Source organism: Pelobates fuscus, chromosome 3 (assembly GCF_036172605.1).
Source record: "Pelobates fuscus isolate aPelFus1 chromosome 3, aPelFus1.pri, whole genome shotgun sequence".
NCBI lineage: Eukaryota > Metazoa > Chordata > Amphibia > Anura > Pelobatidae > Pelobates > Pelobates fuscus.
Window position 1 is genome coordinate 266,495,857 of NC_086319.1, and position 72,089 is coordinate 266,567,945.

The window sequence follows — 72,089 nt, forward strand, 5'->3', positions numbered from 1 at the left end:
GGATTTCAGCGACGCTGGAGGTCCTCACATAGGGTGAGGACGTCCATCGACGTTATAGAACACTTTTCGTGTGCTATTAACACGGAAGTGCCCTCTAGTGGCTGTCTAGTAGTATTTCGCACTGAAGGTAAGTAAGAAGTTATTGCTCAAAGAAACATGTATGAAAAACAATATGTTCCATTTCTAACACCTTGCCAGTTTGCAATATCTCTTAAAGACAAAGTACGCAGTTTGAGGAATACAATATTTAATTCTAAAACTTGTAATATTTGCATTTGCCCATAACAGGCGGAAGCCAGATTGAAGAGAGAGAGTTGGTATTGAGGAAGTGAGAAATACAGGTAAAGACAAGTCTTTCCAGAAGCTTTGAGGAAAAAGGGAGCAGGGATATGGGAAGTTTGTTAGAGGGGGAGGATGGGTCAAGAGATGTTTCTTTCAGGGTAGGTACTACAGTGGCATGTTTAAGGTCAGCAGGGAGAATGCCAGAAGAGAGAGAGCAGTTAAATATGTGTATTAAGGAAGGCACAAGAGATTTGATGAGGTGAGATGGGACAGGATCAAGCGGGCAAGTGATGGGGTGAGAGGAAAGGAGAAGCGCAGCCACCTCTTGTTCAGTAGCCAGGGAGAAAGTCTGAAGGTTAGGAAAGACGTGATCTACGTGTGGTTGAGAAAGAAAACGGCAAGGTGGGGAGAATTCTTTCCTTAGCTGTTCAATCTTGTCGGTAAAGTAGCATGCAAAGCTAACGGCTGTAAGGTTAATTTGGGGGGTGGCCACAGCAGGGCGAAGAAGAGAGTTAAATGTGTCAATGAGATGCCTGGGATTGTGGAAGCATGAACTAATGAGAGAAATTTTTTACCTGGTGTCCAGTGGGGCTGCTGGCTGGGCTGGGCGGGCAGGAAGGCAGGCGGCAGTTAAAGTCCAGGCAGGCAGCGAGGGAGCGTTGATTTGTGAGTTCTCCCTGCTCAGTTCCCTCGCTCGCCGCAGAGTAATGCCGGGAGCCGGAATATGACATCACGTGATCATGTGAATTGAATGAATTTCAAATGATGGGAAAGAGAGGAAAGGGGGCGGGGGTGTGAGTAGAGGTTTGAAGGAGCAGTGAGGTGAGAGGAGAAACCCTACACCACCACCTTTACATTCAGAGGGTCTTGGGTTGTGGGTAACCTAAAGACGACCCAATGATAAAGATGCAGGGGTAGCAGTGTCAAAGGGGAAGAGCCATGTTTCTGTTAAGGCTAGTAAATCTAGGGAATAAGAACTGAAGAGGTTGTGGACATCAGTAGATTTCGTAATATTGCAAACAGTGTGTGCATTCCAGAGGGCAGTATTGAAGGAGGATTTTAACATAAGTAACATAAGATGGGTATGAGATTGGTATGGTTCCTAGAGTTACTACGTGGTGGGTTTGCTGAGATGGGACTGGGGTTTGGAGAGACATCACCAGCTGCTAGGAGCAGAAGGATAGAAAGGAAGTGAAGTTTTGAGTAGGATTTAAAAGTTTTGTAGGAGGGTATGTATATAGAGGATTTGGGAGGAGTTGGAGGAGAAAGGCTGGAAAGGTATATGTAGAGTGTATTGGTTGAATAGAGAGGGGAGGAGAGTAAAGTGGAAGTAATGAAGATGGTGTTGCCAGGGACAGGTAAGAAGAAGAATAGTGATATTTTAGTAATGAGAGAAGTTAGTGTGAAAGTGAAAAATAGAAGGGAGAACATTATTTAGAGAGAATGTGTTAAACTCAATCATATAGTATGTGAGGATATTTAAGGGGTGATAAATATTAAAAATAATATTTCATAAAACTGATCAAAAATTAATTTAAAAATGTTTATTACATCAAAATTTATATATTGGCACTGTTCACCTTTATTAATTAAAAGCTAAGAATTACCCACTATTTTTAACTCTTATAGACCCTGGAGCAGTGGCATACATACCGCGGTCGCCCGACGCCATCTGTTGCAACCCCAGCGTGGTATAATTGCCGTGGCCACACGTAAAGGGGCCCATCAGGTGGTCCAGGCTGTTAGGGCCACCCAATGTAAATGAATTTCATCATCAGAGTGGGCCCGGTAACAGCGTGACCGGGCCCACTCTGATGATGTCAGATGCTGGGAGGAAGTGACTGCCCCGGTCACTCCTCCCAGCAACCACCAGGAGCCGCGTGAATGGAAGGAGAGGGAGTCAGAGTTGGAACTCTGACTCCCATCAACCTGAGCCACTGGACCCCAGGGAAGTCACCCTCCTGCACCTAAAATGTTTGCATATGTGTGTGTATGTGTGTCTGTATGTATGTGTCTGTGTGTGTGTCTGTCTGTCTGTATGCATGTCTGTCTGTGTGTGTGTCTATGTGTTTGTATGTATCTGTGTGTATGTGTGTGTCTGTGTGTGTGTATGTCTATCTGTATGTATGTCTGTCTGTGTGTGTGTGTCTATGTGTTTGTATGTATATGTGTGTATGTATGTATGTATGTATGTGTGTCTGTGTGTGTGTCTATGTGTTTGTTTGTATCTGTGTGTATGTATATGTGTCTGTGTGTGTCTGTGTGTGTGTGTGTGTGTTTGTGTTTATGTGTGTCTGTGTGTCTGTATCTGTCTGTATGTGTGTTTACCTTTATGTTTCTGTATGTATGTGTCTGTGTGTGTGTCTGTGTCTGTGTGTATGTCTGTGTGTGTGTGTGTGTGTCTAAGTGTCTGTATGTATCTGTCTGTGTGTGTGTGTGTGTGTGTGTCTGTGTGTGTATGTGTATGTGTGACTGTATGTGCCTGTATGTATGTGTGTATGTATGTATGTGTCTGTGTGTGTGTTTGTCTGTCTGCCTGTATGTCTGTCTGTCTGCGTGTGTCTATGTTTTTGTATGTACATGTGTGTGTGTTTGTGTGTATGTGTGTGTGTTTATGTGTGTCTGTGTGTGTCTGTATGTATCTGTGTGTGTGCCTGTGTGTGTGTGTGTCTGTATGTATGTGTCTGTGTGTGTCTATCTGTGTGTGTCTATGTATGTGTCTGTATCTGTATCTGTCTGTATGTGTGTTTGCCTGTATGTTTCTGTATGTATGTGTCTGTGTGTGCATGTCTGTGTGTATGTGTGCGTGTGTGTCTATCTATGTGTCTGTATGTATCTGTGTGTGTGTATGTGTATGTGTGACTATATGTGTCTGTATTTATGTGTGTGTGTATGTATGTGTCTGTATCTGTCTGTGTGTGTGTAGGTGTGTGTATGTGTATCTGTATGTGTGACTGTATGTGTCTGTATGTATGTGTGTCTGTATGTATGTGTGCCTGTCTGTGTGTGTATATGTATGTGTCTGTATCTGTGTGTGTGTGTCAGTATGTATGTGTGTCTGTGTGTGTGTGTGTCTGTGTCTATGTATGTGTCTGTATGTAATCTGTCTGTGTGTGTATGTATGTTTCTGTATGTATGTGTCTGTCTGTGTGTGTGTGTGTATGTGTGTGTGTGTGTGTTTATGTGTCTGTATATGTGTGTGTATGTGTGCCTGTATGTATCGGTGTGTCTGTGTGTGTATGTCTGTGTCTGTGTGTATGTGTGTGTCTATGTATGTGTCTGTATCTGTCTGTGTGTGTGTGTCTGTGTGTGTATGTGTGACTGTATGTGTCTCTATGTATGTGTGTCTGTATGTATGTGTGTCTGTCTGTGTGTGTCTATGTATGTGTCTGTATCTGTGTGTGTATGTCAGTATGTATGTGTGCCTGTGTGTGTGTGTGTGTGTCTGTGTCTATGTATGTGTCTGTATGTAATCTGTCTGTGTGTGTGTGTGTGCCTGTATGTTTCTGTATGTATGTGTCTGTGTGTGTGTGTGTGTGTGTGTGTCTGTATCTGTGTGTGTATGTGTGTGTATGTATGTCTGTATGTATCTGTGTGTATCTGTGTGTGTCTGTATGTATGTGCCTGTCTGTATGTATGTATGTATGTGTCAGTCTGTACGTATTTCTCTCTGTATGTATGTGTGTCTGTAAGTATCTATGTGTGTCATTATGGGGTGCCGGTGGTGGTGGTGGCGGTGGGGAGGTGGCAATGGTGGTGGTGGGGGGGTGCATGGATCAGTTCTGCACTGGGGCCCCATGGATTGTGTGTACGCCACTGCCCTGGAGTATGTTTTATTAGAGGATTTGTATTTCACACATTAATCACAAACTAATTATAAAAATATAAATTATTGTGACCATAATAATAATAATAATAATAATATGCAACATGCGTGACAATAATCAGTGAATATTTAGGTATAGCATATGTATACAATAGGGCAGGGGTTTAACACAATTACATATAGCTAAATAGCAACATTATATCCATCTCAATGCAATTTCAACAGATTTATGACAGGACACTTCACTTTGAAATCAGCTTGCTAAACATTCCTTAACACAGGACTCTTCCCATAATCACAGCAGCACAGCAATAAACTTTGATCACATTGAGTTAACTAATTTACTGCTGGCTACAATTCTCACAGGCAAAATACCTTATGTATTGCAATGACAAGATACAATATTTCTCATACCAGATCAGTTAACCATTCCTTCTCATCCAATAACCAAAAAGAATAATTCTAACCAGATTTTACCACTGCAGAATTTAAACTTCCCTAATTAAAGATTATTATCCCTAATTTCAGGTAAGTAATATCTTTGAATAACATTTTTGTAGACTAAACTTGGTAAATTGCCAGTAAATATATTATTCTCATATTTCTTCTGCAGTAAGATATTTGGAATAATATATTTCATTAGCTAATTATGATTTCTAAGTTAGAAATCGGACCAACCTTTATTTAAATATATTTCTGCTTTAAGTAAAATTAGTTGAATTAAATTACCGTATTTATCGGCGTATAACACGCACTTTTTCTCCCTGAAAATAGGGGGCAAATGATGTGTGCGTGTTATACGCCGATATACCGTATTTTTCACTCCATAATACGCACTTTTTTTCCCCTCAAAAGTGAGGGGAAATGTCTGTGCATCTTATGGAGCGAATGTGAAGGTTTACTTACCTGTCTTGAAGCGTGGGCCGGTGTGCACACTTCCTTTCAGTCCCGCCGGAAACCGGAACCTGAAATTGAAGTTCCTGTACCGCGGTGCGTGCTGTGAAGCCGGCCCATGCTTCAAGACAGGTAAGTAATTATGGGACAAGGGGAGGGAAAGTGCACTATGGGACAAGGGGTGAGGGGGACACTATGGGAGGGGGGGAGAACACTATGGGATGAGGGGGGGGAACACTATGGGAGGGGGTGGAGAATACTATGGGAGGGGGGGAGAATACTATAGAAAGGGGGGGAACACTATGGGATGAGGGGGGGGACACTATGGGAGGGGGGGGGGAATACTATAGGAGGGGGGGAAATTTCCTGAAATTTTCTTCTTAAAATGAGGTGCGTGTTATACGCCGGTGCGTGTTATACGCCGATAAATATGGTAAATTAAATAAAACCAGCATATTTACCAGCTCTTGGTAGAATTTCTTTCAGGCTTGGATATGTATTCCATAAATTGTGAATGCAGGTATGAATGAGAATTGTGGGAAATAAGAAAGTTTTCAGTTGGAGAGACAAGTGTTGGGATTTTCAAAGTTTCAGAATTAATTGGAAGAGATAGAGAAAGTTGGGTGTGTCAGCTTTTCTGCTCCAATCTAAGACCCAAGATCCCTATCTCATCGTTGTCCTTAATTTTGTCCTTTACATCATTAGTTTCAGTGACCAATAGAATAAGGCGGACATGACTTTCCTACAGGCTATCATCTAGGTTTTGGTCAGTAGATGGTATAATAACACCACAAAAAATTCTTGTCAGGAATTCCAATTACCCTTTGTGTAAGGGGTTAACTGTATTACGTGATGCATTTGATGTCAATTTTGGTTATCTTTATGGATAACCGTCCATCAAAACCTGTCAGACTGCAAAGGCTTTTTCTCAGTCTGACTGTCTCCTTTCGGGCCATAAAATTAGAATTTTGACAGGTCTTACATTGGTTTCACCCTCTTAATACAATGCAACTTTGTATCAGATCCAAAAAGCCCTTTTTGTGCGGCCTATATATTGCTTACCGCACGGACACTGTAGTAAATATACCACATAGTCCGTGAGGCAGCCAATATTATTTTTTATCGGGAAATTTTCTCCTGTGATATTACTTTTAAAGTGTGTATTGGTTCCCAAATTAGCAGTGGAGCATGCTTTACATTTTTTACATCCTTTAAACCCATTTGTTTCCTTTTTTAAAAGATCTTTTTTTTGTTTTATGGCGTAACTTGGAGCCAAAAGATTTTTCAGATTTTTATTTTTTCTATATATTAATGTTGTTTTTTTCGGCAATATCTCTCCCAAGAGGGGGTCTTCCAGCAGGATTGGCCAAAATTTTTCCAAACTTTTTTTGATTTTAAAATGATCGGTATTGTATTGAGTTATGAAAGCTGTACGGAATTTCTCTCCATCCTGCTTAAATTTTATATTATTTTGTAATAATTCCTCCCTTCCTTTTCCTGACATGATTCTAATTTCCTTGTCTATTGAATTTTTATTATAACCCTTTTTAACCAACTTTTTCTTTATATGATCTGCCTGTTGTATGAAGTCATCAGGATGGGAACAGTTACGTCTCACCCTCGTCAGTTGTCCTTTTGCAATCCCCCTCAACCATGGTTGGTGGTGGCAGCTTTTTTTGTGGACGTAACTGTTCCCATCCGTCGGCTTGAAGTAACATTTGGTTTTTATCTCCCTTCCTTCTCCAAATAAAGTCAAATCCAAAAAGTGTATTTCATTTTTATTCCAAATTGGTGAAAAACGTAAGTTATAGTCGTTATCATTTAGATAACCTACAAAAGATACAAACGACGTGTTTGTGCCCTTCCAAATAATTAGCACATCATCAATAAACCTCCGCCATAGCACCAGATCCGCCACCCAGTCATGCCCTCGCCACACAGAAAGATCCTCCCATCTTCTCATGTATGTGTTGGCATAACTGGGGGCGAACCTGGTGCCCATGGCGTTCCCCGTGGTTTGTAAATAAAAACACCCATCAAAGTAAAAATAATTGTGTTTCAAAATAAATTCTACTGCTTTCCAAATAAATTCTTTTGTATGATTAGACAAATCTTTGTCTTTACTCATAAAGTGGTTGATTGCTTCCAACCCCAAAGTGTGACTTATCACCGTGTAGAGAGATGCCACGTCCAACGTGGCCCAACTGTAGTTATCCTGCCATTCTAAATTTTCTATTTCCTGTAAAAAAGATTTAGTGTCTTTCGTATAAGATAAGGCCTCTTGGGCATATGGTTGAAGGTATGAGTCCACGAAGGCAGATAGATTGGCCGTTATGGAATCTATCCCACTAATAATGGGTCTTCCCGGCGGAGTATGTAGATTTTTGTGAATTTGGGGGATAAAATAAAATATTGGGATGGTGGGATATTTATTAAACAAAAATTCAAAGTTTTTTTGTGAGATGACTCCATCATTTTTACCCATCACCAATAATTCATTTAATTTAGAATTGAATATTGAAGTGGGATCACTGTCCAATTTCCTGTATGTTTTTATATCTTGTAAGATGTTGTTACTTTCCCTCATATAGTATTCTGTGGACATTACCACTATCCCCCCCCCCTTATCCGCTTCCTTGATGATAATATCGTCTCTTTCTTTAAGGGTTTTGAGGCCCTCTCTATCTGCCTTCGTTAGATTATCATTCCTCTGATATTCCGAATTTTTATGTGACTTTGTGGATTTTCGCAATTCCTTTTCCACCATGTGCTCAAAGGTTTCCAGATGTGAACCTTTACTATACACAGGATAGAAATGAGATTTTGGTTTAAAATTCAATCTACTAGAATCCCTAGGTTCCCCCTGTTGGTAATGTATTGGATATTTCAAAAAATGTCTTTTAACTGTTAAATTCCGAACATATTTTTTCAAATCAATATACAAATTGAAATCATTAGCTTTTTGATTTGGGGCAAATTTCATGCCTTTTTCTAACAAATTAATCTCTTGTTTGGATAATGGCTTTCCTGAGATTTTAAAAATACCTTTCTCTATCTCTTGTAAGGGGAGATGTGTTCCCTTCTCGAAGGATTTGTGTACTCCTCCATTCTCTTCCGTTTCGGTGGTGTTTCCACCGAGAGGGGTGCAAACCGATTCGGGTGTGTTATCACCTCCTCCCTTGGTTTGAAGTAGTTGGTGATAGATCTCTCTTTTGGAACTCTTGTTCTCCCCATAAAATTTCTCTCATTTCCCTCATTGGATGAATTCCTCTTACTGTACTCCGCACCTTCACTAGCTACTTGGGCATAAGTTAAACTCCTCCTTCTATCATTTGATGGACTCCCTTCTCTGTGTCTGTATCTAGGGCTCCTAATTGGGGTATAATTAGCGCCCCTTGTTGGTTCTGGTTTCCTATTATCCTTAAATTCTTTTCGATTATCTCCTATTTTATTCCTCGCTCTCTTGTCCGGGGTTCTATAAGGTTTATAGTTATTAAACATATTTTTTGTTGATTTCCTCTTATTTACAATTTTTAACCTAGTCAAAAAGGTATTTCTTATTTTATCATCCCTATCTCTCTTGTATTTTTTGTTTTTAGTGTCTGCAATTTTTTCATCTAAAGTTTTTAACCTTTTTTGCATCGTTTCCTCTTTGATTTTGAAATCCTCGTTATCTATATTCAATGTGTGATTGGTTTCTAGTTCCTCTAATTCTTGTTCTAATCTCTCTTTTGATTCTTTAGAATGTTTAACAATCAACTCCATTAATTGGAAAGAGCATTTATACAAAATATCATCCCATTTATTTAGGAACTCTTCATTGTCTTGACCAAATGCTGGTATTTTATCTATCCTGAGACCTCTAGGGATTAAGCCTTCTTTCAAATAATTATCTAGAAAGGCAATTTCCCACCACTTTTTTGTTTCCAGACTTAAAATCCTCTCTTTTTGTTTAAAGTATTCATCAAACTTTTTAAGTGGTTGTGGTTGTTCCCCTTCTTTAAATAGGGTCTCAAATTTATGTGTTCTTGCTTTTTGAATCCTTTGCAGATAACTCATACTTTCTGCCATATTACTTAAGATACAATATACAACAAAAAGTTGGGATACAATACAAAGTATAGCTTCCACCTATTCACCCGTGGAAAATATCAGTAAAAACTTAGCTTTTTTCGGATACTTGCTTCCCTCTAGTCACCTCCCAACTTGGTGACCATATACAACTATTGCAAACTACAAATCGACCAGGGATTCAGCTTGTATCACTAGAACATAAGCATACAACATAACATAGTGTAATACAGTTAGATTAAAATATTCATTTTATCTTTCAAGGTTGCACTCACAAGTTGATGGATTTTTTCAAGCCCTCAGGTTGCCTCCCCTGTAGTTTGGGGGGTTCCTTCTTTTGTCTGGTTGCCACGCCAACTCCAAATTTAGGAAGTCCACACACTCCCAATGGTTGGTAAAAAAAGGAAATTTATTGGCTTTTAAAAGTATAAAAATCAAATCATAAAATGATACTACTGGTCCTACGCGTTTCGTCTCCCTTGGGAAACTTCCTCAGGGACCAAGTATCAAATTTCAGTTAAAACACACAATTTACATACACTGTCAAAACATCAAGTGTACAAATAAGCCTATTTCCCCCTCCCCTCTCAAACCCTTAAATATGTTCAAGCTGGGAGTTCATTGGTGGTGTGGTGGGCGTTGGTGCAGAATCCTCTTCCTATCACATTATGTCACATTATGCATTCAGATGTCTATATCATTGGCTTTGGTGTCACATATTAAGATATACAGCTTTTACCTATTAGTAGGTTCTTACATTCACATCAGATTTATACCTCCAATACAGCTTAGTTTTTATTTTTACACAATAGGCTGTTTTATTGCACTTCACTGTATCAGAAATGGTGATTGCGTTAACTTTTATAGTATATAAGTGCTCTGTCCTGTTTCTTCCTCTCTTTGCATTCTCTCATAGGTTCCCCCCTCCCCTCCTGACCGGCTGCAGTCTGGTTGCCATGGCATCACATGAATACATTGAAGGGCTTAAGAGGTGTGTCTCATGCCGGCGCCTGTTAGCAAGGGAACAACCAAGGACACGTCGGTGTCTCTGGTTGCCCGGCAACGACGCACGGCGAATCACAATCCTCTAGACCGGTCATGTAGGTCAGGTACCCGGAAGTAAAATTCAGCATTGCGGAAGCAATCGGAGCGCACCTGGCGGCGGGAATGGAGGGGTCACACCTGATTTCGTAAGTACCCTAATCAAGATACTTCCTATATAAGCTTGCTTATTTTATTGTTTATGTTGTCCTGATGAAAGCTCCATGAGGAGCTGAAACGTTGACGTCCTATATCGAATAAAGAAACTTGTGTTATTAGAAAATTCCTGGAGTGCCGGTATTTACTTGGATGTATTATTGTTGCTGCCAGAGCACCAGGTACCAATTTTTCTGTTTGTTGGAGTGCAAGAATTTTTTTCTATATTTTTCAGTTTTCAGTTGGAGAGACAAGTTTTAGAATTTTCAAAGTTTCAGAATTAATTGGAAGAGAGAGAGAAAGTTAGAGAGAGAGAGAGAGAGAGATCTAGATAGATAGATAGATAGATAGATAGTGTCTAATATATATATGTGTGTGTGTGTGTGTGTGTGTGTTTTTCTGTGCTGTTACTTTTTCTTCTAAACCCCCCTTCTTACAGACATAAGGTCTTATCTCAGCAGTGTTTAAGTTAGACACATTCCTTTGCTTGAATAAATAGAGTTACAGAGAAGTTGAAAAAATGTGTGTATTTTTGTATTCTGTTATGGTCACATATACTAACTGGTGACTAACAGTATACATTTTTAATTTCTTAACACAAAAGGTCTGCCAGTGGAAATATACTGACAAGTATAGTATAAATATATATTTATATATGGGCTTTCTCACCCCCCTTTTAACACTTTAGGCCACTGTCAGATATGCCTTATCTCTGGTCAGTGTGTTTGCATTAGTGCCATTTCACAGTTTATGCTCAAGCAGTGAGTGGAACAAGAAAAAAAAAAAGTGTCTGTATCTTTTTATTTTCTGCTACTAGTAGGCAAAAAATTGAGTCACATCTGCTAAATAGTGAGTTTATAGTATCATTGAACTTCATCTCACAAAATCTCTGACAGTCTTTCTTATACACAATAAAATAGCACCAAAGAAGCTGTGAAGCAGTGTCCCATTTTCTAAGAAAGAATTTAGACATTATTATTATGTTATTATTTATATAGCACTGTCAAATTCCGCAGCGCTTTCCAATGGGTGGACAAATGGACATGTAGTTGTGACCAGACAAGTTGGACACACAGGAACAGAGGGGTTGAGGGCCCTGCTCAATGAGCTTACATGCTAGAGGGAGTGGGGTAAAGTGACACAAAAGGTAAGGATATTAATAGACTAGTGACAGTTGCAAAAGAGGAATCAGTTCGGAGCTATTAACAGTATAATTGATACACTTTTATGAAGAAGTGTTTTTTTTTATGATTTTTTTGAAGGAGTGGAGACTGGGTGAGCATCTAACAGAGGAGGGAAGTGAGTTCCACAGGAACGGTACAGCCCTCGAGAAGTCTTGAAGGTGAGCATCAGAGATGGGAGTAAGGACAGAAGATAGACGTAAGTCTTCAGCAGATCATAAGGGCCTAGATGGGACATACTAGTTTATTAGGGAGGATAGATAGGTGGTAGCAGCATTATGTAAAGATTTGAAAGAAAGAACCAGGTTTTAAATTGAGCCCTATATCTTACAGGAAGCCAATGTAGGGACTGACAGAAAGGTGAGGCATGGGAGGTGCGGGCTGACAGAAAAATGAGCCTCACCGCAGCACTCATTATGGACTGTAACAGCACAAGACATGGATGTATAACAGAGTTTATCTTAAAAGGCATTATGTTGATACTGAAAAACACATATTTTTGGTTTAATGAGGAGTTTTTAATTCAAATTAGAGGCTTTGCAATTTGGACCAACATAACACCCACTTATGCAAACCTTTTCATATTATACTGGGAAAGGCAATCTGTGGAAGTTGGTTGAACCTAAATGTTTACATGGAAAATTAAAGTTTAAAGACACAGACTTATTTCAAACCTGTGGATACAAATAGCTATGTCGAAGTAACCATCTGCCATGATTTTGGTGGGTTAAATAATTTTCCCAAGAGCCAATTGCTACTAATGAAAAGAAATTGTATGGAAGAGCAACTTTATCAATAAAAAGCAGAAGTTATAAGAAAATATTTCATGCAAATAGGTTGTTCTAACACTTAAATCAGGTCCAATCTGAAGTCAATAAAATGAATTGAAATGGAATAATTAGATGTAAGAAACAGAAGAGTAAGTTTCAATAAGAGATTCCTGTTATCTGTAACTTTACTTATGCATGTATAAAAAAAAATAATAAAACAGCAATATGGACATTTTGGCCAATTTTACTTAATACTTTATTTACTGAAAAATCCTTTCATAATGTTTAGGGGAGCAAATAATTTTGAAAAAAAAAAAAACAGTGGTAAAAAATAACATCAAACAGGTGGCACCTAATACTAATTTTTCAAGTCAAGAATTTTTTATTTTTTTTATAACTGTAGTACTTGCAGGGCAAGTAAACTAACTAAAATAAAAAGGGACTTCCGGGAACATGTATTTTTATGTTATTGTCTCTTTAAATAATTATGTTCTTTCCCTCTAAGTTCACAGGTCCAGTGACAATAAACAGCCTATTTAAGACTACACTGTCAGTGAACATGTGCACCTTTAATGAGCTGATACCTGCCTGTCATGCTCCTGTGCCTTGCATGTTGCTACTAACTTATGTTTCTGGTCTTGGAATCTCTAAATTAACTTAGAACTGATTTTCTATTTACCCTGATAATATACAAATTGGATCTTTTCCCTCACCTTGTTTCCTGCATTTCTTCAATGGACTTCAAATATTTCCAACTCAGCTGATGGAAGCTAAATTAACTATCTTTCTTGCACTAAGCTACAGTCAGTCAGTTTACCAGCCTCTATATTTGTTATTTGCATATGGGAATTGCTTTCTGCAGGAATCACTGATTTGCATCAAGACTTGGATAAGTCCCCATTTTCTGTTACATTCTTACATTGGATCTAACTGATGTGAACTTAGCTTGTTTTCCTGCTACTAATTGGCTAATTAATCTACAAGGGAAGAAACCTATTTTGTTTAGCAAGGGCTGCTTTCTTTTTGCTTTATATTGTCTATATTAGGATCTGTTCCAGACTGTCTGATTTTAAAAGACTTTCATGTTTATTATTTCTGAAATTTGCCAATATTAGTCTCTGCAATTTGATATTCTATTCTCCTGCATGACCTTTAAGAAACAGAAGTAAATCTGATATAGACCCAGAGTTTTTTTCTAGATCCACATGGGATGGAAAAAAAAATCCCCCTGAAACAGCTAACTACCAATTTTTCTAAGAATGTGCCTTCCTTAACACCAGAGGCGGCTCTAGACTTTATGAGGCCTTAGGCGAAACGCAAACATGAGGCCCCACTAACAAAAAAGTGTCACATATACTCATTGATGCGCTGTCTACCTGTGTATGTGCCTGAGAGTGTGTCTGACAGAGAGTATCCTTGTGTGTCTGAATGTATGTCTCTGTGAGCATGTTTGCGTTTTTGTCTGAGACCCTAAGTGTATGGGGTAGCTGCTTGAAGTGTGTTGTGTGTGTATAGGGGGGGGGGGGGGGTGATGGTGAGAGTGATGGTGAGAGGGAGAGGGGGTGCGATGGTGAGAGGGAGCGGGGGTGCGATGGTGAGAGGGAGCGGGGGCGCGATGGTGAGAGGGAGCGGGGGCGCGATGGTGAGAGGGAGCGGGGGCGCGATGGTGAGAGGGAGCGGGGGCGCGATGGTAATGTGAGAGTGAGGGGGGTAAAGTGAGAGTGAGGGGGGTAAAGTGAGAGTGAGGGGGGGTAAAGTGAGAGTGAGGGGGGGTAAAGTGAGAGTGAGGGGGGGTAATGTGAGAGTGAGGGGGGGTAATGTGAGAGTGAGGGGGGGTAATGTGAGAGTGAGGGGGGGTAATGTGAGAGTGAGGGGGGGTAATGTGAGAGTGAGAGGGGGTAATGTGAGAGTGAGTAATGTGAGAGTGAGAGGGGGTAATGTGAGAGTGAGAGGGGGTAATGTGAGAGTGAGAGGGGGTAATGTGAGAGTGAGAGGGGGTAATGTGAGAGTGAGAGGGGGTAATGTGAGAGGGGGTGATGGTGAGTGGGGTGAGGCTGAGGGTGGTGACGGAGGGTTATGCTGAGGGTGGTGGGGGGTGATGCTGAGGGTGGTGGGGGGGCGATGCTGAGGGTGGCGGGGGGGCGATGCTGAGGGTGGCGGGGGGGCGATGCTGAGGGTGGCGGGGGGGGCGATGCTGAGGGTGGCGGGGGGGCGATGCTGAGGGTGGCGGGGGGGCGATGCTGAGGGTGGCGGGGGGGGGCGATGCTGAGGGTGGCGGGGGGGGCGATGCTGAGGGTGGCGGGGGGGGCGATGCTGAGGGTGGCGGGGGGGCGATGCTGAGGGTGGCGGGGGGGCGATGCTGAGGGTGGCGGGGGGGCGATGCTGAGGGTGGCGGGGGGGCGATGCTGAGGGTGGCGGGGGGGCGATGCTGAGGGTGGCGGGGGGGCGATGGTGGGGGGTGGTGAGGCTGAGGGGGGTGGTGAGGCTGAGGGTGGTGGGGGTGGTGAGGCGGAGGGTGGTGGGGGGTGGTGAGGCTGAAGGTGGTGAGGCCGAGGGGGTGATGCTGAGGGTGGTGGGGGGAGTGATGCTGAGGGTGGTGGGGGTGGTGAGGCTGAGGGTGGTGAGGCTGAGGGTGGTGGGGGTGGTGATGGTGAGGGTGGTGGGGGGTGATGGTGAGGGTGGTGGGGGGTGAGGCTGAGGGTGGTGGGGGGTGAGGCTGAGGGTGGTGGGGGGTGATGGTTAGTGATGGGGGTGGTGAGGCTGTGGGGGGTGAGGGTGGGCTGGGGGTGGTGATGGTGGTGGGGGGTGATGCTGAGGGTGGTGGGGGGTGAGGCTGAGGGTGGTGGGGGGTGAGGCTGAGGGTGGGGGGGTGATGGTGAGTGAGACTGAGGGTGGTGATGGTGAGGGGGGGTGATGGTGAGGGTGGTGGGGGGTGAGGGTGGTGGGGGGTGAGGCTGAGGGTGGGGGGGTGAGGCTGAGGGTGGGGGGGTGAGGCTGAGGGTGGTGGGGGTGAGGCTGAGGGTGGTGGGGGTGAGGCTGAGGGTGGTGGGGGTGAGGCTGAGGGTGGTGGGGGTGATGGTGAGGGTGGGGGGGGGTGAGGCTGAGGGTGGTGAGGGTGAGGCTGAGGGTGGTGAGGGGTGATGGTTAGTGATGGGGGTGGTGAGGCTGTGGGGGGTGAGGGTGGGCTGGGGGTGGTGATGGTGTTGGGGTTGAGGCTGAGGGTGGTGGGGGGTGAGGCTGAGGGTGGTGGGGGTGAGGCTGAGGGTGGTGGGGGGTGAGGCTGAGGGTGGTGGGGGGTGAGGCTGAGAGTGGTGGGGGGTGAGGCTGAGGGTGGTGGGGGGTGAGGCTGAGGGGTAAGGCTGAGGGTGGTGGGGGGTGATGGTGGGTGAGGCTGAGGGTGGTGGGGGTGATGGTGAGGGTGGGGGGTGAGGCTGAGGGTGGTGGGGGTGAGGCTGAGGGTGGGGGGGTGAGGCTGAGGGTGGTGGGGGGTGATGGTGAGGGGGGGTGAGGCTGAGGGTGGTGGGGGTGATGGTGAGTGAGGCTGAGGGTGGTGGGGGTGAGGGGGTGAGGCTGAGGGTGGTGTGAGTGAGGCTGATGATGGTGAGGGGGTGAGGCTGAGGGTGGTGGGGGTGATGCTGATGGTGGGGGGGGGTGATGGTGAGTGAGGCTGAGGGGGGGGTGAGGCTGAGGGGGGGGGGGGTGAGGCTGAGGGTGGGGGTGATGGTGAGTGAGGCTGAGGGTGGTGATGGTGAGGGGGGGGTGAGGCTGAGGGTGGTGGGGGTGAGGGTGGGGGGGGGGTGAGGCTGAGGGTGGTGGGGGTGATGCTGAGGGTGGGGGGGGGTGATGGTGAGTGAGGCTGAGGGGGGGTGAGGCTGAGGGTGGTGGGGGTGAGGCTGAGGGTGGTGGGGGTGAGGCTGAGGGTGGGGGTGATGGTGAGTGAGGCTGAGGGTGGTGATGGTGAGGGGGGGGTGAGGCTGAGGGTGGTGGGGGGGGGTGAGGCTGAGGGTGGTGGGGGTGATGGTGAGTGAGGCTGAGGGTGATGGGGGTGATGGTGAGGGTAGGGGGGGTGAGGCTGAGGGTGGTGGGGGGTGATGGTGAGTGAGGCTGAGGGGGGTGATGGTGAGGGGGGGTGAGGCTGGGGGTGATGGTGAGGGTGGGGGGGTGAGGCTGAGGGTGGTGGGGGTGATGGTTGGTGATGGGGGTGGTGAGGCTGTGGGGGGTACGGCTGGGGGTGGTGATGGTGATGGGGAGGGAGAGCCTACCTTTCCCTGGTGGTCCAGTGGGCTCCCTGGTGGTCCGGTGGCCATTACTTCCGGTCTGCAGCTCCGCAGAGCTGCAGACCGTGTAATCTCGCGAGATTTCAGAGCGTTGCCGTGGTAACCCGCGGCAACGCTCTGATTGGCCAATTCTCGCGAGTCACATGGTCTGCAGCTCTGGACACTGCGGAGCTGCAGACCAGTGTCTGCGGTGGCTGGCCGGCAGCCAGGAGGGGCCTCGCACCCGGCGGCATACCGGGCAAGCCGCCGGGCCCCCTCCTGGTGTCAGGTCCTCGGTCACTGACCGAGGACCTGACACACTCTCCCAACAGGCGGTTTAGGCGGCCGCGAGGCCCCAGCAAGCGCGAGGCCTTAGGCGGCCGCCTAAACCGCCTAATTAGAGAGCCGCCTCTGCTTAACACACATCTTCAACTGCTCTCTCTCTTCTGGTGTTGTTCCTGCTGACCATAAACATGCCACTGTAGTACCTATCCTGAAAAAAATCTCCTCCCCTTCTAACTATCATCCCATACTCCTGCTCCCCTTTTCCTCAAAGCTTCTGGAAAGACTCTCCTCTAGTTTTCAATCCTTTAAGAAAAGCTCATGGTCTCCCAGTGTAGCCTCTACCTTGCACACATGTATCTTGCTCTCTCCAATAGATAAGAACTTTACTCTCTCCTCCAGCTCTGCTTCACTTCCACCTTATTTGATTTATATTTCCTGTCCTAATGTGTTTTACACCCCACCTCCTATAGACTGTAAGCTCGTTTGAGCAGGGTTCTCATCAACCTATTGTTCCTGTAAGTTTTCTTGTAATTGTCCTATCTATAGTTAAATCCTCCCTCTCATAATATTGTAAAGCGCTATGGAATCTGTTGACGCTATAAATGGCAATAATAATAATAGTCACAAATCTTCACACATGGCCTATACTTTATAATTAGATCGATAAGACCACTCAACGTAAGAATAGAGGAACACTGTATAAATATCCCTAAGGGTCACTATAGGCATCAAAACACATTTAGCTTAAAGTGACTGTGACAAACTCCACTTTCCAAATGAGTTTGCCACGAGCTCCTGGAGGAGCCTGCTTGCCAGCCTCCTGCCCACAGACTATGGACCCTGTAAAAGTCTCAGTTTGTGTATTTGAACAGCCGCCTGAACCAGAGACCACCCGGGAGCTTGTTAAGTCTAATTGCTGCTTTTGTAGCAATTTCCACCGCAGCGTTCTAAATGTTCGTCTGGGTGGCCGCATTTCCTATGGACGACCACGAGGTGGCGGCCATCTTGTTCGCATGTACACAGGCAACGGTGTTTGGATGTCGAGTTCATGGAACTATTTTAAGACACTGAAACTCCCGAACACCGCTGGACTTTCATGATTGCCTATGCTCGGTTCTACAACACTTGTAGAAAGACACTGTTCGGTGGAAACGTTCCCACGAACAAGGGAAACAAGCTCCAGGGTAAGAATATTGACTATGTGCGGTAGTTTGTTCGGTTTTAAATTGCCGAACTAGACCGACTGCTAGCCCTGATCTTATGGAACTGTTTTGGGCATGGGACCATGCATGCGGTCGGTGAAATTATGACCCTAAACCGATCTTGGTGATTTTTGGATATGCTGGTCACCCAGATCGGGGCTATCAGGGGATATAACTTTTGTGGGGTTTTTATGTATTTTTAAGGTACTTTTGGGGTCTTTGGGAAATGTGTGTTTTTTTTGTGCCTGGAGATAATTGAGTTTAGTACAGTTCCTGACTCAATTATCTCCAGGCATAGAGGTGGGATTATCCTGTTTTCTGTAGGAGTGTCATGGGCGTGTTCAATTGTATTTGAACCTGTATAATAGCAGACCATCTGGCCAGATTAAATGTATTCCAGCTTGTACTCCCAGAACTATGTGTCGTCTGGTTACTAGGAGGGGAAAGGGATAATCACAAATCACTGTTCCAGTGTGGAGGATTCAACGGGGAAAGCTCTTGTTAGGAATAGAGATCCCAGGACTGAGTGTCGTCCAGTGCCTGGGGGTGGAAAGAGCGAGTTCCCCATTTGGCTCCAGGAGGGAGCGGTTCCAAGACCCCAGTCAAGCCACGACGACTGTGGGCAGGAGTACTGAGGTTTGTCCCCTGTTCCAGCTAGGAAGCGGTCCTTGGCGGAGGTACCCAGCCAGGGGTACAGGAAGCTCTTTTACTCTGTTAAACAGTTGTTTATACAGCCCTAGTCACACCTCTCTGCATGTGACTTATACAGCCTTCCTAAACATTTCTTGTAAAGTGAGATCTAATGTTCACATTTCCTTTATAGCAAATTCAGTTTAATTTAGAATTATCTTCTGCTCAGCTAATAACCTGCAAGACCCCACAGGAACCTCCTGTATGTAATTAAAGAACAATTTACAGAGCAGGAGATAAAAACATCTAAGGCTAGTTAACATCTGATTTATAAATTAAATATTTTTTTCATGCAGACTGTGTAAACCACAGCCAGGTGAGGTGTTATTAGGACTGCATAAACCAAAACAAAAGCGATTTAACTCTTAAATGGCAGATACTTGAGCAATGAAACTTCATAGGCATGATCTATACACAAAAACTGCTTCATTGAGCTAAAGTTGTTTTGGTGCCTATATTGTTCCCTAAATGAAGAAGTTTTGGTGTATAGATGGACAGTCCAAAAAATTCAGTTAGCTAATATTTCAAAAAGACATGTCAATTGCAAGAGTTTGTGAGAAAAGAGGTAAAAATATAAGCAGCAGTCCCCAGGGTAATCATTTGGTAAAAAAAAAAAAAAAAAGCCAGTTGGTTTTTAATTTTAAGATTAGTACATTTTAAGGCATCTAGTTTAGCATTGCAACCACAAGCCCCCTTTTAGAATAGTAAAGTTGCAATATTTCCTTATGAGACTTGCAAAAGCATGTAAAAAATAAATGAGTGGAGATACAGAGAACTTGCTGCTCCACAATCTCAATTGTAGTTCTTTGACTAGAGCCACAGAATAAGCTTTGTGGACAAATGTTTTAGTTTCTGGGGATCCTTAAGATTTATTGAGTCAGATAATGATCCTCATTTTGTGGGAAAGAGCATGAGTGAATTTTGTAATATGATTAGGATACAATAGTGTTTTCATATTCCCTATCACCATCTGCCATCTGATGGAGTGTATGAACAGAATGCTGAAAGCACCTTGGACAGCTCACCAGACTGGCTTTCTATTTTCTGTAAAAGATATTCCCCAATGCAACACCCCGGGTATTTTATTCTGAAATTATGACAGAAAGATATTTTGTTTTTGTATATTATTTTTTTAGTAAACTACATCTCCCTTCCTCTGTCAAGAACATAGAATATGGTTAAGGATATTGCATATGTAAAATGCATAGTAAAATTTATGGTGATTTTAATGTAAATCCTGCAAACAAATTTCTTCAAGGAAAAAAGCATAATGATTTTATAAGGGCATGTCAATGAGATTAAGTGGGGATATTTTCTGTTTTGTGGGGAAAAAAAAGGTTAGAAAACACCATTTTAAAATGTGTAAAATGTAAATTAATGTTTCAAATTTGAAATAAGGGCGATAAAGATTTCTGGAGATGAATTATTGGGATTTTTAGACTTTCAAAAATTGACTCAAATTTATCAAGTCAAACCACCACTGATGAAAGCATAATTGCCTAGAGCAATTTTTTTTATTTACAAAAAAGTGCATATGTTGGATAAGAAAGTCTTTCTGGCATGAGGGGTGTTTTTAAGGATGCAGAGTTATAATGCAGAATTCTGCAAAACTTTTTTTTTGCTCAAAAACTATAGAGATTTGAGCATGCAAAAAAATACTAATGAGGCCAAATTCTATCAATGCATAGTTGTATTGGTTTCCGGAGTGACCCTTTAAGAATTAAGCATAGTTTAAATGTTATTTATGGTTTAGGAAGTGATGCTGTTGCTAATGTACAGTCCCTATTTATGTAATTAATAGAATGGTATATACAGAGTGAGGCTATACATAGTGAGCCTATTATATTATTCTCCAACATAAAAAAAAATGTATAGTCCTTACCTTATAAGGATTTGAAGAGGTAATGTAACTAACCATGTCAGTAAGCCAATACATCAGTTATATGCAAGTTAATAGCATGTTCATTGATAATTTGTTGTTTGTTAAATATCAAGACACTGAGAAAATATCTCCTCACTCAGTGGAAATTTGCAAATGACCAAGTTCTCCAATAATGAGAGTCTGATAATTCACATTTACTTAATTGTGATAATGAAATTGAAGAATGATCTAAAGAGAAATATAGGCATTCTTTTGAGGCCTTGTTGATCTGAATTTTAGTGCGACAATAGACACTCTACCTTAAGTATGGGTAACATTTGAATATAAGGAATTTTCACTGTTGCTAGTGTGACTAATGACAGTTGCAAAATTCTTAATGATAAAGCAGGATTTGGGAACCTTGCAGTTTTTGAGTCGGCCATGAACTCCTCTGTATACTCCATATTTTAAAGTCAAATGTAAAGCCATCTGTCCGACAGCTAAAGATTGTTCAAAATTGGGTCATGCAACAGTAGAAAAATTCCAAGCACACCAGCAAATTTACAACAGAATTACTGAAAAACAAAAAAATTAAAGTGTTGCAATACCCCCGTCAAATTCCAGACCTCATCCTGATTGAAATGCTTTGGCGGGATCTTAAGAAAGCTGTGCATAAACAAATGCCAGCAAACCTCAATAAAATGTGTGAGAGAGAGAGAGAGAGTGTGTGTGTGTCTGTATATACACATCTCATGAAGAATAGGGAATGAAAAATACAAGTAATGCTACAGTGACGGACCGCCTGGCACCTCGACTGGGTACCTCCAACCGCCTAGCACCTTTGACTGGGTACCTCCATCAAGCTTTCTTTCTAGCTCTACTCTGGGACACAGGAGGGCTTCAGCCCCTAGCCACTGCAACTTGGCTGGGGTCTCAATGTCACTTTCCATCCTGGAACAGGGTCCTGTGTACAACTTCAAGTGATTAAGCTGCGGAGAGTATAGCTGATCCACCCAAACACTAGCCCAGACTGAGTGAAGGATGAAAAGGCACTGCTTTATTATGGCCAAGTTGCCTGCTTGTATACATACACCCCCCAGCAGGGGGTCTCCACGCCATACAATGCAAGCACCTCCCAAAGATCTTTGTGCCAGGGAGATAATTGAATTAAAGACCGGTAAGCTAATTATCTCCCATGAACAAAGAGGCAAACACAAAAACATAAAACATTAAAATACCCCCAAAACATCATAAAAATATACAGTAACATAGCCCTGATCTGAGCGCCCAAGTTCTCCAAATAGTGCTCAGATCCATGCAGTATAGGGGAAATGCCACCTTGTTGAATTTCTGACTGGCCGCACATGTGGTCCTATGCCCAAAATAGTTCCAGGGCATGTGGGGCTTTTGCTGGTCAACTTTCAGGAGCTCCTGCAGCCGCAATACGTGGTGCTCCGCCTGGCTTTCGGGTAGCGTTTGTTCCCCTTAGCCAATTTGTTCCAGGTACCGCACGGTCACCTCATGCCGAAAACAGTTCCATAACATTCATAGCTAAGTACTGCTGAGGTGACCGGAAACCCACAAAGTCCTCATGCCGAAATTAGTTCCATAGTGGTTGCGACTAAGTATCTCTGAGGATCATTCTTGGGTTTGGTTCATGCGAATGGCCACCAGGGAGGTAGGTTTCGGTTCCATTCAAATTAGGGGTAAGTGCCTTAATTTAAACAAATTAAACAAATTATAGACACAGATGTTAAAGCCAAAAAAAGCAAGAATACAGCATGGAGTAATTTTTGTAATGCAATATCAGGGATGAGTTGCAAAATAGAAAACAAAATATATAAACCTAATTGATACAGGATAAAAAGTTATTGTGTGCTATTGTAATATTTTATTTATTATACATTATATTTTATTTGTAACATTTCAAGTGTGTGTCATATAGACTAAAGTTCCATTTGTGTTTTTTTCTGCATTAAAATTCTAAAAGCTTTTAAAACCTCCTTGTTTCTCAAGCTGTATACAAGAGGGTTTAGCACTGGAACCAACATAATATAAAACATAGTGATCAGCTTGTCTTGTTCTTGGGAACTTTCAGACCCACTTTTCATATAAGAACTTAGACCAGTCCCATATAGAAGGATAACAACAGTAAGATGAGAGGAGCAGCTGGAAAAAGCCTTCAATCTTCCTGCTTTGGTACGAATCTTAACAATGGTAGATATAATGCAAACATAAGAAATCAGAACAAGAATAAAAGGAAACAGCCCAAAAAGGAAACTTTCAACAAATATTAAACGTTCAATGTTTCTTGTGTTATTACAGGAAAGCTTCAATATGCATTCCACTTCACAAAAAAAGTGATTTATTTCCTTTGATTTGCAAAATGATAAAAATGATATTATAAATGAATATCTTATTGCATTTAAAGAACCAGTAATCCAACAGCCAGAGGCCGAATACAGACATATTCGTTTACTCATAATAAGAGAATAACGCAGAGGGACACAAACTGCAACATATCGATCATAAGCCATGGTGGTCAGCAGGAAAAATTCAGAATCAATGCACATGATAAATATAAATATTTGTGTGATACAATGTGGAAATGTAATTGCTGTATCACCTGTAATTGTGATGGCCAAAAACTTGGGCTGAAAACTAGTGACATTTATTAAGTCTTGAACGGACAGGTTGCACAGGAAGAAGTACATTGGAGTTTGCAACTTTGATACATGACAGACAAGAATAACAATAATCATATTTCCCAGCACACTGAGCAAATATATCAACAAAACAATATTAAAAATGACAAATTTCCACTCTGCAAAGTTGGTAAATGCCAACATGTGAAATTCTCTTTGTAATGTGCTGTTGTTAAGATCGTCCAGGATGTTGTCTAAAAGGAAAAAAAGTATAGCATGATATTTTCTAATTGTAAGAATTATTTATGTAATATATTATAAATGTTCTTGTGAATTGCACATTATCTTGTCATATTAGGGAGGAAATTATGGTCACACTAGATCCCTACACAACACTGGATCTTCTTTACACTCACACACATACACACTCTAGATCCCCCATATACACACACTGCACCACCTACACACACTACATTCCTGACATACACACTCTGGATCCTATATGTACACACTAGTTCACCTCTAAGAAAACACACACTACATTTCCTAAACACACACACACACACACACACACTCTACAACCTTTACACACACTGCATCACCTATACACACATATACTAAAACCCTTATGTGCACACTCACTACATATATATATATACACACACACACACACACACACACACTTTTTCTCACTCTCTACAGCCCCTAGCTACACATTATACCACAAAACACCACACCACAATAAGCTCACTCTATACACACACACAGGCAAACAAGCAGGCTCCAAACATATGCACAATATGCTTCCCTGGCCCTTTTGTTCTCTGGTATCCCGCTTATGGAGACACCAGAGACAAGTCACAAGCAGATACAGTGTAAGCATGTTAATAAAGTTGCTTGTGCTGTGCAGAACAAATACAAGGCCTTTTTCACATGCAAGAGCTCTTCAGCATGGCCCTGTGCATGGGCTGCCTTTGAAGAGCATTGGACCAACATGCTCACTTTGAAAGGGGGTGTGCTTGTCATTGATGATAAAACTACCCCTCTCTGGAGCTGCTCCCTTCTCAATAGGCCACTGATTTAAAAAATTCTGAACCAAATTGTTTTCCCAGTACAACCCTGAATAGAGCTCATGTACCAAAACCACTTGATTAAGATGAAATGCGGTGGTTTGTGTCTTTAATTTTAGTCTCAAGTGGACTAGTCACTCCTCATGCATGCTGAAGCAACTAAATAATCCACTTTAAAGATTGCACATGTACTCTCAGAAGGACCAGCAGAACATCAAACAGGAAGAAGTAGACCAGTTTATACATTTCAATGCTGGATGCACAATGACATTATTCTAAAGACAAACCCACGTTGGCATTGCACCACGACAGAATTGTAAACATTTTCCAAGCCAGTTATGTTTTCAGTTTGGCTCTTTTGGCTTTAAAACTGAAGTTCATGTTGAATTCCTAACCTTCCACGCATTAGTGAATAACCCTGCTTGAAATACAAACAGGTCCCAGTTTAGACAATAATCCAATATGCAAAATAACAGAAAATATTTCTCCTGTTCCATGGCATTGAATGTTGTAAATATTTAATAATAAAGGTATTACAGAGTGATTTGAGCAAAAGTGATGTAAAATGTTTGATATTCTTATACAAATGTAATCCTTTCCAAGACATTCACTATAGTATAAGAGGTAGCAGGCTCATGGGCCTTTAGTTTAGTTGACATCAGTTGCTTTTATCTAGTCTTGTGTGTCTGCACAGCACTTACAGTTGAAAAGACAGCTGGCAAGCAATGAATAAGGATACACTAGATTGGGCTGTTACTGGTGGGGTGAGGATGATTTACATTGTTTGTTAATTGTCTGTTTCTGGTGAACCTTATACCTTGATTCACAAAACCAGCTCATGAGCAAAAACAAGATTGTATACAAAAAAAATGTGTGTTCTCTCCGCCTCCCACCTCCATCGTTTGCTGCTCCTTGCCATAAATACCTTCATATAACTGGGTCTTAGCTCTATCCCTGTTTCTTAGGACTTGATTCACAAACCCAACTCACAAGCAAAAACTCAGGATCTTCATTTTCTCTAAGCACTACGCACCCATCCGCCCCTCCTCTTGCCCACCCAGGTTCCTTATAAATTTATAGCATGTTCCTCCAGCTGCTTTAGATGTTATTAAAATACCCCCTCTTTCCCTTTACATATTACAGGGACAGTATAGTCACCAAAACAACTTTAGCTTAATAAAACAGTTTTGGTGTATAGATCATGCCCCTGCAGTCTCTGTGCTCAAATATCTATTTAGGAGTTAAATCACTTTGTCTATGAACCCTAGTCACGCTTCCTGCATGTGACTTGCACAGCCTTCCATAAACACTTCCTGTAAAGAGCCATCTAATGTTTATCCTTCCTTTATTGCAAGTTCTGTTTAATTTAGATTTTCTTCTCTCCTCCTTTTGCAGAAAGATAAGTCCTGCACTCACTCCCATCACTCTTGGTGGCAGCAAAGACTACAGTACAAATCAGCCTCAATATATAGTAAAAACCAAAGACAAACAAGTTACCTGCGCTCTCTTCTTAATCCCTATGTATTTTTAAACAAATGGAGTTTTTTTTAGTTACCTCCAATGGCCATGAGAGGATAAGCCCACCTGTCAACATCAAGGCACACCCCTCCAGGTGGGTCCTAACTCTAACCATTCACCTTGCTTCCTTGAGCTTCTGGCGAAGATCTCTAATGAGACAGAAAGGGGTATTTTTTATATACACCCCTATATATTATTAACCCTTACTACGGAACACATGGGATGGGCGGCTGCATTGTATCAAGGCTGAGTGATACAAAAAATCGATACAAATGCAGAAAGAGTCCTAACTCTAACCATTCACCTTGCTTCCTTGAGATTCTGTTGATGGCTTGCTAGACCCTGCAAGAGCCTCTTGTATATGATTAAAGTTGAATTTACAGAGCAAGAGATAACATTGTTGTAATTACATCTGACTGAAAGTGAAACCATTTTTTTTTTTTTTTTTTTTTTTTCATGCAGGCTGGGTCAATCAGAGCCAGGGAAGGTGTGACAATTGCTTTATAAACAGAAACAAAGTGATTTAACTCTTAATGGTAGTGGATTTAGCAGTGAAACCTGAGAGGCATGATCTACACACCAAAACTGCTTCATTAAGCTAAAGTTGTTTAGATGACTATAGTGTACCTTTAAGAGTAACTGCTCAAAAGTTTGCATGCCCTGGCAGAAATTGTGAAATTTTGGCATTGATTTTGAAAATATGACTGAGCATGCAAAAAAATAAATATATATTTTATTGAAAAATAGTTATCATATGGAGCCATTTATTATCCCATAGTTGTTTGACTCCTTTTAAAACCATAATGATAAAAGAAATCACCCAAATGGCCCTGAGCATCAGTGTACATACCCTTGAAAGTTTGGCTTTGTTACAGACATACAAGGTGACACACACAGGTTAAAATGGCAATTAAAAGGTTAATTTCCCACACCTGTGTCTTTTTTCAATTGCAATTAGTGTCTGTGTATAAATAGTAATGCCTTTTATTAGATCTCATGTGGATGCACTGAGTAGGCCTTGATTCACAAACCCAACTCACTAACAAAAACTCAGGCTCTTCATTTTCTCTAAGCTATAAACACCCACCCACCCCTCCTCTTGTCCACCCACCCACCCCGCCTCTTGTCCACCCAGGTTCCTTATAAATATATAGCATGCTCCTCCAGCTGCTTGAGATCATACTGAGCCATGGGGATCAGAAAAGAACTGTCAAAAGACCTGTGTAACAAGGTAATGGAACTTAAAGATGGAAAAGGATATATAAAGATTTATAAAGTCTTGAAAATGCCAGTCAGTACTGTTCAATCACTTATTAAGAAGTGGGGAATTCAGGGATCTCTTGATACCAAGAAAGATTTCAGCCACAACTGCCAGAAGAATTTTTCAGGATACAAAGAACAACCCACATGTAACCTCACTAGAAATACAGGCTGCTCTGAAAAAAGAGGGTGTGGTTGTTTCAAGAAGCACAATACGACAATACTTGAACAAAAATGACATGCATGGTCGAGTTGCCAGAAAGAAACCTTTACTGCGCCAATGCCACAAAAAAGGCTGGTTACAATATGCCCGACAACACCTTGACACACCTCACAGCTTCTGGCACACTGTAATGTGTAGTAACAAGACTAAAATAGAGATTTATGGTCACAAAGCACTATGTTTGGAGAGAGATCAAGGCCTCACTCACTCACTCACTCACTCACAGAAACACACAATCACTCAGACACACAGGCTCAATCACACAAACACAGACACACACAAATACAGACACACACACACACACACAGACAGCCATGGACACGGACTCACAGACAGCCATACACACAGACAGCCATTCAGCCAGACATACACACACACACACAGCCATACACACACAAAGCCATACAGACAGCCATGGACACAGACAGCCATACAAACAGCCATTGACACAGACTCACAGACAGCCATACACACAGCCATACACACAGACAGGCATTCAGCCAGACATATACGCACACACACACACAGACAGCCATACACACACAGCCATAGACACAGAAACACAGAAACACACACACAAACACACATTCCCCCCCCCCCCCAAAAAAAAAAAATCACTCAGCCTCCCTACCTTTGGGAGAGCTGGGTGGATTTCTTACCTGGGGTCTAGTGGGGCTGCTGGGCAGGCGGGCGTGCAGGCTGGGAGCGGACAGGTGGCGAGGGACCACTGAGTGTACGCTCTCCCTGCTCACTCCCTCAGAGTGAGGGACGTCATATTCCGGCTCCCGGCATCACTGCGGGGAGCTGAGTAGGGAGAGCTTACACTCAGGCTCCCTCTCTGCCATTTGACATGCATGCACTACACCTTTCCAAAGGGGAGCTCTCACTATTATATTATTTTTTGTTAGTCATTTGTGTCATTTTATTTTTATGTGTCCTTTTATAACTTAATTGGATATATATTTTTCAGCGATATTTTTTTTTTTACTTGTTCATAAATATCTCATCTGTACTGCTTCATGCTGCTTTCTTATATTGGAAACTGTAGCAAGTTCATTTGAGATATTTATTTTATAGTTTTGGTTTCCTTGTTAGATACATATTGCTATTTTGGTTTATGTTTTTTTTTGTTTATGGACACTAAGTCAGACCTCTTCTTTGGTTGATGATTCTGGATGCTGCTTACCTTATTTCTGTGTTTATTTATATAAAGTCTATTTAATGTTTATATTTGTCTATTCATTCATTTGGTGTACACATAATTTGTTGTTTTCTGAACATTCAGAATTTGACAAAGAAATGCGTCATAGTGGTAACGGAGTGTATAGGCTAATATCCATGGATAGGATTATTGTGGGGTATATTCACTCAATGTTTACCACAAAGCCTGTTAATGTCCACCAGTATAAAGCACTAAAATATAAGCATTCAATCCTCACTAAATTGTTTAAATGGGGGTCAAGAATATCAGGGAGTAACAGTAAACATACATCCCTAACTAAAAACACACAACTTAGCTTTGGGTAATTTGTAAATGATACAAACCCAGGGCCGGACTGGCCTACCGGGATACCGGGAAATTTCCCGGTAGGCCGCCAGCCCTGGGGCCGCTTTGAAATGCGGCTGCACTCAGCCACAAGGCATGAAATATTTTTTTTTCGGTTAACCTATGCTGCTGCAGCCACACCTGCGCCGGCCGCTGCTGCTTGCTGTGCGAGCGCACAGATACTTCCTGTCAGCCGCCAGATGTGAGCGGCAAATGATGACATGACGTTACATCCGGCGGCTGCGCGGCGGTGGCTCTACAGAGACTGCATCGCGGCCTCTCTTCACTGCACAATTGCGCTGTTGTAAAGGTAAGAATAAAGGGGCTTGGGAGACCTATTGCATTGTGTATTGGGGGAGGGGGATCAGTAATGTATTAGGGGAGGGGAGGGGGAGGTCAGTAATGTATTAGGGGAGGGGAGGGGGAGGTCAGTAATGTATTAAGGGAGGGGGTCAGTAATGTATTGGGGAGGGGGGTCAGTAATGTATTGGGGAGGGGGGTCAGTAATGTATTAGGGGAGGGGGGTCAGTAATGTATTAGGGGAGGCGAGGGGGGTCAGTAATGTATTGGGGGAGGGGAGGGTGGGTCAGTAATGGGTGGGTCAGTAATGCCCGCGCGGGCTGATAGCTGTGAGGAGTGACCTGGGAATCACTTCCTCCCAGCTCTGATGTAATCACAGGGGGCCCGGCCGCGCTCTTAAAGTGCCAAGCGCTGACCGGGCCCCCTTACAATCCACATCCATCGGGTGGCCCTGACAGCATGGGCCACCCGATAGACCCCTCCATATGCGGACCCGGCGGTTTGCCGCATGGGCCAGGGCCGCAAAATGTGGCAGCTGGCTGGCCCGGTCGCAGCTACGACCCCTGCAACCACGGTATATACGCTGTTGGTCAGCAGTATATTAGGGGAGTGGGGTGACAGCAGTATATTAGGGGGAGGGGGGTCAGCCGCAGACACAATTGCATGGGATAATGGTCTACTATGATATTTTCAACAATGGGGGTTCTACATAAAGAGCTATTGTGGGGCAAAGTTCTAAATGTAATCTAATCACCCTACCAATAAATGGTCTACTCTTGATGATCGCTCCACGTTTACACTTTTTTTTACTCTTTATGTATAAGGCCTTGTGTGCTTTTATATCTGTCTTATCTATAAATAATTCACTCTTCAAATGTGCTTTAAAATGCATGATTTTACATTTTATGAACAAGAAAATTAAGTTGTGCCGGTATAATTACGCAATGCTATGGGGCTAGTATGTAATTTATTCCAGGGCTGGTTTCCATACTCAGTCCGGCCCTGTACAAACCCTAAATCCCTAAGTCATAAGACTACCTCCGGACACTCTAAAAGGTAAGTGTGCCTACATATACCAATAGAGCAGACAGTGTCAATGTACATGTATCCTTGAGTTCACAATTGAGTGTATATTTAGAGATAGACTATCTCAACAAGTAAGTATAAAGAGAAAAAAAAAACAGTCAAAATGAACCCAGACTCCTGGATGTAATAAGACTACCTCAGCACATGCTCGGGTGCTGTGTGCCTAGATATACACCTAACACAAAAAAACTGAAATATAGGACAGAAAACTTTGGAAAGAATCTAGTGTATTAAGTGCTGCCCATAGTGAGTGAAAGGAAACAAGCCCAACACGTGTATAATTACACCTTTGTAAGCATGTGTCGAGATAATCTCGGGATGTTCAGTATGCTTCGGTTTCTGCGTACAAGTGGCATTTTTTTCCTATCTCTAAAGACACAATTTATTAAGCTCTGAAGGCTATATAACTCTCGAACCTTTTGGAACAGTGAATTACTTTTGGAAATCGTTTTAGCACACGTACACATTTATCACTTAGTGTAAGTTTTGAGGATAAATGTTTTTGTCTTAATAAAGATTTCAGTATTTTAAGCTTCTTTCCTTCCTACTATACAGACTTGTTTTCTGGGGTAGGTTTGTGTTTTTATATTTTTATTTTTCTAGTTTGAGATTTATGTGGGCTATGAGAAAAAAAAACAAGCAAAAAGTGCAGAAGATGGTGCTAGAAGGGTAGAGTAAAAACAAAATAATTGCTTGTATTAAGAATGCATGAATTCCCATCTAAGAGATACAGGATGTGCATGAAGGTCTATATCCAGTAGGGATGTGCATAAGCAAAAAAATTGGTTCAGAAATTAGGGTAAGTGAAAAAATTTGTCAGCTTCGGTAATTCAATAATTTGGAACTTCCGACATTTGTATGCATCTGAATGTCTGAATTGCATGAAACTAATTGCGCATTTCTAGTAAGTGGTTGTGGTGGAAACCCGGACACTGGGATCCCTATGAACTAAAACACAGTATTAAATAGCAATAAAAACCAGACCAAATGGTCACAATAAAATGGTAACAGCAAAATAAGTCACTAGAAAAATCTATGTAACATAGATAAAAAGAGTCCTTTGGAGTGGTAAAAATATTGAATAAAAATAAATAAAATGTCTCACTGATATAACTGGATGGGATATCTGAACAGTCCTCAGGAGTTGATCCATCCGGGTTGTAAAATAATCCGTATATGTGTAGACAAAATAGGATACACAACAAACTGCCAATGGTGAAGTATTGCGAATCCAAGGGTAAAATAGATGAAAAGAAAGGAGGATAATACACTCACATTTGAGGGAGCTTGAACCAGCTCTAGGATGAAGGGCGTTTAGCGGTATGATCCCCGCTACAGGATATACTGGAAGAGTGCGTCCGTCAATCCAACCTTGGTACTCCAAAATATATAAAAACAGCGATAGTGCTCTCAATAGGAAAAGTATATTAAAATAAATAAAATAAAATAAAATATACTTACAAGTATTTTTTTTTATTTTTTTTAAAGTCTGTGTGAATACAGCAATTGATAGAAAAAGCTGTCACTATAAACCTTGGCTTGATAGTGCTCCAAAAAGCCAATTTTTACGTCTATGTAGAAACTGTACCGAATTAGACAATTTTAATGAACAAGCAGATATCTTAAAAGAAAAATTTATTGAAAAAAATTATTCAGACAGAGATTTATTAGAAAATATTAATGAGATCAAACACAAAAACAGGGATGAACTTTTAATATACAAAACAAAAACTAATAATGAATCTATATCTCTTCCGATTACTTTTAACTATAATAATAATAAAAGTAGTGAAATTAAAAAGATTATCAAAAAACACTGGCATATTTTAAAACATGACAATAAACTCAATAAAATTATCCCTGAAAAGCCAAATATAGTTTTTCTCCTAATTTTAAATCAATTTTAACCACACATTTTACCAAAACTATTGCACAGAAAAATCCAGTATCCTTCTTCCCCCAAACTAAAGGGTTCTATAAATGCAAAACATGCATTGTATGTAAGACTACAGATTCCACATTATCATCTAAGCTGACTCAATTTGCCTCAAATAGGACTAGAATTGTGTACAATATCAAGGAGTTCATAAGCTGCAATACTAAAAATGTAATTTATCTGCTCGAATGCCCATGTGGCTTCCAATATGTTGGAATGACCACAAGGTGTTTAAAAATTAGGTTGAGCGAACATTGCAGAAACATCAAAAATGGATACTTAAATCATACAGTTTCCAAACATTTTATTAACCTTAATAAAGACCCTAAAATGTTAAAATGTATGGGTATAAAAAAATGTACTCTACCCTGGAGAGGGGGTGATATAAAAAATGTCCTAGGAAAAATTGATATGGAATGGGTCTACAAGTTACAGACCCTTTCACCCCATGGTTTAAATGCAGATTTTGATCTGCATAACTTTTTATGAAATTGTATAAATTTAATATTATTGGTTACAAAAATTTTTTTTTCTTATTCTGTTTTTGCATTTAAATACTTTATTTTATCCACTTTTATTGCATAATGTTTTATGTTTTATATTTATATGATTCTGTCTTTTACCCACTTTACATATATTTATTACAAATAGTGTCCACTACATATATGTTTTTTTTATGTATTATTACCCATCCCCCCCCCAGGTATTTTGGCCACTCTAGTTATTCTTACTATGTCTCCTTTATGTGGGAGCGGCTCACTACTAATATTAAGAGCGAGCTGCTCGCTGATCGCCGCCCCCTCCCCCGTGCGCACGTTGACCAGCATGACTACAAGCCCCATGGAGCTTTGCTCCACAGCATGCCGGCCATGTGTCGTTTCACGGGGAGGGGTTATACCGATCAATCCGCCAATTGCGTGCCGCTCCCACCAACTACATTTCCCATACAGCCGAGGTCCGGTCATGTGACATTAAACATGCTTTGTTTTTTATATAAATCTATATTAATCTGTTTATATTAGTCTAATCTATAAATATGTAATCTTACTATTTTATTTTAACAAGTTTTTAAGTATGTTTTAATTAATGTGTTTTTAATTGGTTAATCCGTTTTTTGGCGCCAATTTTAACAATTACATTCTCTTATAAATACTGTTTCTTGCCAGGTATATTGCTATACTACCATTTTGATAAAGCCTTATAGGTGAAACGCGTTAATGGTTTTAAATTGTGTATTTTTAAACAATAAAAGTGTTTTTGGTTACCTTTTTTATAGGACCAACCCTTACTTACTTACTTTTTTATTATTCCTGGCATTTTTTATTCTTGTATCCTGAGTCAAGAAATCCTAGGTGGGGATTATTCCACCAGCTCTGTATTAATAGAGCAGTATTTCCTGCTCTATACTTGCAAGTATATTTTATTTTATTTATTTTAATATACTTTTCCTATTGAGAGCACTATCGCTGTTTTTATATATTTTGGAGTACCAAGGTTGGATTGACGTACGCACTCTTCCAGTATATCCTGTAGTGGGGATCATACCGCTAAACGCCCTTCATCCTAGAGCTGGTTCAAGCTCCCTCAAATGTGAGTGTATTATCCTCTTTTCTTTTCATCTATTTTACCCTTGGATTCGCAATACTTCACCATTGGCAGTTTGTCGTGTTTCCTATTTTGTCTCCACATATACGGATTATTTTACAACTTGGACGGATCAACTCCTGAGGACTGTTCAGATATCCTATCCAGTTATATCAGTGAGACATTTTATTTATTTTTATTCAATATTTTTTACCACTCCAAAGGACTCTTTTTATCTATTTTACATAGATTTCTCTAGTGACTTATTTTGCTGGTACCATTTTATTGTGACCATTTGGTCTGGTTTTTATTGCTGTTTATCACTGTGTTTTAGTTCTTAGCGCAGCCCTTACCCCCCTTTCTCCATTTTTAGCTTGTTTTATTAGGGTTTTGAGGGATTCCCTAATTAGGGTTGCTGCTTATATTCCTGTTATTTAGCGCAGACTCTTCCCCCCTTATTTCACTGGGAGCCCTATAGATGTGTAAGTGGTTGTGGTGGCAATCCTGGCACTGGGAGCCCTACATATGTGTAAGTTCTTATGGTGGCAGTCTGAGCACTGGGAGCCCTACAGATGTGTAAGTGGTTGTGGTAGTCCTGACACTGGGAGCCCTATAGATCTGCTACAAGGTGGCATTTGCTGCATTGAATCATGTATGCTACATTGCTGGATGTGCAGGAGTACGATCCTTTAATGCTGTAGGTTTTATTGTTGTGTGTGGCTGTGTTGTCTGTGCATATGTGCTGGCATAGTTTGCAGCAAGGTTTTTTTGCATTGACTGGTCGCGTTTTCTTTATTCTTCCCATCAGTGGGTAGCTTCCTGTTGATTCATTTTTTTTGGGAGGTTTGGTGGTTGTCTGAAGGCCAAAATGGATGTTTCAGAGAAAATGTTTTTCAGAGTCTCATCTTCTGTTAACATTGGTTGTAGGTCTTACTCAAGATGCTGGATATAGGCCTTCATGCATATCCTGTAACTGTTAGATGGGAATTCATGCATTCTCAATATAAGTAATTATTTTGTTTTTACTCTCCCCTTCTAGCACCATCTTCTGCACTGTTTGCTTGGTTTTTTTTTCTCTCTCTCCCACCTCACTCTGTGATCTTCACACCAAATATTTACGACCCTCTGGGAGAATGGTGCCTATTTTCTATCAAACCTGTGTCTTATCTGCACCCATGTCGCTTTAACCCATGTATCACAACTCACTTTGAATTCTATGTGTCGTCTTGCTCAGAAATGCTTCAGACTTGAGAAAGGGAGATTCAACCAAAAGCTTATCATTTAAAAAAAAGATACAAATACATCTACAATCTCTACTTGAACAAGTATGCTAAAAGAAAGAGTCCGATAATGCAAAATGTGATGCGCTTGATAAATATATGATTTACTTAAGTAGGCAAAGGAATGTGGTTAAATTACTTGCCCTGAACAATAAAGAACCACTCCACACCCATAAAGCACATCGGCTTGAGAAATTGGTGCTTTTATAAATAATCAAAGTTTCTCATGACTGTCAAACAGTCAGGGAGTTTTTTTAACTGCTCCTGTTAGCTTCCTTAAGCTGACAAAAGTGGCAGGCATGCTCTTCTTGAGTGTGCCTGCTTCCCTTTTGCATAACTCCTTCTCAGAATTAGCTAAAAAGTGGATTTAGTGGGGAGCTTTTTTTTTTTATCTTTTTTTTACTTACCCTAACTGTGTAGGGTTTCACTAATAGCTGAACCTAGATCTACCTGCAAAAAAAATCATATAAGATTATAAACAATTATCATTTGCCATATTTTAAAAACAATTATTATTGTTTGCCATATTTTAAAATTGTCACAGTGTATATTTTTAATTTTAGGGGAGGGATCTTTTCTTCATAAGAGACTATGAAGGGCACTTATAATCTTGCTACAGTGTTTTACCTATAAAGAGTTATTACATTCTTGGGCAAACTATCTAATATAGTGTAAAAGTAACTTGGTGTTGAAAAAATATTTAACCCAGAAAATGACATAATTCAAATTCAGCATTCAAACCATTTGGCTGTAGTGTGTTCAAGTTATATATCCATTTCATTTCTGCCATTCCTAGTTGTTTATTATGGTCTCCACCTCTCCAATTTTTCTTTACTTTACATATTGCTTTAAATTCACGAGGCTCATGTCTGATTTGTGATATTCTTCAAAATGGGCTGAAACTGAATGTTGCATATATTTCTTTTTAATATTCAGCATATGCTCCCTAATTGTAAAATATAGTTGTCTTTTGGTTCTTCCCATGTACTGGATTCCACACGGACACTCCAGTATGTAGATAACATTGGTACTGTGGCATGTTAGGAAATCCATTAATCTTAAATGTTTCCTTTAGTTCTTTCGAATTTTTCTGTATCGACTTTCTTTTACATGTTCTATATGCGATACAGTTATGGCAATAGAAGAAACCTTTCTTTTTAATTTCCATCTCTCCTTTTTTGGTGATTGTTGGTTATTTTCCTCTTTATGTTTTGTGCTCCCCTAAAGATTATTCTGTACAATTTTGTTTTAATCTTTCTTTTTGTTTCTCTAAAACGTTAGTGACTTCGAGTTGGGTTACTAGGATTGTGTGTCAATACTAACAAAGGCACAGATAACAGAAGTGGATTTTAAGATCCCACTTAGTAACATCTGGTGTGCTAAAAAAGGAAAAATGTCCTAAATTAAAAAATAGGAAATATAACACATGAATAAGTGGTAGTGATATATCCAAGACTGTTTTAATAGGACTGGACTTAGAAGAACGAAGTAATTGAAATAATTGTGTAACTGCCCTTCAAAGAGCTAGAGGGAAGAAATATTAAGGGGAAATTTTAAAATATGGCAAACAATAATAATTGTTTTTAAAATATGGCAAATAATAATTGTTTATAATCTTATAAGAAATTTTATTAAAAAATGTTATATTCAGATAGCGCCCCTTTAAGGAATATGTTAATTTTAAACAAAAAAGGATCAGTGAACGTATTTTATGTATATATAACTGTATGATTCTATATACAGTTTCATTATTCTATATGTCTTTTTTCATAAGGACAAGTTCATAATTTAAAAAAGAGAGAAGTGTAAATGAATATCCCTTTAAGGAACAAATACTATTTGAAGTATAACATCGTGGCATACTAGAACACCAATTTATGCTTTTGAGTGTATCTAGTATTCCCAATCTTCTATATCTCTCTTTTTCTCTTTTCTTTCGTTGTCTGTCTAAGAATAAATTGAAGATTAATATTTATATATAACGATATGTCACTTATACTTGAAAAATCTGAGCGCGAGTAACCATGGAAAGAATGTAACACAAATGTATGTTGGAAAATATAAGAAAAGTAAGATGTATTCATGCAATTACAAGATTGTTTCAGTATACGTATTTAGTCTGTAACGATAGACAATGAATACAATGTAAACTTATGATGTTTAATGAAAAAATAACAAAAGTGATCAGCCTCTATATAAGAGGAAAACGTAAGTCAGTCCACATCCATTGAAAAAGCTGCTCAAGCGGAGAAACCGGTTTGGAGAGGACCTGACTCCGATCACTATAACCAGCATCCAGCATATGAACTTATTCTGAATTCAGAGCAATCACTACACGCGGTATACTCGGGACGCCGAGCAACTCACTTAAGGTCTGCACTTTATACTATTGTATTAGACATTTATTGCATACAATATATAGATTGTCTAGATTTTATGCGGAATGTCTTGAATAAAGCAAATTTAAAAGTACTGAATCTCTACTGTGATTAAAGTGGACAGACTTTACAATAATTTTTTCTCATCTTTTACATATATCGGGATCTATGCTACGGAGTAAGCTGCTAACAGGGAATACATGAACAAATAATTTTAAAGACTTACTACTGGACTCATAATTTATATGAATTTTATTAATTATTTTTATTTTTACTTATTTTATCACCTGTGATTTTTTTAATAGATACCAAGGACTGAATTTTGTGACAGCTTCTTCATCACAAGTAGTGTATTTAGAAAATAAAGGATATTTAGTAATGGACAACCCAGGCAGAAAGCCTAGAGAATTTAATTTGCAAGCTATAATTAACCCTGTAACTTTTCAAACCACCATAAAACCTGTACATGGGGGTTACTGTTTTACTGTTTTAAAAGTAAAATGTATAATATCATCAGTGAAAGTGCAGTTTTGTAAAAAAAATTCAAACAAATAATGTAAAAACTAAATTTGGCCAGGGTTTGGATACTAAAAAAGTAATTAATTTTAAATACCCTGGGATGTCTACTTTTTGAACTGGTATGCCATGATTTTTTTTCATTTCTGAGCTGCCGTAGAGTCTCAAAGGCAACGTAACCAATCTGGCAACATTCAATATGTGCAAACTGGAAAGGGAAAAGTCCTACATTTGACCTTGCAACTTTGCAAAACAACATAAAACCTGTACATGGGGGTACTTTTGTTCTCATGAGACATCACTGACCACAAATGTGTTTATTTTTATGTATTATGACATTCACAGTTAAAATTCCATGCATAACTAAGAAAATAACATTTCTCACACTTTTTTTGTTTTTATTCCTATTAAATGATCTTTCATATATAAATATTTGTTGTGAAATGTAAGCCCTGCTTCTCCTGAACAAAATTATATATAAGTGTGGGTGCACTTAATATAAAAGAGGTGAATTACGGTTCAACAGACATATAGTTAAATTTTAGGGTTTGGTTGATCAGAATGTGTACAATTGTCTCCGCCCTTAAGATGTTGTTATTATAAGTATTATTATTATTACTATTATTATTGGTATTTTTATAGCACCAACTTAAACAGGCTTTCTTATGTTGGATGTCCAACCAATTTATTGTCACTATTACCTGATTTAATGGCTTCTAAATTAACATTGTTTCTTTATATTGTCATAATGTAATATTACTGTATTTAATATAAAAAGCAACACTGTAATCACATTTTATTTATTGTTTATATATAAGGCATAAGTTAGTTTTGGGATAACTAATATGTTATAAAATATGTGTAGTATTTTTGGGGTTCACATTTAGCTGAGTTAACTTGCTTTAAAATTATACACTTGATATTGATATTGTTTAAATGGTGTAACTTTGCATCAGATGATATTCACTTACCTAATATTTCTGTTCTTGCCATATCTTACCTGCCTGGAAATGCAAAGTGATTATGCATATTAGCATGTTCTTATATCTTCCAAATACCTCTGGAGTAAAAGTCTCAAATGAATAATATTACAGCTTATTGGTTCCAAATCTTCTTCCCAATTACTCTAAAAATAAAACAATCTTTTAATGGCTTGATTGAACATATTCTGAGTAATGGTGTGCAAAGTAATTAATTGATCCCATGTAACCCTTTAAAGGGTTTGTAACGGATCGACGGGCACCCCGACTGGGTCCCTCCGTTGAAGGATGCTAGCGCTTCCTGAGGACTCCAAGCACTGCAGCAGACACCACAACCACCGAACCAGAGAAGCATACGAATGCTCTCAAGCATTTGAATGCTATAAACAGCTGAACAGGAAAAGCATACAATCAGCTTACACTCCTGGCAATCAGGACAATCCAATTCCCCCAATAACGAGACGACACTTCGTTTTGAGGTCAAGCAGAACTGACTGTACTGGCACATCCAGCCTCTTTTATTCCCAATCCACAAACTTAGTACTGCCCACAGGGTTTTACAGAAAACACTCCCAGCAATTACACACAAAATCCTCCCCTCTGCCTGTGATCTAATTATGGTAACATAGAAACATATAATGTGACGGCAGATAAGAACCATTCGGCCCATCTAGTCTGACCAGTTTTCTAAATAAAATCATGTTCTCTTGCGTTGGCCAGGAATCGAACCCGGGTCAACTGCTTGGAAGGCAGCTATGCTCACCACTATACCACCAACCCTTGGTACACAATGGGTTAACATAATTATCACAAGCAGGAAAAATACAGTTTTTATATATGTACTATAACTTTAAAAATATACATCCAATCTTCATAATTACATATTATTATTCAGCATACTTTAAACATAAACACTCTCAAAAATCATGCAAATCCTTCCATTAGTTCAAAAGTTAGCTGGAAGTCCTTTGTGACCGACCGCAGGCACATTTTCCTGCCCAAAACAGTTCCATAGATTTGGGCTGTGCGGTGAGTCAATTTCACACTGAAAAAACTGAATCTTCGAACGGGACTTAGTCTCTGCAGTTGAAAACTGAGTGTAGGAGAAGGTAAGGGTCAGCGGTGTTCGTTGAAATGTGTAGCCGATTTCAGTTCCATGGATTTGGCTACACGTGATTTGGCCACGTGTTCGTTTGTCAAATGGCGGCCACTTCGACTACTTTGGCACTTCGGCTGCATCCGAAGTGCCAATTTAAAGCTGCAGAACTGCTCCAATACAATTTAAAGGGGCAGCAAGTCTTTTAAAATCCAATCTGCTAAAATAGTCTTTAACATGCAATATCTTCCAAGGGCCATAGTCTTAAAGGGGCATTGTTCCCAAAAGACACAGTATGTCCCCAGATGGTTCTTAAAGGGCCAGCAGCAGCATAATAAAATACAATATGCCCAAATACTGTATATAAAAGGGTCAAATCTCCCAGGGGCCATAGTCAGCAGGCAGGAGGCAGTCAAACAGGCTTCTCCAATGCCCAGTGGCGAGGTTGGTTTCGCCACAGGGTTCAATAAGGAAACCTCAATATTTGTGGTTATAAATTGATTGTTTGACAATTGCCATCCATTCATAATGTAAAATTATAGATTATGCTAGTTTTTGTGCACTTATACTCTGAATTTTAATAATGATGAGGTGAATACTTTGCTTCTGTCTTTTATCTTTATTGTGCTCCAAAAGCAGCACAGATCATAACATTGACCTGTTACACAAAATCAGTGCAGGGTAAGCACCTCCTCTTTCTTTGATGTAAACAATAACAGAGAACAGAAAAAAATATAAATCGGAGAGAAGTATCCCCATGATATAGAGTACTAGAAGAAGAAGCAGCGTCAAACAACATCGGAAGAGTTGCACAAATGATGAGATATGCGAAAGGCATCTAAAATTAGACATTAACCCCTTCAGGACGGGTGACGGATGAGGTCCGTCATCCTGGGGATACCCTTAACGACGGGTGAAGGACCTTGTCCGTCATGCAGTAAAATTAACCCGAGATCACGGGGTTAATGGTGCTCCGGTCTGCCTCTGTAATACAGAGGCAGACAGGGAGCACCCGATCAGGCTGCCCCAGCACCGGTGCTCGCTCTGACAGGCTGTCAGAGCGAGCACATGTGCTGCATATACTCACCTTCCACCTCCCTGCACTTCCGGGTTCACTGTGAAGTGCAGGGAGACGGATCTTCACTGATCTTGTCCCTGTTAGAAAAAAAATAAAGTTAGTTTAAAATCCCACCCCCATTTACCCCTTTTAATAAAAAAAAATAACTCCTTCCCTGCCAATTGATCACTGACTACACTAAAAAAACTGAATGGCTGCATCTCAAATGTGTATTTCCCAAGTAAGTGGATTAATCTCATAAGAGCAAGCATTAGGCTACTACTTGGATAGGACCTGCCAGCTGTTGGTAAATGGATGGAGGAAGCATTTAAAAACGGAGACCCACAAAGTCATAATTAGAAGACTGAGGAAGCCGAATTGAACGGTGAAACACATTTCTTTACTGATAGACTTTTTATTATATTTGGTATTTGTATTTTTATATCTTTATTTGCTTTTGATAATAAAGTAATACTTTTTTACCTAATTTGAGTCTCCAGGTATCTACACAGATGGGTGTGTAGTCCCAAACTACACTAAGCTGTTTTACTGAGCTAGGACACAGGCTCTACACTTGTGAGTATATTCCTACTTATAATAAGTTGCAACTCACGTCTAGTGGACCTTCACTATATATTGTTTTTCATTGAGAGGTAACGTTGGATTTACATCAGCACTGGAATAAAAAGAGGAGGAGGTCGCCCAACAACGGACCTAAAAGCAGTCCATACCAGAGCTAGGTTATATTAGCTCTGGAATATGTGAGTTTTCCAATTTTTCTCTCCTATACCCTCATAAAAATAACAATATTACACTATATGCAATCTTTTGTTTTTAAAGGTACAGAAGATACTAATATAATAACCGAAAAAATCCCAGCTAAGTGCTATAATATTATATTTTGGTGCACAATACAACACTGGGTTAATACATAAGCGCTCCACTGTTTTAAACTTTGTATTTCAAGGTATTATATTTGTCTGTGCCCAATCTAGATCAGATTTAAGATTATCTATTATTTTCTCTCTTGCAATCAGGGTCAGATTAAGAGCCCAGTGGGCCTGGTGCTGACAATTATGAGGGGCCTAAGTACAGAATCTTATTGACCAAAAACACTAAAACAGTCATACCTCTCAAGCGTTATGTATCTGGTGGTGATGTTGCCAGATGGAAACTCATAAGATGCAGCTATAAGAACACTCAGATTCTCTTAAAATATGATAATCTCTCTCAAATTCATGCTTTCATCTTTCAAGTAAATCCATACCCCCAAACAGCAGTGTCCAGTTAAGCAGGAAGTCAATGGGCGGTTTAAAAGGGCTGGCCACTGACGCGCATCATGTAACCAGAATTCCTGAAAGGGACAAACATGCCCAAAAAGGAGGCGTGTCTGCTCAAAGAATTGGAAGTCTAGCCTGGCATGAATGCCAATAATGCATGCTGGCCAACAGCATCCTGAGTTTGGCATAAATGCATCTAATGATGCGCTCGCTTCATGTTTTCTAAGGACTGTCCCCTAGCACTCACGTCTCCTTACCTTCTTACTAGCAGGCAGAAGCTCCTGGTATACAGTCTGAGACAGAGAAAAGGGGGGTGTAGTGAGTGTAGAAGAAAAGGAATATGCTACAGTGTTATAGAGACCAAAGTCAGCATTACTTTAACTCATTTCATTTCAGCCATTTCACACAAGTTTTGTTTCCATATATCCCTCTTAAGTTTCCATTCTTAAGCAAGAGTATGTGAAGAGTAGTTAGGGTTGCCACCTTTCTTGGAAAAAATACAGGCCTTACTAATTTGCATAACTAATTATGTATGCATGACATCACATTATGTAACTCACAAGGAGTAGAGAAAATTCAGTGAAATGACCTAAAAACTACTTACAGTTTGATTCTGCTGTATAGATGGATGCTCCCAGTATCTCTCTGTCTCCCAGTGTCCCCATGTCGCCCAGTTTCTTCTAGTGTCTTTGTCCCCATGTCTCCCAGTGTCCCCATGTCTCTAGTGGACACTGAGAGGCATGGGGATACTGAGACACTTGGGGACATTGAGACACTTGGGGACACTGGGAGACATGGGGACACAGACACTGGGAGACATGTGGACACTGAGATACTAGGGACACTGGGAGACATGGGGACACTGAGACACCAGGGACACAGGCAGGGAGACATGGGGACACTGAGACACTTGGGGACATTGTGTCCCTAGTGTCTCAGTGTCGCCATGTCTCCCAGTGTCCCCAAGTGTCTGTGTCCCCATGTCTCCCAGCGTCCCCTAGTATCTCAGTGTTCCCCGGTCTCAGTGTCCCCTAGTGTCTGTCCCCATGTCTCAGTATCCCCAAGTTTCCCAATGTGTGTTTGTGTCCCCATGTCTCAGTGTCCCCATGTGTGTCTGTGTCCCTGTGTTCACAGTGGCAAGTGGAAACAGCTTATGGAAAGCATAATGAAGACCTATAGGAAGCGTTCACCTCTCCATCGACCAATAGAACCTCTCAGGCACTTGGATCACATCTGGATTGCCTTCTCATTAAAATTGTTTAATGTTTGTATTTCAAGGGTGTTGGGGGGGGTGGGATCAGGTATGCATTTGTTGTATTGCTGTGCAGTTCTTTGATTGCTGTTCAGTTTATATTATATTATTTTATCTCTGATGAAGGCCACTGCGTTGGACGAAACGCATTTATTTTATACATTTTATTTATTATTTTTATCAGGCAGTTTGTTGCCTCAATAAATGTATACATTCTTCTACAAGCGAATTTGTTGTTTGCATCCTGATTCTGCTACCTGATATTCCTGGACCTGCTGAATTACCCTACATAATGGAAGGCAGACCAGTATAATCCATTAATGGATTTCAAGGCATCCATTTGACTTCTATCTTGTGAGTGCAACCTATGATTTTGCGTGCCAGCGCTGTATACTGTACATCACTATGTGCTGGTTTTTTTTCTTATATTCTAGCATCTAGCTGTATCCCTATTGTTATCCATATCCATTTGTGATTACGAAGGCTCTTGAGGGAAAAGCTTCAAGGGAAGCTTCTTATACTTGTACTAAGTTAAGTACATTATATGTATCTATTTATTTGCTATTGTTTGGCAATAAGTAGAACTGTTTGTTTGCATTCCTGCTAACAGGTCAGAAATCCCTTTTTCTTTTCATTTGACCATGTGAGTAAAGGCAGCTGTATAACCAGTATGAAGAGGAAACAAAGCCATATATGCATAAGTGTAAATCAGTGGTAGTCAACCTTTTTTTACCTACCGCCCACTAATGCATCTTTTTGGTTGAAAAAATTTCCTTACCGCCCACCAGTTTTCGCGCAAATGCAGAATATTTTTTAGAAAGGAGGGTGTTTTACAAAAAATAAATGTACATACATTTATCTTTTTATTTCTACTTAATGCAGGTTTATCAGGTTTTTAACTTTATAAAGTTTAATGAGAAAACAATAAAGTAAATTGAAATTACCTTTACTAGTAATTAATGAGATCCTTGAGGTTGATGCTGCAAGACTAAATATTTGATATCTGGTTCGATTTTCGTAAGGAACAAACGAAGGTCTCTTTCAGTGATATTCAGACGACTTCTCTGTTTGCGCATAATATGATTTCTCATTTGTGCGTCAGCTCATCTCCTCTCCCTCCTCAATTCCCCTCCCCACCTTTTTTTCTATTTTTTAACCTTCCTTGTAGCAATGCCCAGTAGGAAGGCTGAGCTAGGTAGCCCACTTACTATATAGTCCACTATAACAGACAGACACACGTACCAGACACACGTACCAGACACACGTACCAGACACACGTACCAGACACACGTACCAGACACACGTACCAGACACACGTACCAGACACACGTACCAGACACACATACACACATACAGACACATACACACACACGACACATACATACACACACACGACACATACATACACACACACACGACACACATACAGACACACATACACAAATACAGACACATAGATACACACACGACACATACATACACACACACACACACACATACAGACACACACACACACGGACACACACACACGGACACACACACACGGACACACACACACGCACATGACACATACAGACACATACACACACGACACATACAGACACACACACGACACATGCAGACACACACACGACACATACAGACACACACACACACGACACATACAGACACACACACAACACATACAGACACACACAACACATACAGACACACACACACGACACATACAGACACACACACACGACACATACAGACACACACGACACATACAGACACACACACACGACACATACAGACACACACGACACATACAGACACACACACATGCACATGACACATACAGACACATGCACACACGACACATACAGACACACACACACACGACACATACAGACACACACGACACATACAGACACACACGACACATACAGACACACACACGACACATACAGACACACACAACACGACACATACAGACACACACACACGACACATACAGACACACACGACACATACAGACACACACACACGACACATACAGACACACACGACACATACAGACACACACAACACATACAGACACACACACGACACACATACATACACACACACACATACACACACACACATACACAAGACACACACGACACATACAGGAACACAGACAGACACACATACACACAAAACACATACATACACACACACGACACATACATACACACACACACACACGACACACATACAGACACACATACACAAATACAGACACATAGATACACACACGACACATACACACACACACACACACGACACATACAGACACACACACACATACAGACACACACACACGGACACACACACACGCACATGACACATACAGACACATACACACACGACACATACAGACACACACACGACACATGCAGACACACACACGACACATACAGACACACACGACACATACAGACACACACACACACGACACATACAGACACACACACGACACATACAGACACACACAACACATACAGACACACACACACGACACATACAGACACACACACACGACACATACTGACACACACACACGACACATACAGACACACACGACACATACAGACACACACACACGACACATACAGACACACACGACACATACAGACACACACACACGCACATGACACATACAGACACATACACACACGACACATACAGACACACACACACGACACATACAGACACACACACGACACATACAGACACACACGACACATACAGACACACACGACACATACAGACACACACACGACACATACAGACACACACAACACGACACATACAGACACACACACACAACACATACAGACACACACGACACATACAGACACACACACACGACACATACAGACACACACGACACATACAGACACACACAACACATACAGACACACACACGACACACATACATACACACACACACATACACACACACACATACACAAGACACACACGACACATACAGGAACACAGACAGACACACATACACACAAAACACATACATACAGACACACACAAGGCACACATACCAACAGACAGTCACACATACATACACACACACACAAGACACACATATATACAGACACACACACACACACACACACACACATAAGACATACATACAAAGACACACACACACACACAAGACATACATACAAAGACACACACACACACATTATATTTAAGTCACCCTTCTGTTTCCTACGTGCAGTCACTTCCTCCCAGCTCTGCGATGTCATCACAGGGGGCCCGGTTGCGCTGTTAAAGCGCCCAGCGCTGACCGGGCCCCCTCACAATCCACATCCATCGGGTGGCCCTGACAGCATGGGCCACCCGATGGACCCCTCCATATGCAGCCCCGGCGGTTTGCCGCGCGGGCCGGGGCCGCAAATTGTCACGGTGGTACCCAGTCGCAGGGGTACCGCTGGCTCGCACCCGCCCGCCCGTCCACCCGGTCGTCAGGTCGTCAAAACCTGGAAATCCCTACCGCCCACCTGTAATCCTAAAACACCCACTAGTGGGCGGTAGGGACCAGGTTGACGACCCATGGTGTAAATAATGAAAATCATATCAATGTTATTTTTACATACACTTGTCTGTCTGTTTTATTTGTCCACATTCCCCAAAAAATAACCTTGTAAGATAGTCATAATTTGTTACAATTCAAATAATTTCTGTGTTAAAATTGTAAAAGCTTTTAAAACATCTTTGTTTCTCAAACTATAGACTAAGGGGTTTAACACTGGAATCAACATAATATAAAACATAGTGATCAGCTTGTCTTGTTCTTGGGAACCTTCAGATCCATTTTTCATATAAGAACTTAGACTCGTCCCATATAGAAGAACAACAACAGTGAGATGAGAGGAGCAGCTGGAAAAAGCCTTCAATCTTCCTGCGTTGGTACGGATTTTAACAATGGTAGATATAATGCAAACATAAGAAGTCAAAACAAGAATAAAAGAAAACAATCCAAATAGGAAACTTTCAACAAATATTAAAGTTTCAACGTTTCTTGTGTCATTACAGGAAAGCTTCAATATGCATTCCACTTCACATAAAAGGTGATTTATTTCTTTTGATTTGCAAAATGATAAAACAGATATTAACAATGAATATATCATTGCATTTAAAGCACCAGTACACCAACAGCTGGTGGCCAAATATATGCATATTCTTTTATTCATGATAAGAGAATAACGCAGAGGGAAACAAATGGCAACATATCGATCATAAGCCATGGCAGTCAGCAGGAAAAATTCAGTATCAATGCACATGATGAAAATAAATATTTGTGTGATACAATGTGGAAATGTAATTGCTGTATCACCTGTTATTGTGATGGCCAAAAACTTGGGCTGAAAACCAGTGACATTCATTAGGTCTTGAACGGACAGGTTGCACAGGAAGAAGTACATTGGGTTTTGGAGTTTTGATATCATACAGACAAGAATAACAATAATAATATTTCCGAGCACAGAGAGCAAATATATCAACAAAACAATATAAAAAATTATAAATTTCCACGCAGCAAAGGAATTAAATGCCAAAATGTGAAATTCTTTTTGTAATGTATTGTTTTTGAGATCTTCCATTATAATTTCTAAAAGAAGAGAACATTAAACTATAGTATGATAATTTCTATTTAAAAATTAATAATTATTTCTTTACTTTTGAAAATTGGTGAAAATTATAGATACTGAATGAATACAACCACAAAAGGCCAAGCAATATGGTCAAAGAAGGTATTACAATAAACATGATTCTTGAGCTAGTGGAGTTCCTTTCCATGCAGGGGCGTAGAACAAGCTAGAAATGTTTGATTCACAATGGAATTAATTTTCTCACCAACAGAGAAGTTGAAAGAGTAAGGGAGGGTCAAGAAAGGGTGCAGGACGAAAGCCTAAAAAAGCAAGAAGGGGGAAATAAAAATAAAAAGAGGAGGGTAAAAGTAAGAGGAAGAGGAGTGCCTGTCAACTGAACAGGAAAAGAGGTTAGAGGGCTTATTACAGTGAGTTTAAGAATCCAAATTTGCCTAGTTAGGATATGAGTCCTTTTTAGAGCGATTTAAAATGTATTTAAGGTAGCTACATATTTCTTTGTGTAAGTCTGTGTAAGTGAAGCAATCGTGGCTTCTACGTGGTGTATTTCTTTGACAATTTTTAGCCATTTTTACATGCTGGGGGCAGGCTGATGGCACCAAAAAAGATCAATAGATGTTTTGTCTTAATTTTTAATTAAACATTTATTCTTGTATTAGGAAGAGAAGTTGTGGTTAAACAAAAAATATCTTATTGTAAATTGCACACTTATTCAGTTAATGAAATGTTATTGAAGATGTAAAAGGTACAATATAATGTTTTTCTATATTTGCACATTTTTGCTCATATTGCAACAGACTCAGAATTTCCAATTGTCAGAAATACATAAAACAATTGCATCAGAGTTCAATCAGTATGGAGTCGTCCATTGGTAAAGATGGAATACTTTCATTGTGCCAGGTGTTTTATTTTTTTCCAGGGGTTTCTTTTATGATTGGGCTTTTTTTTCTTTTAACTAGTTGCGTGGTGAGATAATTGATTTGTATTTGGCCTTTTCTGGGGATGAAAACAAGAAGAATTAAAAGATTTCTGATGGTAAGTATAATTTTTACCTAACATGTATTTTATTGCATCCCCTCAATATTTTTAGGATGAATAATGGCCGGTAGGGACATTTTGTTTAATAGCAGGTGGCTAGGAGATTGTGAATCCAGAGCCACCTGTAAAAAGAGAAGAAAGGGGAAATATCATTATTTAGGGGGGTGGATAATGGCACGTCCACATCCCTTATTGCTTAACTAATTACCATCACCCCCATGGGTGAAACCTAGGGGGGGCAGTTGATTCTATCACATGATTATTATTATAAGGGAGCCCACCAATTACTAGATTACCCCCTAGATTATTATTATAAGGGCATCTACACACTGACTAGTGCAGGCATGCACAACCCGCGGCCCTCCAGTTGTTTTTGAACTACAACGCCCATTAATCTTTGCATAAAACATATAGTCAACGCCCATGATTCATTTAGTGAAACAGATTGCCATCTCCCATGTTTTTTTTTTTTTTTTTAATGAAAAAGATAGCCAGTAAATCATGGCTGATAGCCAGGGGATCATAAGAGTTGTAGTTCAAAACATCTTGGGGGCCACAGGTTGTGCAGGCTTTGCCTAGTGCAACCTTGAATCTTATAACACAATGCTGACCACAGATGGGTGACCATATGAATTACCCTCCTTTATTTTATCACATAATCTACCTCTCATTACTTATTTAAAACTTCCTCTGATGTACACAAGTGGGAGCACAGGGGAGAATGCCCTCCGCCCCCTTTTATTTCACAGGCTCTATCCCCATGGGACAGAGCCTTTTCCAGAGACTGGGCAGCAATGGCTTCTTTGTTTCTATTTAACAAGTTAGTAGATGTGCAGGCCATAGGGATGTTTAACTGACCTTACAGTTTAAGAGGTAATGGGGTTTAACCCTTGTTTGAGTAATATGGGGGTCTTATTGATCACCATATGCTTTTTATTTATTTTTAATGTGGTGGCTGGCTAGTAAGCACTGGCCAACCACCACATAATTAACTGTTGTGCCATTGAGGGTTTTTAACCAATTGCCCACAGGCTGCTAGCACTATCAGTTAGCAAATAGTACTTTAAATTATCGTTCACTTGAATTAATACTGGATGCATTTGGTTCCTATCCAGAATCCTTTGTGAATCCTCCAAATTCTATACTTTTTATAGGAGTCAGATGTATAAGCACTGGTTTTAATTTTGTTTTCATTTTGATTGCTGCAGATTCACTTGGGGAGACCAAATTCTGACACTATTTGGTTTTAGTAAATATAAGAATTATTGAGGTTGGAATTTGGTCAATTTTGCCAGATTTTGTTCTTCTGAAAAAAATCCTGTGTTTAATAAATAACCCTGAATAGAAACCTATATTTTATTTTGATGGGTGTGTTGTGAGGGGAATTGGGAGGAGCTTTAGTGGGTGTGCAGTGGTGTGTGTGTGTGTGTGTGTGGTGTATGTAGCTATGTCTTCGCTGGACAGCTAGCTAATTTCACTGATGATTTAGAGATTCCTTTATCTTTAATGTCAATATATTTGTAGGGAAATCTTTTAGACTATCTATGTTAAGCATGTCAAACTCAAAGGCTAAGAAGGGCCAAATAAACAAGGTTTAAGTTTATGTGGGTCACAAAAAAACAAAAACTTCAGTTTTTATATAAAGTAGGTTTATTTTGAATAGTACAGTATAAAAAAAGTCACCTAACTGACACTGGATGTCCTCATGCTCGTAGGGCTTCAAAGTAAACAAAAGAGCAAATTTATTTTAAGGAGATGTGCGTTTGCATATAACCAATGTTTCAGTCCAACTACCTTGACATGTTAAGAAAAGTTGGATCATGGCAATAAAATGATGAATATATGCTGCTGCATAGCTGTAACATACAAATTATGTTATCTTGCTGATTTTGAAGTCCTATTACTGTGTTCTTCACTTTGGCTGAGATCATCAAACTTGATGATCTCAGCCAATCCAATGCTTTCCCATAGGAAAATATTGGGAGGCTATTGTGAATGTGTGGTAAAATGCTGCACGGACAATCAGCATCTCTATGGGGAGCGTTCAGTTTCTCCACATAATACACTGCTCCTCATCTAATACACTGCCCCCACCTAATACATTGCCCCCAAATCTAATACACCCCCCCCACTCCAATACACAGCATCCCCCATTCTAATACACAGCCTCCAGAGCCCCCACACTCTAAAATACAGTGAGGGAAAAAAGTATTTGATCCCCTGCTGATTTTGAATGTTTGCCCACTGACAAAGAGATGATCAGTCTATAATTTTAGTGGTAGGTGTATTTTAACAGTGAGAGACAGAATACCGTATTTATCGGCGTATAACACGCACTTTTTTCCCCTGAAAATAGGGGGAAAATCGTGGGTGCGTGTTATACGCCGATATCCCATAATTACTTACCTGTCCTGAAGCGTGGGCCGGCTTCACAGCTTGCACCGCGGTACAGGAACTTTAATTTCATGTTCCGGTTTCCGGCGGGACTGAAAGGAAGTGTGCACAATAGTGTGCACACTTCCTTTCAGTCCCGCCGGAAACCGGAACATGAAATTAAAGTTCCTGTACCGCGGTGCAAGCTGTGAAGCCGGCCCACGCTTCAGGACAGGTAAGTAATTATGGGAGGGGAAGTACACTATGGGAGGGGAGGGGGGGGGGGGGAAGTACACTATGGGAGGGGAGGGGGGGGGAAGTACACTATGGGAGGGGAGGGGGGGGGAAGTACACTATGGGAGGGGAGGGGGGGGAAGTACACTATGGGTGGGGAGGGGGGGGAAGTACACTATGGGAGGGGGGGAGAATACTATGGGAGGGGAGGGGAGAATGGGAGGGGAGGGGGAGAATACTATGGGAGGGGAGGGGGAGAATACTATGGGAGGGGGGAGAATACTATGGGAGGGGGGAGAATACTATGGGAGGGAGAATACTATGGGAGGGGAGGGGGGGAGAATACTATGGGAGGGGAGGGGGGAGAATACTATGGGAGGGGAGGGGGAGAATACTATGGGAGGGGAGGGGGGAGAATACTATGGGAGGGGAGGGGGGAGAATACTATGGGAGGGGAGGGGGGGGAGAATACTATGGGAGGGGAGGGGGGGAGAATACTATGGGAGGGGAGGGGGAGAATACTATGGGAGAGGAGGGGGGGAGAATGCTATGGGAGGGGAGGGGGGGAGAATACTATGGGAGGGGAGGGGGGGAGAATACTATGGGAGGGGAGGGGGGAGAATACTATGGCAGGGGAGGGGGAGAATACTATGGGAGGGGAGGGGGGAGAATACTATGGGAGGGGAGGGGGGAGAATACTATGGGAGGGAGGGGAATACTATGGAAAGGGGGGGACACTATGGGATGAGGGGGGAACACTATGGGATGAGGGGGGAATACTATGGGACGAGGGGGGAGAATACTATGGGAGGGGGGGACATTTCCTGGAATTTCTTTCTAAAAATGAGGTGCGTGTTATACGCCGATAAATACGGTAACAAAATAATCCAGAAAATGCATGTCAAAAAGGTTATGAATTGATTTGCATGTCATTGAGTGAGATAAATAAGGAGGTTCTCACCCAAGATTTTATGGTACATGTCCCTGTCCATCATCCCTTTGATGCGGTGCAGTGTTCTTGGGGTCATAGGCAGCATTCCTCCTCCTCCAAACACGGCGAGTTGAGTTGATGCCAAAGAGCTCGATTTTGACCACAACACTTTCACCTTGTTCTCCTCTGAATCATTCAGATGTTCACTGGCAAACTTCAGACTGGCCTCTACATGTGCTTTCTTGAGCAGGGGGACCTTGCGGGTGCTGCAGGATTTCAGTCATTCAGAAATAGCGTGTTCACTTTTTTCGCTTCACTCTTTATGAGTATTATTAAATCCTCACTGAACGTGTTTTGCCAAAGGCTTTCTTAAAAGTGGAAAATAGTAGGTTTATTAAATAAAGAGCTGGAAACAACAGCTATATAAGTAAAAACAAATAAACAAACTGTGGATAAAAAAAGTCCTCACTGAACATATTTCGCCAAAGGCTTTCTCAAAAGTGAATCCACTTTTTAGAAAGCCTTTGGCAAGAGGCGTTAAATGAGCACTTATTTTATCCACAGTTTGTTTATTTGTTTTTACTTATATAGCTGTTGTTTCCAGCTCTTTATTTAATTAACCTACTATTTTATACATCATCACCTGTTGAATACATCCTTTATACAGCCCTCGTCATCCTTCCGGTTCCAGCATATATCCCTAGGTCGGGATTGTTCCACCTCAAGTTCTTCATACCAGAGCAGGACATTGCTCGGGGTGATGTAAGTAAGATATTTTCCTCCATCAATACCAATTGTTTGTATATACTATACCATTGGATTTCCTATTTTGTCTTTTTTCACAAATACCTACTCCATCCTGAAAACAAGCTCCAAAGACCCTTCACTTATATCCATAGACAAGGATTATTCCATCCAGGCCTTCATAATAGAGCTGAGACAGCTCTAAAAAGTGTGTGTGTGCACTTTTGCCCATTTGTACTCCCTTCACAAACATCTACTGTACTGCACCATAATCTGTTTCTTGCTTTGTACTTATAAATTCATATACTAAGAATATCATCTGTATCGTATGCATATATAATCTTAAAGGAACACTATAGTCACCTAAATTACTTTAGCTAAATAAAGCAGTTTTAGTGTATAGATCATTCCCCTGCAATTTCACTGCTCAATTCACTGTCATTTAGGAGTTAAATCATGTTGTTTCTGTTTATGTAGCCCTAGCCACACCTCCCCTGGCTATGATTGACAGAGTCTGCATGAAAAAACTGGTTTCACTTTCAAACAGATGTAATTTACCTTAAATAATTGTATCTCAATCTCTAAATTGAACTTTAATCACATGCAGGAGGCTCTTGCAGGGTCTAGCAAGCTATTAACATAGCAGGGGATAAGAAAATCTTAATTAAACAGAACTTGCAATAAAGAAAGCCTAAAACAGGGCTCTCTTTACAGGAAGTGTTTATGGAAGGCTGTGCAAGTCACATGCAGGGAGGTGTGACTAGGGTTCATAAACAAAGGGATTTAACTCCTAAATGGCAGAGGATTGAGCAGTGAGGCTGCAGGGGCATGTTCTATACACCAAAACTGCTTCATTAAGCTAAAGTTGTTCAGGTGACTATAGTGTCCCTTTAACCCCTTAAGGACACATGATATGTGTGACATGTCATGATTCCCTTTTATTCCAGAAGTTTGGTCCTTAACCCCTTAAGGACCGGCCTGTTTTTGCGATGTTTGTACGTTAAGGACCAGAGCAGTTTTAACACTTTTGTGGTGTTTGTGTTTAGCTGTAATTTTCCGCTCTCTCATTTACGGTTCCCATACAAGTTATATATTGTTTTTTTCAGGACAAAAGGGGCTTTCTTTACATACCATTATTTGTATTATGTCATATATTGTATTTAAAAAAAAAAAATAAAATATGGTGAAAAATTAAAAAAAAAAACATGTTTTTGGACTTTTACTTGAAAAATCTTTTACTTATCTACAAAAGCTAATGAAAAAAACTGCTAAATAGATTCAAAATTTTGTCCCGAGTTTAAAAACACCCAGTGTTTACATGCTTTATTGCTTTTTTTTGCAAGTTATAGGCCTATAAATACAAGTAGGAAATTGCTGTTTCAATATATATATTTTTTAAATGTATCAATAGTGACCTTGTAACACCGTTATCTGTCATAAATCCCCGAAACACACCTAACATGTACATATTTTTTTAAAGTAGACAACCCAGGGTATTCAAAATTGGGTATGTCCAGTTTTTTTTAGTAGCCACCTAGTCACAAACACTGGCCAAAGTTAGCATTTATATTTGTTTGTGTGTTAAAAATGCAAGAAACGCTAACTTTGGCCGGTGTTTGTGACTAAGTGGCTACTAAAAAAGGCTGAACATACCCCATTTGCAATACCTTGGGTTGTCTTCTTTTGCAAATGGTATGCCATCATGGGGCTAATTCTCATTCCTTGGCTACCATACGCTCTCAAAGGCAACCTAACCAATCCGACAAATTTCAATAAAAAAAAAAGTAAAATCAAGCCTTATATTTGACTCTGTAACTTTCACAAACACTATAAAACCTCTACATGTGGGGTACTGTTATACTCAGGAGACTTAGCTGAACACAAATATTAGTGTATCAGAACAGTAAAATGTATCACAGCAATAATATCCTCAGTGAAAGTGCTGTTTGTGTGTGAAAAATGCAAAAAACTTCACTTTCACTGACAATATCATCGCTGTGATATGTTTTACTGTTTTGAAACACTAATATTTGTGTTCATCGAAGTCTCCCGAGTAAAACAGTACCCCCATGTACAGGTTTTAGGGTGTCATAGAAAGTTACAGGGTTAAACACAGTGCTAGCAAATTAAATTATCTGGACTTTCGGCCTGGGTTGGCAGGCAGGTCCCTCAAATTGCAATCATTAAAATTACTTAATTAGGTAAAAATATGACATAAATACGCACGTAGAATTTTAATATATATACATATTTATATATTTGACGTCTACGTGTATATTTATGAAATTTTTTATGTAATTATGTATATGGACATATGTATATTTTGTATTGTTTTTATTTATTTATTTATACATAGATATATATATCATTACACTCTAAGTGTATTTTGATATAAATATATATATATATATATATATATCAAAATACTGTTAGAATAAAATTGCATATATAAATATTTTTTTTATAATTATTAAAAATTATTTAAATTTTTTGTTATTTATTTTTATTAACATATTATTTGTATTTTATAATAATATATATATATCATATATATAGCAATTATATATATTGTATATATTCGTGTGTAATTTAAATATAAGTGTATTTTTATATTAATATACGTATATATAAATATAAAAATACTCTTAATATGACATTATATATATGATACATATACATATATTATATATAGATATAATACATGTATATATATCATATATATATATATATATATATACACACATATTATTATTTTTTTTTACACTGATTTTACACTGGTTTTTTTTCTCTTTATTTTTTTGATTTTTCACTTGCAGGGAGACTGCCTGTCAGCACAGACAGTCCCCCTGCAGGCAGACACATGGACACCTATTGCGGTCATGTGATCGAGTGATCACATGGCCGTGGGGTCCTGATCTGCCGAGGGGGGACTGCCCGGGCAGACAGGCAGTCCCCCTGGACCGGGTGGAGCACTGATCGCCGCCGTGGGACCGACGGCGATCAGGTAAGTAGCCCCAAACCGTTATGGCGGTTCAGGACCGTCAGCGGTCCAAACGCACGTTTTACCGCCGACGGTCCTGAACCGTCAGCGGTCCTGAAGGGGTTAAGGGGTTAAGCGCTGATCAACTCCTGTCTGTTATCTTTACTCCCACCACATATGTAGATATGTCCCTTGTTGATCACATCCCTGCCAAAAAGACAGGGGTTGCGTGCCATCTAAACAATATTTTAAACATCTGCTCCTGAGAGATCACGCATATCGATATTTTTGATGCAGTTTCCCAGATATCTATCCATTCATTAGGTTCCACAGATTTTCCTAGGTCTGCCTTCCAATGAGATATATAATTTAATGAACCCCAAACTGTAGGTTCCCCACTTAACTTATTATAAAATCAGATATAAGACCTCCCTTTATCTTTCCTCTTTTGATATATTTTTTCAAAATCAGTAAGGGGGAACTGAACTGCCATCTTTAGTTCAGAAGAGTAAGCAAAGTCTCTAATCTTAAAGTAGCAGAAACAATATCCTGGCCTCAACTCTGTTCTGGCCCTTAAATTAGCAAATAAAACCACCTCACCTTCTAACCAGAGGTCGGCATATCTATAAATTCCCCCTAATTTTAAGTTTTGAAAATTATGCTCTTCCATTCCTGATATATGTTGCCTATTCCGAAAAACTGGTGTCATAGGGGAGGGAAGATTAGTTAGGCCATGTTTTATCTTAAGTTTGTCCCAAATATATAAGGAGTAGTGATGTACCGAACTGTCCGCCGGCGAACAGTTCCCGGCGAAATTAGCATGTTCGCGTTCGCCGCGGCGGGCGGACACATGCGCAGTTCGATCCGCCCCCTATTCGTCATCATTGGGCAAACTTTGACCCTGTGCCTCTCGGTCAGCAGACACATTACAGCCAATCAGCAGCACTCCCTCCCTTCCACACCCTCCAACCTCCCTCCCAGCATCCATTTTCGATTCATTCGGAAGATGCATGCTTAGTGAGAGGAGGGAAAGTTTAGCTGCTGCTGATTACATAGGGAAATTTATAGCTAGGCTAGGGTATTCAGTGTCCACTACAATCCTGAAGGACTCATCTGATCTCTGCTGTAAGGACAGCACCCCAAAAAGCCCTTTTTAGGGCTATAACATCAGGCTGCTTTTTTTTTTTTTTTTCCTTTGTAATGTAATTGCAGGTGCCTGCCTGCCAGCTTCTGTGTAAGGTTCACATTGGATACTGTGCCTATTTGCCCAGTGCCACCACTCATATCTGTTTTAACAATAGGTTAAGCTTTACATTTAAAATAAATATTTTTTTTTCACTGTAATAGAAGAGCAGTTGCCTGCCTGCCAGCTTCTGTGTGAGGTTCACATTGGATACTGTGCCTATTTGCCCAGTGCCACCACTCATATCTGTTTTAACAATAGGTTAAGCTTTACATTTAAAATATTTTTTTTTTTTCACTGTAATAGAAGAGCAGTTGCCTGCCTGCCAGCTTCTGTGTGAGGTTCACATTGGATACTGTGCCTATTTGCCCAGTGCCACCACTCATATCTGTTTTAACAATTGGTTAAGCTTTCGATTTAAAAGAAATATTTTTTTTTCACTGTAATAGAAGAGCAGTTAGTTGTCTGCAAGCGTCTATGTTTCAGGCCTACTTCAGCGTGTGCTCTGCAGACCTGTGCCAGCGTGCTTTGACAGTTGCCAATCATATCTGGTGTCTCTATAGCGTGCTTTTACAACCAAAATTTTGTTTCCACTGTAATAGAAGAGCAGTTGCCTGCCTGCCAGCTTCTGTGTGAGGTTCACATTGGATACTGTGCCTATTTGCCCAGTGCCACCACTCATATCTGTTTTAACAATTGGTTAAGCTTTCGATTTAAAAGAAATATTTTTTTTTCACTGTAATAGAAGAACAGTTAGTTGTCTGCAAGCGTCTGTGTTTCAGGCCTACTTCAGCGTGTGCTCTGCAGACCTGTGCCAGCGTGCTTTGACAGTTGCCAATCATATCTGGTGTCTCTTTAGCGTGCTTTTACAACCAAAATTTGTTTTTCACTGTTATAGATTGAATAGCAGTTACTTGTCTTCAAGCGGCTCTGTCAGTCCTTCCTTCAGCGTGTGCTCTGCAGAACTGTTCCAGTGCACATTGCCAATCATATCTGGTCTCACAGTAGCTTGCACGCATAGTACCACTAATCCCCCAAAAAATGACAGGCAGAGGCAGGCCACCCCGCAGGGGCCATTGTGGTCGTGGAGCTGTGATTCCCTTTTGCCCTAGAATAATGCCCAGTTTTCAGAAGCCACGTACCCTGAACTTGAAAAGGTCTGAGGACTTAGTTGACTGGCTAACACAGGACACCCAATCTTGTACAGCCTCCGCTCGGAACCTTGACGCACCATCCTCCTCCAGCTTAGCTTCAGGCACCTCTCAAGATAGCACTCACCCGCCTGCCGCCACCACCAAAACTAGCACCACAGCCGCTTTACTTGGTATGTCAGAGGAGTTATTCACACACCCGTTTGAAGAAATGAGTGATGCGCAACCATTATTGCTAGAGGATGTAGATAACAGGGATATGTCTCAGGCAGGCAGCATTAAACACATGGAGGTACGGTGTGATGATGATGATGTTGTACCCGCTGCTGCTTCCTTTTCTGAGTTGTCAGATACAAGCGAAGCGGTTGATGATGACGATGCGTCCATGGATGTCACGTGGGTGCCCGCTAGAAGAGAAGAAGAACAGGGCGAAAGTTCAGATGGGGAGAAAGAGAGGAGGAGGAGGAGACCAGTTGGAAGCAGGGGGGGGTCGTCGCAAGGAGCTAGTGGCACAGTCAGACAGCTTGCATCGGCACCCGGGGTCAGCCCGACAGCACGCCAATCAACGCATGCTGTGTCCACCACCAGAATGCCGTCATTGCAGAGCTCAGCAGTGTGGCATTTTTTTGTGTGTGTCTGCCTCTGACAACAGCGATGCCATTTGCAACCTGTGCCAAAGGAAACTGAGTCATGGGAGGTCCAACACCCACCTAGGTACAACTGCTTTGCGTAGGCACATGATCTCACATCACAAACGCCTATAGGATCAACACATGAGTACAAGCAGCACGCCTACTCTAAGCCGCCATCCTCCTCCTGGTCCAGCATCTTCAGCCACGTCAACCACTGCTGTCCTTCTTGCCCCCTCTCAACCATCCGCCACTCCGTCTCCCGCCTTGAGCAGTTCCCGCTCATCTGCCCACAGTCATGTGTCTGTCAAGGACATGTTTGAGCGTAAGAAGCCAATGTCACCAAGTCACCCCCTTGCCCAGCGTCTGACAGCTGGCTTGTCCGAACTATTAGCCCGCCAGCTTTTACCATACAATCTGGTTGAGTCTGAGGCGTTCAAAAAATTTGTAGCTATTGGGACACCGCAGTGGAAGGTACCCGGCCGGAATTTCTTTTCACAAAAGGCAATCCCCAACTTGTACTCGATTGTGCAAAAGGAAGTCATGGCATGTCTGGCACACAGTGTTGGGGCAAGGGTCCATCTGACCACTGATACCTGGTCTGCAAAGCATGGTCAGGGCAGGTATATCACCTACACTGCGCATTGGGTAAACCTGCTGACGGCTGACAAGCAAGGAATGCGTGGCATTGCAGAGGAGTTGGTGACAGCGCCACGAATTGCAGGCAGTCCTGCTGCCACCTCCTCTACTCCTCCTACTCCATCCTCTTCGGCTGAGTCCTCTTGTGCCGCTGCTTCTTGCTCCACATCAACGGCACCCCCCCAGCTCCCCAGGTACTATTCCACATCCCGGATACGGCAGTGTCACGCCGTCTTGGGTTTGACTTGCTTGAAAGCAGAGAGTCACACCGGACAAGCACTCCTGTCCGCCCTGAACGCACAGGTGGAAAAGTGGCTGACTCCGCAGCAACTGGATATCGGCAAAGTGGTGTGTGACAACGGAAAAAATTTGATAGCGGCATTGAAGTTGGGCAAGTTGACACATGTGCCGTGCATGGCACATGTGTGTAATCTGATCATACAACGCTTTGTGCATAAGTACACAGGCTTACAGGACGTCCTGAAGCAGGCCAGGAAGGTGTGTGGCCATTTCAGGCGTTCCTACACGGCCATGGCTCACTTTGCCGATATCCAGCGGCGAAACAACATGCCAGTGAGGCGCTTGATTTGCGACAGCCCTACACGTTGGAATTCAACACGTTGGAAAAAGCTGTTAATGATAATGAATATTTGTATGACCGGGGTGCTAGGACAGCCTCTGGGGAGCTGGGAATTTTTTTGCCACGTTACTGGACGCTCATGCGCAATGCCTGTAGGCTCATGCGTCCTTTTGAGGAGGTGACAAACCTAGTCAGTCGCAGTTGTGTGTGTGTGCGTGTGTATGGCTGTCTGCCTGTGTGTGTGTGTGTGACAGGGTGAAGATTTCTTGCACATGGGTGTGACAGGGTGAAGATTTCTTGCACAGGGCGCCCAAAGGCCTAAGGCTGGCCCTGCGCATGGGTCAGTGGCTCTGCACCAGACTTCCCTCCAATTGATCAAAGTTAAAGGATTTCAAGTGGACTGATTACAATTACAGGGCCTCTAAAGAGTCCTGTATTGTTATTTGTCGTCACTACCTTCCCGCGTCGGGAGTGGGTCATTTGCGCCCCTGCTGCCTTCCTTGCATGTGGTAGCCGTTTGTCAATCCATATCTGCCAAGTGACCCTATGTAGGGGGAACAGTCTCTATTCTGCTCTGTGTCAGTGTGTATCAGGGATCATTAAGATAGGTGTCAATCCATATCTGCCAAGTGACGATATGTAGGGGGAACAGTCTCTATTCTGCTCTGTGTCAGTGTGTATCAGGGATCATTAGGATAGGTGTCAATCCATATCTGCCAAGTGACCCTATGTAGGAGGAACAGTCCCTATTCTGCTCTGTGTCACTGTGTATCAGGGATCATTAGGATAGGTGTCAATCCATATCTGCCAAGTGACCCTATGTAGGGGGAACAGTCTCTATTCTGCTCTGTGTCAGTGTGTATCAGGGGTTTTGAGGACAGGTGTCAATCCATATCTGCCAAGTGACCCTATGTAGGGGGAACAGTCTCTATTCTGCTCTGTGTCAGTGTGTATCAGGGATCATTAGGATAGGTGTCAATCCATATCTGCCAAGTGACCCTATGTAGGGGGAACAGTCTCTATTCTGCTCTGTGTCAGTGTGTATCAGGGGTTTTGAGGACAGGTGTCAATCCATATCTGCCAAGTGACCCTATGTAGGGGGAACAGTCTCTATTCTGCTCTGTGTCAGTGTGTATCAGGGATCATTAGGATAGGTGTCAATCCATATCTGCCAAGTGACCCTATGTAGGGGGAACAGTCCCTATTCTGCTCTGTGTCAGTGTGTATCAGGGGTTTTGAGGACAGGTGTCAATCCATATCTGCCAAGTGACCCTATGTAGGGGGAACAGTCTCTATTCTGCTCTGTGTCAGTGTGTATCAGGGGTTTTGAGGACAGGTGTCAATCCATATCTGCCAAGTGACCCTATGTAGGGGGAACAGTCTCTATTCTGCTCTGTGTCAGTGTCAGTGTGTATCAGGGCTGGGCTTTGAGGACAGGTGTCAATGTTAGGTGATTTCTGCCCTTTATGGATTAAAAGCAGACTCTGCATCAACTGTGCAATTTTCCATGGGAGTTTTGCCATGGATCCCCCTCTGGCATGCCACAGTCCAGGTGTTAGTCCCCTTGAAACAACAACTTTTCCATCACTATTGTGGCCAGAAAGAGTCCCTGTTGTTTTTAAAATTCACCTGCCCATTGAAGTCAATGGCGGTTCGCGAACATTTGCGGAAGTTTGCGTTCGCCGTTCGCGAAACGAAAATTCCGGGTTCGCGACAACACTAATAAGGAGTTTAACATTGATGGCCAGATTTGTTTTAAGGCTGGTCTGGAAACCTTATTTAACCACATATACATTGCCGGTGAGTCTGGATTCATCAAATCAGTCTCCATGTCTGCCCATCTATATTTCCCTTGAGATGAATGCCATCCAATAATTTGTGCCAATTGGGCAGCGTAATAATAGATGAGTAGGTTGGGGAGACCTAGTCCCCTTTTGTCTTTAGGTCTATACAAGATATTTCTAGCTACTCTACAACATTTACCCGGCTAAATAAATATATATTTGGCTTTCTGAATGCTCTCTAAATCTCCCTTACACACCCGCAGAGAGGTAGAGCTTGAAATAGTAATAGAACCATTGGTAGAATATTCATTTTTGGCTTATCATGCCAATTATCTAGGTCCTTTTCAAGTTTTTTATTAAAGGTAAGTAATTATCCAAATATAATATGTTATATATAAAAATGTCCAATTGTAATACCTAAATAGCATAGGGACTTATCAACAGACAGATCAAATTTAGATTGTAAATTATCTTGTTCTAGCCCAGATAGATGGAAGGTCACCCCGCAGGATTTATTATAGTTTACTCCATAACCCGAAATAGCCCCAAATTGTTCTATCAACTTGAACAAAATGGAAATAGATTCGAAGGGGTTAGCTGTTAAAATTAATATATCGTCGGCATATGCCGCTGTTTTATAAATTTCCCTACCGATCTAAATACCCTGAATATCTCTTCTTTCTCTAATACGAATTAAGAGGGGATCCAATATGAGGGCGAACAGGATTAGGGAGAGTGGGCAGCCCTGGCGTGTGCCATTGTATATTCCAAAAGGGTTCTTATCTGAACCAGGAAGTTGTATTAGTGCCTGAGGGTTGGAGTATAAAGCTTAAATTATAGTGATAAAAAAAATCAGGAAAACCCCAATGTTGTAATAAATAAAATAAATATGGCCAAGCGACCCTATCAAATGCTTTCTCTGCATCTAGTGACAAGTAAAATCCGGGCCGTAAAAGGTCAGGGTGGTGAGCCCTCTATACGTCAATAAGCTTATGGGCGGAAATAAACTGAAAAAACAATGTATCCTGACCTCCCCGTCCCTGAGACCAAACTACTCCAGGCTTAGCACTGTCTATTGCTGCACATAGAACTGCGTTAGAATCCCCGCCTATCAAAAGAAAATCTGGCTGGATAGATTTAATAATTTGGCTTATAGTTTCCCAAAATCTAGCATCTGGGACATTTGGGGCATATAAATTAAGTAGATGTAGCTTGCGGGGCCCATCATGCCAGATACTAAAATATATCTGCCTTCTCTATCCTGCAACGTGTTTAATACTTTAAACTGCCATTGTTTATGGAATAAGATAGCCACTTCATTATGTTAACGAATGGCATTCGAGCTATAAGCTCTATCATACATTTTATTGGTTAGAGATAATACATGAGTTTCTTGTAAAAAAGCTATATCAGTCTGCATTCTTTAAACATCAGCTTTCTTTTTGCAGGTGAATTGAGGCCTTTTATATTTAAAGAAACTATCTTATCAGCCATAATAATTCGTCAAGTATCGAAGCCAGAGTTGTTTCACAATAAGTGCTCATAGATTTAGTAGTCGTATAGGAGTGGTCCACACCATGACAGAAAGAGAGGAAAGAAAAAAATGAAAATAAACACACATAACAAAAGTATATACAAAAGATACCTCCTGGACTTACCAGATGCCAGGAAAAAAATTGGGGGACACAGTACTCCCAGGTCTAGGTCAGCCATGGGATGAAGTGTATAAGCTCTGGTCTAAATGAGGCCTTGAATTAAATACATCTAGCCACTGAGAAGATATATATATATATATATATATATATATAGCTACCCGAATACCTCATATTTATACTTAGTATACTGTAATAGCGCGACTGGGCCCCTTTAAAACTAAATTTAAAAAATGCAGCCGGAAAGCAAGTGCTGCTGGGAGGAAGTGACGTCCGGTCACTTCCTCCTAGTTTACTCCGCGCAGGAAGGAGGAGAGAAAGGCTGCCGACTCACATCATCCCCAGCCACCCTCCTGCGAAGAAATGGTAAGGAAGAGGAGGGTTGCTGAAAATGAGGTGTTTGTGTGTATGTATGTATGCCTTTGTATGTATGTATGCCAGTGTGTGTGTGTATGTATGTGTCTATGTATGCATGCCAGTGTGTGTCTGTATGTATGCATGTATATATCAGTATGTGTATGTATATGTATGTTTGTCAGTATGTATGTCTGCATGTATATATGTGTGTGTGTGTGTGTGTGTCAGTATCTCTGTATGCATGTGTGTATGTCTGTTTCAGTATTTGTATCTGTTACTGTGTGTGTATTCCTGTGGGCGGGATTTGGAGGCGGGCCCTATGGGCGGGCTTGAAGGGGGGCCCAGACCTTGAGCTGTGTTAGGGGCCCCAAAATTTCTGATGGCGGCCCTGCATGCATGTACCATGCTATACCATACACTTGCCATGATCAAAATATATAATTTAAAGCACAAAACAAAACATTTAATAATAGTGTTGTTGTTTTTTAACCGATTAGGCAATTTCTGTTTTTGGAGTACTGTCCGGTATAGGGATTACTGCTTGAATCTTTTAACCAGTGGATAATTTAATTAGCATTATTGCAGAGCTGACATGTGTACAACATAAATCCTCATGTGTTTGCATGATGCATTGCATGTCATGCTTGCTAATCAGTTAGCACTGCTTAGTGGTGGTGGTGGTGATGCTGCTGCTAATAATTATTATTAAATACTTTCAAACTCACATAAATTGATTCCTATGCTCTAAATCCCATTACTCCTCTTTGATTGTGCCCTATTTTACTTTCATAATTTTCCATTTATGGCACTCTTTATTTCATTTATCTTTGTAAACCCCTTAATTTCCAATCCTCCTGTAAATAGTGCTTTTTGAATCTGTGTGTGGCAATGCCTGGTACAGTTACTCCACTAAAGCACTGTAATGGCACACCGAGGACTGAAAACATATAAATGCTTTGCCCAGGGGCAAATTACTGAAATAAAACAATAAAAAGTTTTTTGCTTTTTTTTATTTTCCCCTACATTTTTCACAGGTAAGCGGATCAATAATTGCCCACGTAGTCTCCCTTTAATTTTGTTTTGGCTCCTAGTGGTGGTAGTGAACTGAGATGAATAAATGTTAACAGTTTTGCCCCTACATTTTTCACTATTAAGTGGAGGTTTATTTATTCCCTGTGATACCCACTGGAGTGGCAACATCTGCTACTTTACACCAGTGCATCCAGGTAAACATTAGGGCTTTGTGTTGGCAATAAAGTAGTATGCTCCCCATGCCAAGGACTGAAGGATTACAAATGATTTGACCCTCTGAAACAAGTGGTTTTGTGGGATGTCAAATCACGGGCAGAAATATTTTTTCCTAGAGCATTAAAATTAATTTGGATGTATCCCCTTTTGGATTTGTAACTGCCATAGGGAATAATGGTTGTTTGAATTTTGTATATGAATGAAAGTTTTGGATGAATGCTTTATGGGAAATATTGGGAATGGGAAATATTCGCCTCCTGTCATTAATAAAATTAAGATTATAGTTACACTAAAGCTAGTATAATCTACAATTTTATAGCATGACAGGAGGCTTCATATTTGCTGTTTTAATGCTCGGACAGCAAAGAAGCACTAAGAAGGTAGATGGAGGAAATACAGTATAGCTAAATAAATCAATCCCTACAGCACTAAGTAGGTAGATGCAAAAATACCCTCTAAACAAATAAATCAATACAGTAATAAACATATAAATACAGTAAAATATCCACAACCACCCATATATAACAGGAGGCAGTGGTACTCTGACCTGTATTGTCTGCGGAGCAGCAAAGAAAGAGGAAATAGTTAGTTGGGAGAAGCCTTTTATAGATTCATGATTTTTTTTGTCTCTGGTGTTTTTATCCCTATGCTAATGTGCTGCTGTGGAGTTCTAGTAAAGAGAGACTTAAGCAAATATGAAGCCTCCTGTCATGCTATAAAATTATTCTATTTCTTATTTTCACTGTATGCTTTCACTATGCTGACTTTTAAGTGCAAATGACAGAGCTTATAGCAATGCTTAATATGAAGCTAAGATGCAAAGGCCCAGCTGCATCATAAAGACGTGCGGAATTCATTTATTTTTCAAATGTTACACTTCACAAATAAATATATGTGATACTTAGCAATAAGTAAGCATATTATTAAAAATCCAGGAGAGTAACAAGTCCCCTTTAAATGTTCTATTAAAAAATTTTGTTTTTCAAAACACAGTAAATTATTGAGTGGTCGTTAAATATTTGTAGCTTTGTGCTGACTCATATCTTCTATGTAGGCAGGAAAAGAGAATTCAGCAATGCTTGCTGTGTTTTAGAAAAATTCTGATCGGGAAAGGAATTTTTTTGCATGCATGGTCCTGGATATTGAACAGGTTTTCTTATTTTGGATGTCAAACCAATTTTAAGATCCTTATTATCTAATAGTTTCTAAATTAACAGAGATAGTGAGTACATGTGTAAAGTGATAATGCATTACTACTATATTTTATTTATGTTGTGACAATATATATACACATTATGCATTGTTTATGTACAAAGCATAACTAGATTTTGAGATAGCTAAGATACTGGAAAATGTGCATAACATTTTTTTGGGTTGTGTACATTTAGCTGAACTAATTTGCTTTAATAGAAAGATTATATAGTTGATATTGATATTGTTTAAATGGTCAAGCTTTGCATCAGATGATATTCACTTACCTAAGATTTCTGCTCTCGCCATATCTTAACCAGCCTGGAAATGAAGAGTGATTCTGTATATTAACATGTTCTTATACTTTCCTAATACCTCTGGAGCAAAGAGAAAAATCTCCAATGAATAAATACTAAAGCTTATTGGAACTTGGAAAATAAATTAATATTTTAAGGGCTGAATGGAATATTCTTTAAGTGATGTATTAAAAAATAATGAATTGATCCCACACCACCTTTCAAAGAGTTTACCAAGGAAACGTCAACATGTGTTGCTGGATAATTGTTATTCATTCATAATGGACAACTGAAGTATCTAGAAAACCCAGATTTAGATTTGCCTGTACAGTGCAGACACCACATTATAAAAGACATAATTCAGATTGCACTTATATCATACGTATATCTCATAAGCATCATTATTTTTGTATTGTAATTGTAAAAGTTATGAGAGATCATTCATTTTACATAGGCATGGATTTAATGTGAATTGCTCACATTCTGCCATAGTAAGTAGAAAGTTACCCCTGGTGAGTGTGCCATGGACCATACAGGCTTATTTATTGTCATCAGGTGTTAATTTCTTAATTTTTTTATGAATGATATTATGATGTAGGTTTAATGATTGGTGTGAACCCATATATATCAAAAGATGGCTTTTATTAGTGCATTTTTCTGTAAAAAATGGTTCTGTTTTACACTACAAGGACAACAAGGTAAGAGCACACAAATATAATTAAAAAAACAAAAAACAAAGGGTACAGTTAATATAATTGCTACTATAACATAAATATATCATCATAGTGTAACATGTAAAATAATAAATGTGCAGATAATCCAAATGGAACACTCACAAATTACAGAGCATGTTGGAAATCAGCTGTAAACTGTAAAGGCATAACACAATGTTTTGCCAGTGATTTTTAATAATAGGGTATCATTTATTTTCCAAGTTCTTCTGCTTCTCTTATAGTTATCTTGCATTTCTGAAACAACCACATCATGATCAGATCATGTAATTGGGATTATTTGAAAGCTTTTGCACTGTGTAATACAATACAGGTCTGTCAGTACCAGATCTATTTTTTTATTATTATTTATTTTATTTATTCATGTTATAACATTCACAGAAAAAAAATCAACATAGCTTCTTTATACAAAATACACAGTACTATTATATAGTATTAAAAAAAACAAGATATCCACACGTATTATAGTATTCAGTAAAAACCATTGATTCTGTATAAATAATATATCTTACGGTCACACATTATATTTACTTTAATGGCCAGCCTTTATTGCGAGACTAACATAAAGTTCTTCAATCATAAAGCTCTCTCATTTGTGTACAAGAACATTATGCCAATGTTCCTTCAGCCATATAGTTTTTAAATTTTTATACATAATCATATTAATATTCCAATAAAGCAAAAAAAAAACCAACAACATTCATTATATACCAAATAAATTTCTGAGACTTGACACGGGCTTCAAGATATCACATCTTTGTTGACTTATAGTATGTCTATTTGTCCAGGGAAACCGTAGTTTGACTAAGTTCCTAGTACCGAAAAAGGGATTTGATTCCATCCTATATTGGTATTCTATTTGTTCCATAATATTATGCCAAGATAAATGGATGGAAGACTTCCAGACCCTAGCTTTACAGATTTTAATTGCAAAAAAAATGAGTCAGAAGATATTTTTGGTATTTGTGAGGGAAAACAGATATTAAGAAGGAAAAGCTGGGGACTGATTTATTTTATTTCCTTACAAATAGAGTTAACAAGACCAAGCATTTGGGTTTTAACATTATTAAGCCCCTGACATTCCCACCATATATGATACATAGTGCCCTCCTCATTTTCACATCTCCAACAAATCCTAGAGTAGGCAGATGATATTTTGTGGAGTCTAACCGGTACCATATACCAAATATCAATTTTTTTAATACGAGCAATGACGATTTGAAAAAAAAAAAGTGAAATCTCTGTCTTGCGGTCTAAGTGTCTGCCAAGTATCAAAGTTTTAATTTCCCTAGAGTGGATTGAAATGCTCAAGCCAGACCTTAACTACAGGGTTTTGAAGCCTGTCTATGGGTCCAAGTCTATCCAAATCAGGATCAACTACACAGTTAAAATCCCCTAGGGCTATAAATGTTAACTGAATCAAGTTCTGGATCTGATCTAAAACCCTGTTTACAAAATGAATTTGTTTCTTATTAGGGCCATATAAATTCAATATAGAAAACAGGTTGTCATTCAGTCTAAAACCCTCAAAAACTAATTTCCCCGCTTTGTCGCTTAACTTAGAAATGCACTCATATTTAATCTCCTTTGAAAAGAAAATAATCACCCCCCCCCCTCTGTTTCTTATCATCCATAGATAAAAGCACCTTCATTGGATAATTTCCAAAACTGAAACAAGGGCATCAGCTGATTTCCAGTGTGTCTCCTGGATTGCAGTTATATCAACCAGGGTTAATTGCTTTTGTGGACTGTTAAATCCCTGAACATTCAGGGTAAAAAAATTGAGATAACCCATAACACTCTATATCCCACTGAGTCAACATATACTGCATTCTCCAACACACTATTTCTCACATATACTGCATTCTCACATATGCTGCATTCTCACATACTTTCTTTCCATATCCCTACTGATAAGACCGACAAAAATCTAAAATTTTGAGGTCGCATTAAACCCACCCATTGACACCAAACAGCACATATAACATAAGACCTGATCATGCAAGCAGCCCCTGGATCCAAATCTAGTATAAGGACCCCTGACCCACAGATGCATGCAATCTGCATCCTTAATTTCCATAATGAGAGATCATAATGGGTGTTATTGATCCTAGATACTTGAAGTGGGGGATCCTTTCAAAGTCATGAATCATAGGGAGGGAAATGGAGGAATGTTCCATTTTAACACCAGACTTTATTCAATTTTATTTTCCTAACCATTCACCATACATTTAACCATAATTTAGTAGTGATTCACACCAATATCCAGGCTTAACCTTATTGTCCCATTTAATCATAATAAAAACTAGATGAAGTAGTAGATCCAATATCTATATTATCCCTTAATCTAACTTCCTTTGATGATCCAATTTTGAAATAATTCTCATGGTGAAGTGACTCTCCTCATTATCAAGGCATAGCCTTATTACACTCTCCTTGTGTTCTGAATAGACCAAACACTTATGTATCAGTCATATCCTTTAAATATCTGCATCATTGTGTGTGTCTATCCATTAACTATTGTGTGTCTTTAAAATTACACGAGCACACTCTTTTCCTTTGTGACTAACTTGTGCCTAATTTAATATTCCTTGTGTTAAGTGAACTTATGTTCCACTGCGTTGCGTTATTAGACCTAAATTTGAATTCCACTGAGCAAGAGAAGAAAAAAAAAAAAAAAAGACCAACCTCCCTAACCATCCTTGCATATTGCAAGGACCCTGCCAGTACCCCCTTACTTGACTAATATTAATATTGATTTTGATAGTTGGCATTTCTGCTCTCTTGCTTATTTTAAATGCTTAGACATCCAATCTTTAGCCTCTTCTTAATAATTTATAATGTGCGTTCTATTGCTGAATCTGACAAAAAAATTTAGGGGGACCCTCAGTTATATCTGATCTGCTTTTCCCTTAGAGTTTCAGTAAAAAAACAACAACAAAAGACCTTCTTTTAGCTCGTCATAGCCGACAAATCCTGAAAAAAATGTAAGTTTCGAAATCTATCTTCACATGCGGCAAAAACTTTAATCGCCTTTTCTATTTTTTGTATGACAAAGTAAGAGGAGATCCTTGCAATTAGATCTCTGGGAAGATCATCCCCTATATTGGTTGGCTTAAAGGTTCTATGTGCCCATTCAATAATTGCCTCATCCTAAGCTTCTGAAATCCCCATAGCTTTAAATAACTCAAGGAGAAAACGTCTCAGTTCTATTTGTTTGATTTTTTCGGATACACCTCTTATACGAATATTTTTTCTGTGTGCTCTATCTTCACTATCTGTAATTTTAAACTCTAGGGATTCAACTTTCCCCTTTAAATCTTGTATCTGACTATTAGCTGCTTTTTAATTCAAACTCAAGATATTCCACTTTTTCCTCATTTGCTTTTGTTCTTCCCCCAAGAGACGCCAACCTTTCATTGAATTCGTCAAAATGGTGGTCCAGTATTTATGAATTGGCTCAAGTGGGATTCTAGACAGAACTGGAGATATTCCTGAGTCAATTGAGTACCTCTCTCCAGTTCCCCCCTCTGCTTGTGCAAATATGACCTCAGATTCTCCATCACTCAGGGGGTCATTTCCGGTGCAGGGGGTTTACTTATGTTCTTGTGTTTCTTATAAGTTTCAGGGGAAAATATTGAAGCTATTTTCTTCTCTTTATCTTTGCCATAATCAGAATCTCTTTTTTTTTTTAGGCAATTTTTGCATCCTTTACCTCTCTTGCTTCCCTTGCCTCTTGACTCCTCTTAGTGGCCATTATTTCAATAAAGCCTTATGCAGTAAGTAGTATTCTTTTAGGGCGTGTCCACTGAGATACTTTGTAATTACTTCTGGTATTAACAGGATGTAACTAGCTTTTTAAGCCCAGGAGTATCGGGGAAGGATCACTGTGAAGAAATGACTATATTATTCGGTCTTTTGTTGCATAAGTTCTTGTTTTTTATGTATTTTTCATTCGGCAGATGGGACTGCCGAACAGAGACCACCCCTGGCTCACTTAACTTCAAAGCCGGCATCACTTTCACCCTCTATGTGTGCGGTCAGCGTTCGTACTGCCGAACGCCACGTGGCAGAGAAAACCGCGGCCATCTTTTTTTTCGCCAAACAAAGGCAGCGGGACTTGGTCGTCGAGTGTCTGGAACTAAAATCGGACACTCGACTTCCCAAA

General features: G+C 40.4%; 2 protein-coding genes across 2 annotated transcripts; both read right to left on the reverse strand.

Moving 5' to 3' along the window:
- Positions 1-22,461: 22,461 nt before the first annotated feature.
- Positions 22,462-42,935, reverse strand: LOC134601749 (olfactory receptor 5AR1-like). The gene is made up of 2 exons (XM_063446250.1): positions 42,875-42,935; positions 22,462-23,414 (listed from the first exon to the last, which is right to left on the reverse strand). The coding sequence occupies exons 1-2, from the start codon at positions 42,933-42,935 to the stop codon at positions 22,462-22,464; spliced, it is 1,014 nt and encodes a 337-aa protein (XP_063302320.1).
- A 4,300-nt stretch (positions 42,936-47,235) lies between these two features.
- On the reverse strand, positions 47,236-48,174 carry LOC134601750 (olfactory receptor 5AR1-like). Its single transcript, XM_063446251.1, has one exon. The coding sequence runs from the start codon at positions 48,172-48,174 to the stop codon at positions 47,236-47,238; it is 939 nt and encodes a 312-aa protein (XP_063302321.1).
- Between the last annotated feature and the right edge of the window lie 23,915 nt (positions 48,175-72,089).

Bases quoted from the DNA above. Each gene is read 5' to 3' on its own strand.
- LOC134601750 (XM_063446251.1), bottom strand. From the start codon at position 48,174: ATGGAAGATCTCAAAAACAATACATTACAAAAAGAATTTCACATTTTG.
- LOC134601749 (XM_063446250.1), bottom strand. From the start codon at position 42,935: ATGGGGACACTGGGAGACAGAGAGATACTGGGAGCATCCATCTATACA. The intron at 23,415-42,874 runs GTAAGTAGTTTT...TTTTCCTTTTAG, and splicing joins CTATACAGCAGAATCAAACT to ACAACATCCTGGACGATCTT.